This window comes from Quercus lobata, chromosome 2, assembly GCF_001633185.2.
Source record: "Quercus lobata isolate SW786 chromosome 2, ValleyOak3.0 Primary Assembly, whole genome shotgun sequence".
NCBI classification, from domain to species: Eukaryota; Viridiplantae; Streptophyta; class Magnoliopsida; order Fagales; family Fagaceae; genus Quercus; species Quercus lobata.
Window position 1 is genome coordinate 615,428 of NC_044905.1, and position 70,925 is coordinate 686,352.

At 34.7% G+C, this 70,925-nt stretch overlaps 7 protein-coding genes across 11 annotated transcripts in view; 4 read left to right on the forward strand and 3 right to left on the reverse strand.

Moving 5' to 3' along the window:
* Positions 1-5,217, reverse strand: part of LOC115969256 (serine/threonine-protein kinase tricorner) — a 12,105-nt gene extending 6,888 nt beyond the window's left edge. Inside the window, exons 1-6 of the mRNA XM_031088866.1 lie at positions 4,922-5,217; positions 3,552-3,726; positions 3,322-3,405; positions 2,607-2,848; positions 2,236-2,479; positions 1,594-1,673 (exon numbers count right to left, since the gene is read on the reverse strand). Of these exons, the coding sequence (XP_030944726.1) occupies positions 1,594-1,673; positions 2,236-2,479; positions 2,607-2,848; positions 3,322-3,405; positions 3,552-3,726; positions 4,922-5,052 (956 nt within the window). The 5' untranslated portion in view covers positions 5,053-5,217. The remainder of the gene's footprint in view (positions 1-1,593; positions 1,674-2,235; positions 2,480-2,606; positions 2,849-3,321; positions 3,406-3,551; positions 3,727-4,921) is intronic.
* Positions 5,218-12,260: 7,043 nt separating this feature from the next.
* LOC115969311 (RNA-binding protein 1-like) lies at positions 12,261-17,626 on the forward strand. Of its 2 annotated transcripts, XM_031088939.1 has the most exons (6): positions 12,261-12,457; positions 12,946-13,055; positions 13,164-13,425; positions 13,712-13,773; positions 14,684-14,765; positions 17,256-17,626. In XM_031088939.1, the coding sequence occupies exons 1-6, from the start codon at positions 12,406-12,408 to the stop codon at positions 17,366-17,368; spliced, it is 681 nt and encodes a 226-aa protein (XP_030944799.1). In that variant the 5' UTR covers positions 12,261-12,405; the 3' UTR covers positions 17,369-17,626. The 2 variants fall into 2 exon arrangements, with proteins under 2 accessions (XP_030944799.1, XP_030944806.1); XM_031088946.1 differs by lacking the exon at positions 13,712-13,773 and having other exon boundaries at positions 13,164-13,418.
* Positions 17,627-20,535: 2,909 nt separating this feature from the next.
* LOC115969296 (protein ALP1-like) lies at positions 20,536-22,531 on the reverse strand. Its single transcript, XM_031088917.1, has one exon. The coding sequence runs from the start codon at positions 22,351-22,353 to the stop codon at positions 20,821-20,823; it is 1,533 nt and encodes a 510-aa protein (XP_030944777.1). The 5' UTR covers positions 22,354-22,531; the 3' UTR covers positions 20,536-20,820.
* Positions 22,532-29,445: 6,914 nt separating this feature from the next.
* LOC115969303 (peptidyl-prolyl cis-trans isomerase CYP57) lies at positions 29,446-39,077 on the reverse strand. The gene is made up of 10 exons (XM_031088929.1): positions 38,696-39,077; positions 38,423-38,601; positions 38,246-38,344; positions 37,813-37,919; positions 37,541-37,682; positions 34,294-34,516; positions 32,870-32,909; positions 31,303-31,498; positions 30,233-30,373; positions 29,446-29,953 (listed from the first exon to the last, which is right to left on the reverse strand). The coding sequence occupies exons 1-10, from the start codon at positions 38,913-38,915 to the stop codon at positions 29,813-29,815; spliced, it is 1,488 nt and encodes a 495-aa protein (XP_030944789.1). The 5' UTR covers positions 38,916-39,077; the 3' UTR covers positions 29,446-29,812.
* Positions 39,078-47,409: 8,332 nt separating this feature from the next.
* LOC115974974 (U-box domain-containing protein 52) lies at positions 47,410-52,334 on the forward strand. Of its 4 annotated transcripts, none has more exons than XM_031095573.1 (9): positions 47,410-47,872; positions 47,985-48,081; positions 48,379-48,500; positions 48,597-48,794; positions 49,031-49,328; positions 49,494-49,595; positions 50,106-50,534; positions 50,969-51,748; positions 51,982-52,334. In XM_031095573.1, exons 1-9 carry the CDS (start codon positions 47,682-47,684, stop codon positions 52,000-52,002), a joined length of 2,238 nt encoding a protein of 745 aa, XP_030951433.1. In that variant the 5' UTR covers positions 47,410-47,681; the 3' UTR covers positions 52,003-52,334. The 4 variants fall into 4 exon arrangements, with proteins under 4 accessions (XP_030951433.1, XP_030951434.1, XP_030951435.1 ...); XM_031095574.1 differs by having other exon boundaries at positions 47,410-47,868; positions 47,987-48,081; XM_031095575.1 differs by having other exon boundaries at positions 47,410-47,868; positions 47,996-48,081.
* A 1,342-nt stretch (positions 52,335-53,676) lies between these two features.
* Positions 53,677-54,754, forward strand: LOC115977901 (leucine-rich repeat extensin-like protein 1). The gene has a single exon (XM_031099932.1). The coding sequence runs from the start codon at positions 53,987-53,989 to the stop codon at positions 54,563-54,565; it is 579 nt and encodes a 192-aa protein (XP_030955792.1). The 5' UTR covers positions 53,677-53,986; the 3' UTR covers positions 54,566-54,754.
* Positions 54,755-60,723: 5,969 nt separating this feature from the next.
* LOC115969407 (conserved oligomeric Golgi complex subunit 8) lies at positions 60,724-69,011 on the forward strand. The gene is made up of 12 exons (XM_031089042.1): positions 60,724-61,102; positions 61,172-61,324; positions 64,137-64,285; positions 65,536-65,613; positions 65,714-65,807; positions 65,911-65,985; positions 66,168-66,464; positions 67,067-67,134; positions 67,232-67,286; positions 67,454-67,592; positions 68,113-68,297; positions 68,394-69,011. Exons 1-12 carry the CDS (start codon positions 60,950-60,952, stop codon positions 68,688-68,690), a joined length of 1,743 nt encoding a protein of 580 aa, XP_030944902.1. The 5' UTR covers positions 60,724-60,949; the 3' UTR covers positions 68,691-69,011.
* The last annotated feature ends 1,914 nt before the right edge of the window (positions 69,012-70,925 follow it).

A 70,925-nucleotide genomic window follows, 5' to 3' on the forward strand; every position in this document is an offset into this window, starting at 1 on the left:
AAAAACTAGCAAGATGTCACAAAATTACATATCCATCTTGTAGGGGGAAAATTAAGATATCAGCAACCATAATAGTATTTTGCCATAACATATTGCACACGCAAACACAAAGATTTCTAGATGCTATCATTTTGTTAAAATTAAAAGGACTATATATGGGTAACAATGTTGCTTTATACAAGAAGAGCTAGGGCTTTTCTTGGTCCTATACTTTTTTTTTTTTGATGATGAGTAACAAAACTTTATTACAAAAAAGACTTTGAGGTATACCCTGTATACAAAGAGAGAGAAAAAAAAAACAAAAACAGCATCAGCCTCTCAAATTACAGCACTCGAGCAAATCTAACAAGGACTTTTCTTGGACCTATACTGAAAAACTAATACAATCTATTCAATGCTCCCTCTTCTCCCCCCCCCCCCCCCCCCCTCTTCTCTCTTCAACAGATACATAAAATTGTATAAGAATCAGCAACCCAAAGAATTGTCTGCCTATTAAATAAAATCATACATAGGAAGTAGATATAGAAGTACAACAATAACAACAAGCCTTTGTCTCAAAATTTGCAATCAATTATGGATCCTCACTAGACTAGTCAGGATCGGCCATATGATTCTTTTCCTCCATTATATTATATTTGAATCCATACTTTTTATTACTTTTACTAATGTTTTTTTAGGTCTTCATCCACCTTTTATCAGTCCCTCATCTTTTCATCAATAGGGGCCATCTCTATCTTTAAGCAAATCCTTATTTTGAATCCTATCTTTTTCTTGTATTTCCACTTATCCATTTTAACATTATCATTTCAGCTATACCCATTTTATGAACATGTTGCTTCTTAATAGTCCAACTATAGCAATACAGTAGCTCAAATAAGATAATAGAAGTAGAACCTTTATTTTATTATTGTATATAAGAAGTAGCAATTGAAGTAGAAACTCTCTTATTTAATACTCCCTCCATCCCAATTTGTTTGTCCTATTTCAAAAATCCAATTTTTTAAGAGAACATCATTTATTGTCTTGTCTGCTGTATAAAATGTATAAATTTTCAAAACTACTCTTAAATAAATTTATCAAAAGTGGTTTTAAAAATAAAGTAGGAGCATGATAGAAACATTAGTAAATTAATGATTTTTAATTTTAGAAACAAGACTATTTTGGGACATCCTAAAATGGAATAAAGGACAAACAAATTGGGATAGAGGGAGTAAGTGTAATGTTTAAACATTAGCTATACGGTCAGAATTCATCACTGATTGTAAAGACAACTAAGATTTCTCCAAAACTGTCAGCCTCAACAAAAGGATGCTAATGACATTTTGAAGTTCAAGGTCACAACTTGCACATCAAGGACAAGAAAAACAGATAACTCATGGAGTCTGAAGAGAACAGAAATAAAGACTAAAAACTAAAATTAGATTTTTTTTAATTTAATTAAATTTAAAAAAAAAAACAAAACAAAACAAAACAAAACATTGGGAATTAGTACCACCAATGGAAAATTCTTCTCTTATCAAAAAAATAAATAAATAAACAACAAGGGAAACTGTGCAAGAATGATAAGATAGATAACATTAAGAATAGACTAACCAATCGCATTCCATTCCATATCCCTTCTTCAGCAATACTTCAGGAGCTATATAGTCCGGTGTTCCCACAGTTGAAAATGCCTTTCAAAACAAAGCATCAATTGTGAATAAAGAAGTTTTTATAATCTTAGCAACAACAGTAATGTACAAACCAAGTGAACTAGTAATTAAATGACCATGATATAGATACGTCACTGTTTGTTACAGTTTCAAAGTTATAATGATTGTAATGGTTATCCATGGTGATGTTATTTTGTTAATCCACTTCCAACACTAAAAACACTGACTTCAAAATTTTAAGAACATCAGGATGGCTGAGTGGGTAGGTTTGGATAGGTGTGGTGTGACTTATCAGAAAAATATGTCTGCAAGTGTGCCATTAGACCCAAAGAGACACACTCAAGTAGCAAATCAGACATGCACTGGAACGCCTAGCAGTGGACCCTTGCCTCCATAATATATCACAGTCCAGTCAAAAGAGGAAGAAACAACAGAGCGTTTTCATCTAACAATTATCCACAAAGGCAAGCCCTTTTTAACTAATACTGTTTTAGCCCTCATACTTGTTGTACATATATAAACTGAAATTTACTTTAAAGATACATACCACAAAAGTGTCACTGAACTACTGAAGATGACTTACCAACTTCCTCCTGTTCATCTGCCAGTGTTGAAGCTGTTCACGGGGGCTCTTCCAAGTACTCCCATTAACCGCATCAGGAAAACATCCATCAATATCCATTGGTTCTGTCAAATTTTCATCATCCATGGTTCTATTTTCATGCAGTGCAGGTAAAGTAGTACAATCAAGAGGCTTACAAAGGCCAAAATCTGAGAGCTTCATGTGACCGTTTTTGTCCAGAAGAAGGTTGTCAGGCTTAATATCTCTGGAAAGACAGTGATGGTAAACTTATGAGAAATGTTAAAAGCATATTAAAAACATCAACCTAAATTACCACACTTCCGGCATCTAATACATTGATTTGATGAGATCATCAACAGTAAGATACTCACCTGTGAATGTAATTGTGCTTGTGAATAGATTCTATGGCCAGGACGCTCTGAGCAATGTAAAATCTAGCCACATTTTCTGTTAAGGTGTCTGCCCTCATCAGCAGAGTCATCATGTCCCCACCAGGCAGATATTCCATAATCAAATACAAATACTCAGCATCCTGAAATGAGTAATAAAGTTTCACAATGCAATGGCTGGCTACTTCTGCCAGCAAGTTCCTCTCAGCTCTAACGTGCTCCACCTATGACCAAAAGAAAAGGAGAGTGAATATTTAACAAATTTGACAAAAGGTACAAAAATATTAAATATATACATATCTTACATTTCTTAAATTGACAAATAACATAAACAGAACCGCTTCCCACATGCTAGTTCAAGTCTACACTCACCATAAACTACTGAAAATGGCTGAACTCTCTCATTTTAAAGAAAAATCACAAATGAACTAAGCAAGAGCCAAAGCAATTCAAAATAGAGATGACATGTTATAGTGAGAATAAAACCCATGAAGATGCATCTCATAATATTGAAAGTACCAACCATTAGTACAAATCTGTAAATAATATCTAAAAAGTGCATAGTGTGGGTCTCCAATATACAGGAACTTATATACTAGTATACTACATGGAAACAAAAGGTGATGACTAAAAGAAATCCCTTAAGTTAAGCATCAGCTGTAGGTTCTGTAGCAAATGTAATTTTGTATGTTCTCACCTGTCCTCTCTTAACCATTTCAGATTTCTTCAACTTTTTCATGGCATAAATATTGCCAGATTTCTTCTCCTGACACAATCGGACCTGTAGATTGAGAAAGTATTAGCAAAACATATGCTAAATAGCTGTTCATAACAAGTTTACATAAGGAAAAAAGAAGGTAGTTTCACAATGGCAGTTGCCCAAATGGTTAATTATATCAATTGTAAGATATTATGTATGATCCTGACCTCACCAAAGGCCCCCCTCCCAATGATGGTTAAAAGCTCAAAATCATCAACACATATCTTGTGCCTTTTAAGTCGCATAAATTCCGTCTCTTTTCGCTCTAAATCCTTGATCAGGTTGATCTGTTCCTCCTCGGGCACATCTGAGGTAGCTAATTTCCTCTCTAACACCCATCGTCTGCAATGGAAACAAAAACAAATACGGGTTATTACTTATAAAACTGAAACTTTGTTTCCCAATTTTTATTCTTTTTACTTTGCTAGGTTATCTCCAACCAATTTCAGTTGAGACCAATTCCTATGAATGCACAACTTCAATCACAAGCCACATACATTGCAGCAATCAAGAGAATTGAACCTTAGCTGTCTGGTCTTTATTTATTTATTTATTTTTAAATTCCCTTTTTGGATTGGTAAGTTACACAGTCACCCAGAGGGTTTTGAATCCACGGCTTCAACCTCCATCCATTCTTGTGGGAGAAGAAAGTGTCATTTGAGCTACAGCTCATTGGCATTATTATTATTGTTTTTTTTTGGTAAATTTTAAATCTTTATAAGCTCACATTTTCTTAATCCATTGTCTCAGCCAATCAATGCATCCACACACATTTATTTAAGCCCAATCATTACGAGTAAATATTTCCCCAATTTATGGAGAGAGTAATGTTTGGGAAAGTGAAGCAGATTCTGAGATAATGGACAGTAGCAAATTTCAGATTCAGTCTTGAGTGGCCTTTCTGATTTGGGAGTGACAGTTTTTGGGAAAGTGTTTTAATTTTTGGTTTAAGATAAATCCATGACTTCATTAATGAATGATGTTCTCCATCTATTCTATTTCTAGTTGACATATAGTAATTAGACTCATCAACCGTATTAGACTAGACAAAAGACAACAGAAAGAACAAAGTCCAAAATTAAGCCAGCTGGTTTAGATTTAAGAGCTCCCTCTTAGAAATTGATATTCCAAATAATCATACACTTTAAAGTTTGATTCAAAACAAGACAAGAGGGGATGCACTCGCTCACTGCAGCAGCAAACACCCTCTTTGAGTCTCAGTTGTGTGAGTGAATCTGCTTGTTTCCAAAATCTAAAGCCCCAAGCATTGGATTCTTTACTCATCCTACATTTTCAGAGCCAGCAGACAAAGAAATTGAAAACAAAATATTGAGAAACAAGATCTAAAGCCTAGCAATCTCAGTTTCACTTGAGCTAGTAGTAAAAATGCAATCAAAACTGCAAGACTTATAGTTCAAAGGAATGCCTAATTCACTTTTCCTACTACATTTTCACCCTACGTACAGTCTTAATCAAAAAGGAGAAGGCCATAGCATAAACAATAGCTAAAATATTCACATATAAATTATAAGTTTACCTCTCTTTGCGCTCTTGAATGTTCTTCATCTGAGCTCTGTAGTGATTTTCTATGAACTGCTTGGCTGCCGCCACTTTCTCCATAGTCAAGCTCGACCCTAACACCTCTTCTTCCTCCCCCCGATCCTCCATTCTCTCTATCTATCTCTCTCTACAACTACCACTTTCTTTCAGTTTCTCACTCTAAAACCCTCTCTTCCACTATCTGTATCTGTGTTGTGTTTAGAAGAAGAAGAAGAAGAAGAAGAAGAAGCAGCTGCTGCTGCTTATTAAGCTCTTTTTTCTTTTCTTTTTTATATTTATTTATTTAATTTTAATGTTTATTGCAACAAAACAACGAGGCGATGAGTAAAACTAATAAAAAACCCGATTGATTGTTTTGTTAGGGGGGTCGTCTTTATCCCCTGTGACCACGCCGTATACATAACACACCTCATCATAACTTTATCGAATGCCACGTGGATTATTTGCCTTTTATTTCTGACGTGGCAGTATTCGCCGGCGGGAGTTTCTAGTTAGGTGAAAGTAGGGGATCGTGACTCCTTTTTTATTTTGTATTTTTAATTAAATTAATCAGTAAGTTTCGCTATGGTTGTCCGAGAGAGAGAGAGAGAGAGAGATATGTAGTTGACGCGCTGGATAGTGTGCGTGTGTAGCAATCAAAGTTGCGGGGGGGAGTCAGTGTCAGTGTCAGATATTTAAATGACATTTTAACCACAATTGAAAAAAGTGGGAATACCACGAGGTGGGTTCCACTATTTTTTTGGGTGTAGTTGGGGTCGCGTGGTGTCCACTCTCCTTGAACGGATTGTTGGGCTTGGGGGTATATTAAATTCTCTTGTCAGTGATTGGGTTGTCTCTCCCTCTCGACTCCAGAGTCAGAGAGAAAGACTCTCTCTCTCTATTATGCTTGCTTTACGAGTGTCTTTGAGGATATTATTATTAGTCTCTTTGCTCTCTCTCTCTCTCTCTCTCTCACACTCACACTTGCATTTACTATAGTGTGAAATTTATGCGGCATTTTATTAGGACTCTTTTGTCTTTCTGTTTCAGCTCAGCTCCTTCGCTTAACGACCACTTTTGGTCCTTTTATAATGCAATTTTGATTTTTTTTTTTTTTTATTATAGGGAGTTGAGCCAATTTTAACTTAAAAAGTTCTTAATTTTAGTTGTTTTTGTTATATTCTAATGTAGGTTAAAATTCTCCTTGACGCTCATTTAACAAATGTCATCTCTCTTTTTTTTTTTTTAATAATTTAATAGTTTGTGAAAGGGTGAGTTGAATTCTAAATATCTCTATTAAAAATATCACGTGTCAATTAAGTTAAAAGACTATTAGTAGTTTGAAAAAATAAGTATAATAATTGACAACTGACAACGTATAAAAGTAAATAAAATTTTCAAATAAAACAATGGAATTACAACAAGGATTACGATGGTGACTAAACAATGACGAATCCTTACAATAAGATGGGTATCCTAGTACTACTACCAAAAAGAAAATCTTAGTTTTAGTCTATAGATCAACTGAGAGTTAGCTAGTATGATTATATCAATAAACCAATAAACAACAAGAAGAATGAGAAATGAAATGACAGGTTCTTAACATATGAATCTACATACTTCATTAAGTAGAACTGAGGCATATTCATAGAGCATGTGGAGTCATATTTCGTGGAAATTCCCTTAAAACAGACAGTGGACCAACCAACTAATTATCCATTCAAGTTAACTAAAGAGGCATGTTTGGGCAATAGTATGATCTGCAAATGAATCGGATAGGTCCAATGGCTTTTTGGCATAATATATATTTATGCGGATGAAGGTATTAAACACTACTTTTAAGGGTGACTATAGTGACCGATCAATTGAGAAGAAGGAATCCCCAAATCAATAGACACGTCATAATGAAGAAATCCATAGGTTGCCCAAGTTCCAAATTACTAAATCAAGATTATATATGATCTTTGATTTAGGGTCCGGTCCTCTATTGACCAACCCCTTGGGTTCACATCATCTTAATGTTTCCCATGACCCATTAATATTGTTTAACAGAATGAAGTTTATGCATATTTTGGGGAATCAATTCAAAATCCAAGAAAAATCAAATAATATGAATTTGATATATATATTTTTGGTCATGAGTGTCACAAGGAAACAAATTGATGTGTACTCTCTCTTCTTTTTGGCCTTTTAAAGTACAAAATTAAACTGTATAAAAATATAGAGAAAAGTACATATAACCATACTATTTTTACTTTTAAAAATTTGTATATATCAGATAATAATTGAATATTTGATTTTCCTTAACCCATTCCATAACATTATCCATTAACAAGACTCTAATTTCAAAAGGATTTATCAATAGGTGCATAATTTTGGGGATATCAAATTTTTTTTGGGGACTAAATAAAGTTGTATTTTTTTTTTTTGTAAAATGTGGACATTAGTTGTTATTTGTTAAAAAGGTAGACAGGTATTTAAGAATAAACAAATGTCCAGTGTGTTACCAAAAAAAAAAAGAAAGTCCAGTGAAATCCAAGCTGTGAAGTGTGAACCGGCAGCATTCAGCCAAAACAAATGTAATCTAAAGTGGTATGGGTTGTACGTACCATAATTAGAAGTGGAAGAATCTGATGCATCCTCCACCAAAACGAGGCAAACTCTAGTCTGACATCACACAACTATTTTTATCTATCTAGTCAGTGGTACTGTGCATGGTGGGTGGGTTGGTCTTGGTCAGTTGGTCCTAGAACTTCTCAAAGGTGATGCATCACATTACACTCTTCTTCTTCTTGCAGTTGCAGATGCAGTACTACTGTACTGCTGTTGCTTTCTTCTTCTACCATTTTTCAATTTAAAAATGTCAGTTTAGCACGAGGTTTCCTAGCTGTCAGGTTGGTGCTGTAGTCTGTCTTTGAGATGAGATCTGTTGTTATATACATCTCAACTGCAGATCTAGGACAAAACATGCATAAAATCTTTGAAATTTTCAATTATTTCATAAAGTTTCAATTTAATCCATTTAATTATTAATTAGTCTTTTTGGACCAGTACCAAAGTAGCTTTAAAAGCAGAAAAATGTGTTGTTTTTAGGTTCACGTTATAATTAATTGTTTGTCCCAAGTTGCCTCTACCTCTACCACATCCCACATGGTAAGTTCAGCAAAGCATATGATGTGAGTAGGAAGAAATAATGCCACACTCATATCATATATATTAACCTGAGCCGACTAGTTTGTTGTTGTAGTAATTGTTTAGAAGCATTGGGGTCTGATCTGAAATTCAGAATCTCTCTTTATTTTAAACTTTCTGCAAAACGTACAGCTAATTGTATTTGTGGGTAACTTTTCATTTGTTAAAATGTCAAAATTCATGTATTGATGCGCCAACTAAAAGTAACTTTTTCTTTAATTGGCGATTAAAAATTTCTCCATTTGTACAAAGGAAGCCAAGCAAGGGATGAAGTCTGTCTTTGACTTTAATGGACCTATTCCTTCAAAACTTCACTTGCCAAATTAATGGTTTGATAAAGCAGCTCTATCAACAAGTTGGACTTAACATGCAATTTTTATTTTTGAAGTGAACGGTAGAAATTTTATTCAACAAACTATAAAAAGGTTAACCTAATGGGGCTGGCCGAATGGTTCGGCACTCGGTTTCAAAGTAGCTGTCTTGGGTTTGATTGGGAGCTCCCCAGTTCAAATCCGGACAACAGCACTTTAAAAAAACTCTCTGGGCCAGCGATTTACCCCGCTATAGGTCCACCTGTCGCGAACAGTGATTAGTCACTGGTTGAAAGTTTTGAAGAAACACTATGGGAAACAAAAAAAACAAAAAAAAAAAAAAAAAAAAAACTATAAAAAGGTTACAATAAATCACTTAAGAATGTGATCCTCCCCACATTTTAGAAAAATCCAAACCCATTACAACAATTAATAAGTTTCAAACAAAACTAGTGTTGGTAGCATGTGTAAGGCACACACTTGGTTTATTGGAAGAATTTTTTTCTATTAGGTAATACTATAATCGTGGGTTTCAATTAGCTTAATTGTTAAAGTCTTTTATCATCGAATAAGATATTTGAGTTTCAATCCTTTCAACACCAAAAACCAATTGGTATATTGGTCTAATAATATGATAAAAAGCTCTTATCAAAAGTGGATGTCATAGGTTAAAATTCTCTCTAAAAAAAAAGTAATACTATAATATGTTGTATGATATTTGACGAGTAGCATATAAATGGTCATCCATTACTTGCAAACTATCTATTACAATGACGAGTAAGGGTATGGACAAGCGTATGTGCATTAACTCCAAGCAGCAATTAATGACTAAGCAATGAATAGCGCAAAACCGTTACCATCATCCAATAATGCAAAATTAAGGATCGGTTACGAACAGAAAATGTTGGAGTTTAATTTGCAATCATTAAGTATTGATTACCTAGCTGCAACATAACGGTATATTGAGTATTAACTCAGCCTAAGGCTATATAAAGCCAAGAAAAACAGGCAAAAGAGGAACAATTGCTATACAAATTACAATTTTTCCATAAAGAATAAGCTAACTTAAACATCGGAGGGTCCTTAGCTGGCCCCAAACCGATGCCCTTATCTATTGAGTGCTTTCTATGACACAGGTTTTACAGGTTGTCCATCAACTGATGAGGGGCATATTGACGAGGCAAAGTCCTGCTTCATCAATATTTAACATTAAAGAAATCTATATATATAATAATAGGTGAAGTTAAGAGAAACTCAAATTAGAATTCCAAATTAGAGTTCCAATTTTGCACCATGTGTCCTATATTATTTATTCTTAAAGAATTTTATATCTTAATTTTAGAATCAAATGTGGGATCACATCATAAATATTTATCTAAGTGAGTTATTAAGTACAAAAACCAAAGAGTATAGAAAAAATGAATCATAAAAAAAAAAGTGATTCACAATAATTAAAACAAAAAAAAAGACAATTTACATTTTATACCTAATAATATCCTTACAATTTTTTTTAAAGAGTTAAAAAAATATAAAAATGACTATCAATAGTATTTAAATTATATATATAGGAATTATATAATACATCTTATTATATATATTTAAGTGTATCTATGTATATGCATGAGTTTACAAGTTAGTTAATCTAATAGCAAAGACTTGCTATTAAAAGTGGAACTCATTTCCACATTAATATTCCAATAATGGCATAAAAACCTCCGTAAAATCACATATGACAATTTTGAAGGAAAGTACTTGTAAAAGTTTTGGTGTCTTAATGATTTTTTAACCTTACAAATTTTCTTTCATTGATGTTTGTACTTCATAAAGAAAACTAAAACCCAATCATATAAATAAATAAAAATATACAAAATGCATGTTTGAAATTCTATCATCCATCATGATTGATTGACTAATTTGAGAGTCAATCATTACTAGAAGGAAACAACATGTGTGAGAAATCGTTTAAGAGTCAATCCACGGCATTCTACAACATTGCAACTGTGAAAATGTGTGGGAGGGAAACAAAATCAAAGAGAAATTGTATTACATTAGTTGAAATAATAATTGGAATAAATTAGTACCACAAAAAGAAAGAATGTGGCAATAAAACTATAATAATAGCATCCTATCATTTGTATTGTGTTCAACTCCTCCATCATGTATTTTGTTAAAGCTTACGTTTGATGCTTCCTAAACTTTTTATTTCTTAGTTTCTTTTAATGCAAATTAACTTTCACCAACAAAAAAAAAATGGTAAATTTGTTTGCCTTTGCTATCCATCACTAAAATAAGCATCTATCATCATTTGGCCTTTTTTATATATATATATATATATATATATATATATAGAATATTGATTACTTAACTTGAGTCCTAGAAATTACAATTAAAAAAAAAAAAAAACATAAAAGCCTAATTCAAATAAGTAATAGTCTATTCTTTTACCTCCCATGGAGAAAACAAAGATAACATATCAATAATTACACAATAATCTAACAGAAAACTGCATAATTATCAAGCATTAGATAAAGAAAATTTTGCACGGGTCTCTTAATATATATATACATATATTAAGACATGAAACCCACCTTTAAATGTAAAACATTTATCCCTAGGAGTAAATCACAGATACATGGCTTACACGGCTCCACCTATCATTTCTCAAATTTACTTTTCTTTTTCATTATTTTAGACTCTCTTTTAACTTTATTATTCTTGTAAGGACATAATTTGGATCCTAAGCCCAAAAGGTAAAAGGATCTAAGTCCAAAGAGTTCAATACAATAAATTTGTAAATAGTGGGTTCGAAAACTAAGCTCTAATGAGTTGGGTAACAATTATAATGGATTCAGATCACAATAAAGTAAAGATAGATTAGATTTATCTAAAGAAAATCGTCATTGGCACAATCCGAGAATATCAGTTCTTGTATATATTTTTTGAATTTGGTTACAAGTACAGTTTTTGTTGCTGCAGTGTTTTTCTCTCAATTTCCTGATTCCCTTTCCTTAGGGTTTTCTTTTTATTTTATACTATATCCCTCCTTTCATCTCTACTATCTACATGTAGATTAAATTGCTAATGTTGATTCTTGTCCCATCAGCATCTTCCTAGAGTCTTTCGGGAGTAGCTGTAAAGCTAAAAATTGCTGTTTAGGTATCACTTCTTCATTAATGTGGCCAGAGATTTAGCTATAGAGCATTTAATGCGGTGGTAATAGCTTTCTTTTAGATATTTCATAGCTCCCATACTTTCATGACATGCATCCTTATCAATAGAAACTCCCAAAACATTGTTCTAGATGACATACCGCATTTTCTGACCTCTGCCTTGCTTAGTTGAGGAAGCAACTCCCAAAAACATTGTTCTAGATGACATACCGCATTTTCTGACCTCTGCCTTGCTTAGTTGAGGAAGCATCCCTCTTTGGACCACCTTCCCTGAACATCATGGCCAGATCCCTTCCTTTATTTATTAACACCAACCTCTATAACAACGTTTATCCGTCCTTGAACTGAACCCCTAGCCCAATATATGCTACTAGGCCCATCAGCCCTACAATTCTAATTTCAAGATTTTCAATTCTCATTTTATCTCTCATCAATTCATTCTTACATTTTTATCTTGTTAGTAGAAAGAAATTGTAAGGCTTTATATATTTAGTTTTATTTTTTTGATGACATAGATGTATTAAATTTTTCTTCCTTTTTTTTTTTTTATAAAGATTTTGAATAATTAATTTTTCTTTGTAATATTGACATATTAAAATTATCTTTTTATTAAATTTTATATAATTTAAAATTTTTAATAGCTATCATAAGTTCATAACACACACAGACACACAAAAAAAAGAAAAAGTGCGAACCAAACCGGTAGAAGCCATTAGGCAATTAACGATCAAACGACGTCGTTTAAAAGTTAAAACGGAAGGGGTTTCAGGCCAAGCTAGAGAGAGAGGGCGAAGCTGAGAGAGAGAGACATGGCGGATCCGTACAGTAGATACGGTGCAGGCATGGCAGATAGAGATAGAGGTAATCCATCCATCCATCCATCCATCCAAACTGCTGCTGCTTCTGCCTTTTAATTAAATTTCCAAATTTAGTCTTAGTCTTAGACTTACTCCGATGAACTTGTACATTTCTATCTCTATTTCATATCATATGACAAACTGTAGAGTAAATGTCATATGATAATTAATATCTTTTTTTTTTTATCTTTATCATATGATTATTTGTTCACGTTTATATTACAAAATTATATGTAAGACTGTAGAGGACATGATTGTCCTCAATCAAATAACAACTCTAATACATGTGATGTGATGTGGCCAACCCTAATTACTCTCTTCACAATCTGTAACCAACTTTCCTAAATTTTGGGACTAAGGCTTCGTCGTCGTCGTTGTTTTTGTTATTTATAGACAAATTGGACTGTTGTTCTTAATATGAATTTGATTTAATTGAGACGAATGGTAGTAGTTATAGCATTGATCTTAACACACATTATCTTAACATAACAGCCAGTGTTTCAAGGCCTTCCTTTCCGGGCTATCTCTCATCCGAACCCCCATCATTGGCATTGGCCTCCACTGACATGCATCCTTCTTCTTCTGATTTCCTCAACAAAGATGTAAGCAAATTTTTGAAAGACTTTTAATAATAATAATAATAATAATAATAATAATAATGTGTGTAACAAACATATGTGTTGTGTTGTGTTGTGTGATTTTGGTTGCAGATAAATTCCTTGCAACCTGGGGCATATGGCTTTGATGCTATTGCCGCTACTGGACCTAGCATTAAGGGATTCCCATCTCCTCTAAACGATTCTACCCAAAGACAGGACCTTACATCCGGCATTACCCAAACCATTCGTGATGTGAGTAATGAACGACCTACCTCTTTGAGAAATCTTGATGGTGTCGCAGTTCCAGGTCGGGAATCCAACGTTCTCTTTGTTGATAAACTTCCAAATGACTGTACCCGAAGAGAAGTAGGCCGTATCCTTTTCCTTTTCCTTTGCAATGTATTTTCATGTTATCATGCCATTTGTGTTTGTGTGTCATATCTTGTGTTGCTCAGTGCTATTTTTACTTTTTAACAGGGGAATTTGGTTGAGCTTTCATTCTTTCATATTACATGGATTTATAGTTTTTAAAAATCATACTTCTCATTCCCCATTTGGTGGGAACTGTTTCTATATCAAACTTTAAGGAAATTTACTGTAATGTTCTTGAAGATCATTAGTTATCTGCTGTCATTTGGAACCTTGACATAAAATAAAAGATCTTTTCCGTCCATTTATTGGCTATAAAGATATCAAAGTTGTTCACAAGGAACCCAGGCGTGTAAGTCTACAAATAAACCTTCTTCCTTTTTCTTTTCTTTTCTTTTTTTTTTGTTTGTGGGGAGGGCAGAATCTGTTTGAAAATAGGAATACCTTTGATCATGTGTATAAAAATAATTTCAACTTTGAGAGAGGGAGCCAAAATAGATTGGAAGAGATCCACTTAGAGAATCCAATAATTATTAAGTCCCTGTAGATATTTTGTGAAAAAAAGAATAAAAAAGGATATTTTGTAAAAGCTTGATTTTATTTGCTTTGAAACTGCCAGGAGAGAGGGAGGGAGTTTTCAGCAGCCGTTTGTGTTCTAGATTTGTAGTTCCTGCCCAAAATAGATTGGTAGAAATCCACTTAGAGAATCTAATAATTATAAATTTACTTGGAAATATTTTTAAGAATTTGAATTCATTTGCTTTGAAACTGCCAACACACACACATATTGATTAGTAAATTACACACACACTTGGTGGGTCTTGAACCACCAACCCATTTTAGTTAGAGCTCATTGGCAGATAAATCATAAATCACGTAAAATTCTACAAGTCATGTGTGACTTTTTTTTAAAATTTTGAGAAGTTCTGCTCATGTAAACTTAGAAAAGAAATGAAGATTTTAGCTATATACAGTCATTTTGATTTGTTTCAGTTTTGCTAATTTAGTCTATCAGGCCTCTGTCATATTATCAAATCTTACGACTGTTAGGTTTCATCTTATGAGAAGATCTGCTTTATGGTTCAATTTTCATTGTATATATCCAAGCAATCAGGCTGTACACATCAACTTGTCATTAGTATTTCTTCAGGGAGCATAGGTTTTGTTGTTGACATGTTTTGAAAATGAAATGTTTGCATGATATACTCTTGATTTTTTTCTCACATGTTTAACTAGTAGTTTGATAAACGAGTAAACTGCAGAGCGGAGATAAGGCTATGGTTTTGTGCTTTGTGGAGTTTGTCGACTCTAATTGTGCTCTGACTGCCATGGAAGCTCTTCAAGGTAAATTATATATAAATAATTTATGATTATTTGACATCTATCTGCTAATGCTTTTGGGGATAATCTTTTGCCCTTTTGTTCCTTTAGGAGATATGGAACAAGGAATAGAACATTTCTATGGTATATAAACCTGTGATTTTACCAAGGGCGCCTGTATGCTAATATATGAATTTGCTCAGAACATACAATTTAAGTTTGATTAAATTACAAAACATAAATTTCAGGTTATAAATCAATATTCATACACTACCATTTTCCAACTGATTTGGGGTTCAGGCTCATCGAGCTCAAACCCCCAGTGGAACCTTGATCTCAATCTGCATCCACGGGAAGAAGTAGAAGTTCCCGCTGAGATATACATTACTTTAGCTAATGTGATTAATTTTAGGGTATATTACAATTTTATCTCCATGTGGTATACCCCAATAACAATTTATATATATCATCTCCCTAGCTTCTGAAAATTGACACTAAATCTCTCTATGGTCTATTAAAATTGAACTTGTTACTTTTTTCTATCAACATTAACGCTAAACTTTCATGTGAAGTTCACATGACTTGGGTGGCTAATGACAAAAGGGGCATGTCATCAACTCTTATTTATACTACTAAGAGACATAATCACTTAATCGGACAACTCCCTCACTCTCTAAACACACACACACATTTAAGTTTGACAAGAACACCAATAGATTAATTTATTTATTCAACAATTTTAATGTATTAATATACATAATAACAATTTTTAAATTAAAAATAAAAATTATATTTGAAGAAACTCTTAGTAAATCCAGCATATATGGTTATCAGATGGGTTTTTCTTTATCTTTTTTTTTTTTTTTAATTTTTTTTTTGATAATTCTATGGTTGGGGGAGGGGGGACTTGAACTCTGATTCTCCGTTGGAAACACCATGAGGTGTCAACCAATTGAGCTACAAAGGTCTTGGCAATATACATAATATACATTGAATTTACTAAATTTTAGAATATGAAAATTGGGTTAAACCAGTTACCTATATGGAGTCTGGATGGAACTATCTTTAGTAGAAATTTAAAGTCATTTCCCACATTTTCAATAGGGAAAAAGGAAAAGAAGGAAAATACTTTTCTTACTAACAAATGCTATCCAAACTCGCCACCTGATATATCTCCATCCTCGTCAATCTTCACCAAAAAGGGAGTGGAAAAGCCAAATCAGCTAATATGACAACATTGTGGGAAGAGAGAGAGAGAGAGATGTACATATAAAACAGGCTAGCAAGCAATGACCATAGCACACTGTTCTTGCCCACTTTTCCGCTTTGGTTGGCCAGTACTGCTGGTTGAAATTGGGCTATTTCCAATCCAAACTGATTCCAAACCCTCCCACCCTGCCAAGCCCAAACTCAATCCAACACCAAAAGACCTGATCCCAGCTTCCCCTAAGTTGACATCATTACTCTATCCACTGCTGCTTCTTTTTTCTTTTTTTCTTTCTTTCTTTTATTTCCTATTCTATTTTCATTTGCCTTCGTGATTCTTCTCTCTCTTTGATTTTCTTTTATTCATAGTAAATTCTCTGCAAGTTTATTTTTTCCTTCCCCTTGTAAAATTTTGCAAGAAGAATATCTTAGGGGTTTCTTTTGGCAAATCACAAAACTGGTTTCAATTCTGATGTAATCTGAACCAAAAATAAAACCATTTTAAGAGTGAATTGATTTTATTTTATATCTCGTTTTCTAGACTTAGGCTAAAACCAATTTTGGTGGGTTATGTATGTGAAAATGCCAAATTTTAAAACTAGTTTTAGGTTGGAATATGCATGTGCATTTAAAATAATAATAATAATAATAATAAATAACCAAATCTTAATATTGCTTTTGGGAAGATACCTGGTCCACTCTTGAACAAGTTTTTTGAACTGCAAATTTTAACAAACTGAAAACAAATAAAACCTATTATATTGTTCCTAGCTGATGAGGTTCTATGACATTGGCAAACACCCCTGAAGAAAGGTAGTGTGTAATGATGGTCTAAATATAGAATAAAGTGTCTTCATCATATTGGCATATTAGGTTATGCATATCTGCTGCTGATTGGGTGGGAAAATCAACAGTTTCATATTAATGCAAAGTATACAAGGATAGCGTCTGAGGTAAATTGTAGTTAGGGTATCCCACAAAGAGGTGAATTTTAATTCTCTTATTTTTAAATGTTTTCATTGTAGTTTTGCGTAATGAAATTGTGAGCTCTAGTTAGCTTAACTGATAAACTCTCTTATCATCGATTAAGAGATCTGGGGTTCATACTCTGCTTACACAAAAAACCAATTGATGTCTTGACTTGATGATAAAAAACAATCATCATGGAACGGATGCCATAGATTGATGTGCTGAAGTATCTATATAAAGAAGAAAAAAAAAAGTCTTGTGTGATGAAATTGATATCTGAAAATCAATTTAAAGTCAGTCGTTAATGCATCATCTATGTGGAATGTGAGATTTCTTCAGGTTACAAGTTTGATGACAAGAAACCTGACGCCCCTGTGTTGAGGATCCAATTTGCACATTTTCCATTCAAGCTACCTGATCATGATGAGCAACAAAATGGGGTCCCACGCTGACTACAAGGGCTTCAACTTCCATGCTGAATTGTGTAGATGGGTTATTAGCGCAATATGTACAGCATTTTGTTGGACTAGAAACAGTTTTAGCAAAAAGGCATCATTGTCATGTGGGTGCATGTGTGGTGGTTAGAGTTTTCATGACCATTTGTAATGATACTCCAAGTCATATGCGATTGCTATGCCAGATATTTGACCCATTTTAAAATGAAAAATTTTGGGTACTCAATTATACATTTTCTAAGGAATTCTTTTGGACGTGAACTTGTGCAATATTATAATGGTATGCAATGTTTGTTACCAAGTCCTTTTTCATTCAAAATTGGCTTGCCAGTGCATTTGGGTTTTGGACTTTAGTAGGTACCTACATGGAATATTGAATTGTGCTTGTTTATCTACTACGTCAACAGAATGGAGAATGGAGAATGGAGAATGGATGGTGCTTTTTGACTGGTGTGAACGGAGAGGGTTGATCTGAAATATGCCGATGCTGTTTCCTAATATGTTGCTGGCTTTGAGCCCATTTCACTTCAGTATGACTTTCCAAATCACGACTCAGCCATTTGTAAAAAAGTCCAGCATATTTGCATATACCTTAGTGCATTCACATCAGGTGACTATTAGCTTCAGAATGACCTACTATGAAGTTCTTTGATGACTGCACATATGAAGTCACTCGTGTTAATAGTTCCAGGAAAAAAATAGAAGAGTGATTGATTCATATTTGAACACCATAGGGGTTAATGACTTATTAATGTCACTTTGTTGCGGGCCTTGTATCAGGCAATAAGGCTTTGTTTGGTTGAAGGAGTGGAAAAGTGGAAGGATGGAAAATTTGTGGGAGGATAGAAATGTTTTGGTTTTTCCTCATGTGTGTTTGGTTGGAGGAGTGGAAAAGTGGGAGGGTGGAAAACTCTTTTATTTGGTTGGAGAGAAGAGTGGGAGGATGAAAAATGTAATTTATATAAATTAATTATTATGTGAAGAGATGGTAAAGTGAAGGGTAGGTAAGTGCAATAAAGGTGAAGATATTTGTGTAATTTATTACCCGTATCATTTTTTCTCCTTAATTTTCTTCCCAAATTGGGACGACAAAATTATGTGGGCCCAGAAAGATTATTTTTCACACCATTTTCTTTATCTCTTAAACCAAATAAGAGATACAAGAAACCAGAGTTAAGACAATTACCAAATTCCAAAACCACTTGGACTAATAATATATATATAAATTTGTAGGGCAACCTCCCTGTTAGGTAAACTAAGCTTTGAAAAGAGAACAGAACACGTCTCAGTATCCTTAGTTTGGAATTGGGTGGAAAGATTAACTGGAGGGGGCTCACAACCCTTCCGTCCACTTACTGCTTACTGGTATCCATTCCCTATTGATCTGTCACTGAATTTGAAGTTAGTTATTCTAAGCCCATATATTAATTTAGAGCTTTCTCTAGTTAATTGGTTAACAAGAATCATATTCATCAGTCATTCTTCTCCTACTTATAAAGATGCTTACTTTCATATACAAGATAAGTACAAGATTTGAATCTGGTTCACCATGAAATTACCATCTCATATTGAGATATCAAAGTTGAAAGGGTAATTGTTTTTTAAAAATTAAAAAAAAAAAAAAAAAACTTTTTTAACCTTTTACTTTTTATCCAATTAACTTTATATTTCATATGAGATGATAATTACATGGTACAATAACCCTAACTATTACAACTGATTTCAATTCATATTACTCATCTCTATTTTATGCATATTTATTAGCCAAACTTGGAATCTTGTCATTATGCGCGATGGACTAAGAAGCATGGACACCAATACCAACACCAACACTGATATGGTTAAGAATTAGGACACAGCATTGTGTGCAAACAAAAATTAATAACTTAATTGAAACTATCTTTAGGTCTATTTTATTTTATAGAATGTAGAGATATGACATTTAATTACTAAATTAACATATTTTTAGGTATATTAAAATCTTATATTCTCAAGAATAGTAAATTTCCAAGCTTCAAGATTGTCCATAACTTTCCTCTAGAAAAAAGAAAAAGAAAAAAAAGATTGTCCAATAACATATTCCCAAGAATCTAGATGCGGGGACTAACATGGAGGCCCCCAAACCAAACGCTCCTCGGAGGTTTTGGAATATTGGTGCTTGGATTAATGGAAACTAACCAATAGCATATTCTTTGAAATTAAAATCAATGGTTTTGCCGTACCGATTTACATAAACCAATTGATAAAGGACAAAGCTCAAAGCAATCATGTCAAACATCTAAGGAACTAAGGAATTTCCTCCTCTAAAGACCTAATTCTATTGGCCCAATGTAATTGCTGCAGACCTGTAATAGTGAAGCTTGATAGTCAAGAACCCACAATCCCAAATTTCCAAGCCAGTTCTCTACCTATGACGGCTCCAAATATTCATTTCCAATTCCACATATTAATCCAAAAAACTACATCATTTTTGTCTTCTAAAAGTGAAACTTTTTCCAGCTTCAGACATCAATTCTACCAATGAAATCTCCCAACAGATTAAACTATTGTCCAGATCATGGAAGTACTCAAAATCAAACAAAAAATAAGGCAAAAGCACTCAACATCATTTGGAAAAAAATTTCCACTTCCAACTTAAGCTCAATTTCACGCAAGAATCATCATATCAGTTGTTAATAAATTCAAACCAAACAGTGTGCAGTGCTGGAACTAAAAATCACTGTGAACAATCAGTGTAGCAGGGGTCAGAATCACTTTGCCTTAAACTGTCCAATGAACAATTGCTGCGACAAACAAGAAGCAGATTCAGTTTCATACACAACAAAATTGACAACTAAGCTGAAGTCCCAACGTTTTTGGGATCAGTAATAGATCCTCAACAACTGATAAGGATCGAGCACATGCTTTTACTTCCTCAGTTTCAGAGACATTAGAGGAAAGACTCTTCTACTTGAGAATATAATTGTCGTCCTCTGCAAGTATCTTGCTAGGCATGAGGAGACAAGCTGATTATGGGGAACCATAATCGGGTAAAACTAGAAGCATATTCTAAAATCAAGACGCATTTAAAAAAATTTTTAAAACAAAAAATGCATTGCCATCGAACTTAGGAGAATGCTAGTAAACTTACTACATTAAGATTCATAATTCATAGCAAACAAAAGAATTAAAAAAGTTGCTTGATTGTATTCATCTGATATTTTGGTAATTGAAGTATGGAACCTAGGTTACAGCATGTTTCAGTGATGTTTTGTTTTTTTAGGTACAACTTAAGGTTGTCTACGAAGACTAAAGCCATCCATTTGTGGTAGGGGAAACTATATATATTTCTTTCACAGACCCCCTTCAACAAATAATGATGAATAACTTGTATAAAACATACTATGAGAGAGTCAATAACAATTAACAAGCAAAAGAACAAAAAAAAGAAAAAAGAAAAAAGAATTCCACTACACAAACCGAGTGCCTCCAATTCCATGATGCAAAATATTATGAGCAATGGCATCCCTAGCCTTGGTTGACGCATTCGATCTCACAGCCTGTTCTGGAACCATCTCATCATCAACAAGCTCAAACCGAAACTCCGGATCCATTTCCTCATTCCTCAACTCACAAATATTATGCAAAACACAACAAGCCCCAAGCACGACAGGCAAGTCTTGTAGTTTCACCTCAGTCCTCTTTTGCAAACAACACCACCTCCCTTTCAATCTAGCAAATGCATCCTTAGCCACCCTTTGAATCTCCCCGATCTTCTCATTAAACGCATTCTGAGGCCAAGTCAGATTAGGATGTGTATAAGGCACCAAAACCCAATCCAACAAAGGGTACCCAGAATTCCCAACAATCCAAACACCCTTTAAAAGCCCCCCATTTGCTCTATGATAAAGCGCACTTTTCTCAAGCACCTGATCATCAGGCATCGATCCAGGCCATCCAATGCACACGTCACTAAATACCCCTTTGGGGTCCACAACACCTTGAACCGTAATCGAATACGAGGTTTTTTGGTTCCTCTCAGTATGTCTCCTATTAAAGTAAGCAGCAACACTTACCTTAGGCGCTATAATAGGTATGTGTGTCGTGTACATCGACCCGACAACGTTTGGAATCCCCGAAATCGACTCGAACTCCTCTTTAATTTTTCTCACCGCATTCTCATCGGGCCATTGCAAATACTTAGGCATTAACACCGTTCGAATAGCGGAACAAACCTCGAGAACCAGTTTATGACAAGTCGAGATGCCTAGGCCGAAACGTTTGGACACGAGTCGAAGTGGGTCCCCGGTGGCTAGCCTCCACAAACAAACGGCGACCCTTTGTTTCACCGGAATCGCATTGCGGAGAGTGGTGTCTTCCTTGGCTATCACCGAATTGAGCTCCTCGCAAATCGAATCGAACGTGGCTCGACCCATTCGAAACGCTTTCTTGAACTCTTCTTCTGGGAAATCCGGACTGTTACACTCGTCCCACCACGCGTTCGACCTGTCTTTGACCCACAACCTTCGATGGGTACTTTCGCTCCGGAGGTTCGAGACGGCCTTTTCGTCGCCGGAGACGGCAACAGCGGCGGCGGCGGCGGAGGCAACAGCGCCAGTTACAGCGAAAGAAAGGCGGGATTTTTTACGTGAGGTTTGGTCGACTTCGGTGCAATAGTCTTGGATGTTGGAGTAGTAGTAGTCGACCATTTGTTTGGTTTTCTTCCTGTGGTTTGAATCGATGAAGAGCCTCTCTTCATTGGCGTCTCTGTCCAGCTCTTCTTGCTCCTGTTTTTCCTCTTCTTCTAATAAAATATAGGAAGTAAGAATACCCTTCAAATCCTTAGTCGTCGTCTTCTTCTTCCTAGTATTGTTATTCTTCGTCTTCTTATTGTTGTTGTTGCTGTTGTTCATGTTGAGTTCTTTGTCACTGTCTCCATCTTCAGCCTCAGCTCCCTCATCTTCGAGCTTTCTCTGCCGCTTCTTGGAGTTGTTGTCTTTCATTTCTTGCCGATGTGAGACAAGTGTTAAAGAGTTTTCTGGGTTTATTATAACAAAAGGGAAGGGAAGGGAAGGGGTTGAGAATTGAGACACGCAGAGATAGAGAGAGAGAGAGAGGGGAAAGGTCTTAGTCTTGGCTTTCAAGAGTGTGAACGAAACAATGTGTCAACGCAAAGATTGAAAAAGCTGATGGCTTAGTTTTGTATCTAATATCAGACTACAATAATGACCAGGGCATGTTTATGTTGTGGTACACTCCATCCTTGCTACTCTGGACTTCATCTTTACACGTCCACTTACCATACCAAGGACTAATCCTCATCGTTCAAAAAAGCATTTTGACAAAGGATAATAAAATGAGAAAATCTAGGACCACAACTTTTTGTACCACAATTCTAATAAGGAATACCGTAAATGGTGGAGCAAATATAGTGGATTTATGTAAAAGTAATAAGCAGTCCATTACAATTTGTCATGTATGATAATTATGGAAAATTGTATGATAAAAGTTGTGATATTAGAATAACTTTAAGAGCAACGGTTAATTTCATTCAATTAAAGTGTTGCTTCATTTATTAAATATGAAAAATCGTAGTTTCAAAAATCCATGAGTTTAACTTATTTATATAAAACACGTTTGTTAAGTTGCATTGTTAATTAAAAAAAATGCCTTGATAATTTAAGTTTTGTTCTTTAATTAAGAGAAGTATGCTAAAAATGTTATATACCTCTTTCTACTGTCATATGTGTACAAAGGGGTTCAAAACTAGCTAGTTAGGATTAGTGATGAAGGGACTAGGCCAACTTGTCTTAGTACAATGACAAAAATTGTTAAGGTGATGCATGACATTAATCATTGTCTCAGCTAATTGGACTTTTCATCACCTTATGATGAATTGAGTACCTCAAAAACTCAATTAAGTGCTTGAAGGAATCTTCCCTCTGATCAGGCCATACATCTTCCTCAAAAGAAGAGCTTACTAAACATTGTCATCTTTCTTTCATGTCAGCATTTATCGCATCTCACCAGGTTTCAATCACATTAAATGAACTCAAATTTGCCTAAGAATGGGAGTTTGCATTGTTGATCTAGATATGACATTTCTAATAATGGTTACTCTAAGAATTTGAGTGTAGAAAATAGTATAGTGTTGGTTTAATCATCAGATTATCTTTAGCCAACTCTCACCTCAAGTTAACCTTAGATTTTCCTTACAGAAAGGGTAATATTTCAACAAAAGTTAATATTGTTCGATCAATCAAGAGAATCTTCTAATTGCTCCATTCTTTCCTTTTAATCAACTACCTACAACATAAAATTAATTATTAGGAGGAAATTATAATTTTAAATGAAATGGGCCTTGTAAAGGGGGTAAATTTACATGAATTGATGACCCCTACCAAATTGAAAATAATAAAAACACCATAATAAAAAAGGAATAATGTGGGTGAGGAGAACCAATGAAGTGAAGAAGTGGGTAGTTGTTATGATAGATAGCAAAGCATGGAATAAAAGGGCGAAGGAAGAATGAGGTGTGAACGCGGTTGTGGGGATGTGTGGAGAAAAGAGAATAGAAAATAGTAAAGGAAGGGGATGTGGTGACGGTTGGTAAATGGTAATGGGACGGTGACATTGGTTGGGATGACGCGGTTTTGTATTTTTATGTTATGTGTCCTTCCAAGAAGTTTCCTTCCAGACTCAGTGCTCTGCTCTTCTCTTACCTAGGGAAGAATATCTACATCTAATATCTAATATCTATATCAATCCTCCTCTCTAATTAATTCCTTCCTAATATTACAGTACAAGTTTTGCTTGCAGAATCTGCACCAATTTTCGAAACTAAAAAGTGTGCCAAATTGGACCCACTTTTTGGTGGGCCAATATATTGGATACAAAGTATCTGATATTCCCGGTGGGCCTTCCCTTCCCTTCATGCTGACATGGATGGTTCTACCGGAATTTGTGTCCAACCATAAGATTAAAAAAAAAAAACTCATTTCACATTAAGGACAAAGACAATCCAATTTTGGGAAAGCAATCTTCGTTGAAAAGAGAGAGCTTTCATCAATTTTCTGTAGCTAGCCTAAATGCAGTGTGAACGCTAAAATTATTATTATTATTTTTTAATTCTTTTTGTTTTGTTCTCCTCCCCCTATCTTGTTTCCTTTCCTATTTGACTTAATTCATTACTCTACAGTCTACAGTAGATTATAAAGCCATAGGTAAAAATTAGTGAAGTCTCAAGGAGAATACTTTCATTGAATAAACAACTAGTACAATATTGCTGTAAAATAATACATGATCTCAAGTAACCCATAAAATATGCTGTCCTATATATTGATATAGATTTTTTTTTTTTTTTGATGAAATATATTGAAATCGAGTTATTTTTATATCTATTAGTGTGTAGAGTGATACTCTTCCCTTCCTCCCAAGTCCCAACCCTTAAAAAAAAAAAACAAAAAACAAAAAACCACAAACCACACATTATAATTGAAGCTTAAAGACCTTTGCATATCCTTAGTACAATGGTCACTCTACAAGTATAAATACTTGTACGGTGTGGGGGGGGGGGCAAAGAACGCGGTTCAAGTTTTTAAGAAGGAGTTTCACACATATATACTTAGATTAAGTTAGAGTAGAATTTCTATATTGTAAATAAATAAATAAATTGGAGTTTTAGGAAATAATGAAAAAATAAGAGCGATGAGTTTCTTCAATAGTTTACCTAAAATTCAAAATAAGGACATTGAAGGCTAGACTTTCATAGTCATATATATGTTTTCTCTTAAGAGGAAATTGCAAGTTTGACCATTGTAAATAGGGTTTAATGAGTAAGAATTATTCTTTTGAAGAAGATGGAGAGGATAGGAGGGTGTAAGTCCTATAAAGCATAATTAACCCAAAAAAAAAAAAAAAATCTAACAAGCATTTACATTTTGCTGAAATTTATGAAATATTTAGAAAGGAATCGAGATTTAGCTTTATTGATGAGATGAGATTTTCAGATTTGTCCAATAACTTTATAAACCTCTTAATCAAGCAGATAAAACAATCATAGTCTACCACAAAATCAGGAGCTTAAAAAGTCATCATAACCAAAGATATGAATAATATAATCTAATTCAGATTGTTTGATTTATTGATTGAAGATCAATGATCAACCGTTTGTCTTTTGTTAATAATCTAATTCTGATCACATGATGATACATGATAGAAAAAGGCAAAACAAATTCATTATGTATTGTAACCCTTCTGTCATTGACGTCGGAGCTGGCTTGATTTGATTTTTATTTTTATATTTTTGGAAAAAATTACACGTTATTTCCTCATAGTTTTGGTCCAGCTCCACCCGTAGACCCATGATTAAAAATAAGACAAGTTTAGATCATTTTATCTTCATTAGTCTGAACTCTTAAGTAGATAAAGTATAATGTTTGTTAACTTTTCCCATGTTTTTAACCATAAATTGCTAAATCACTCTCAAAATTTGAACTTGTTTGATCAGTCTGATCTCGAAGCTTTTTAAACCTTAAATTGGAACATCACTCACAAAATTGAAACTGTTTGATCAGTCTGATCTCGAAATTATGAACGCCACTAATGAAAATAAAAACAATATAAATATGTTGTTGGGGTCGACAAGGCACTCGCTGGTACTAAAATCAATAGAGGTGAAATTTAGGCTATATTCTTAAAGAAGTGATGGCTGGACTTTATTTTATATCTTATATTGATGTTAATGTGATTCTTATACAGGGTGTGTGGTGATTGGTCCTAAAACAAATAAGACTCTTCGGTAGATCACTCGCATTAGTGCTTGTATAATAGAAAAAAAAAAAAAAAAATCACATTTTACCCAACCAAACCCAAAAATCATTCACATGATAAGTCTATGCAAAGTTATGTAAAAATGGTCATGTTAACGAGTGCTCTTAAGGCACTCATTAATAATTCATTTTAACAAAATTTTGACATCACTTTTATGAGAAATAAAAAAAGCTATCAAAACATTAATTATTTTTTTCTTTTCCCATAAAAACTTTCTTTAATTGAATTCTTAACCAATACCCTAAGGACACTCGTTAGTATTTCCCATGTAAAAATACATTGTTGCTACAATAATCTTGTAAGTTTACATTGTCACTATTCATTTTGCATTTTGTTTTTCATTTTTTCTTTACATATCTCAAAAATAAATGAAGACAGTAGATGGTAGTTACTGTGTGTGAAAAAAAAAAAAACAACTAAAAAAAATCAAGAAAAATTGATATATAAATGAAATATAGTGTAAAATAGATAATTTGATGTGAAGATTTTGGAAAAGTGATTGTGTAGAATAGACAAAATAGGTTTTTATGCTAAAATAGTCAAAGATATTTGCACAAATTGATGCGATTGCTCTTATAAAATATAATCAGAATTCAAAATGGGAAAATCTTGGATATATATATATATATATATATATATATATATATATAAACATATAATTTCTAGAACAATCTCAAAAGTCAACTTGGGTGGGAGCTTCCTCCACTTAGTCCTTTTTTTCCCTTCTTTTTTAGGATCAATACGAATTATTTTTCATTCAAATAACTGGAATATCATAAGTAACAAAAAAACTAAAATGTCTCGTGGAATATATTCTATCTAGACTTATAAATGAAAAGAAAGCATAGTCCTCTTGGCTAAGACATAAGTTACAAAATTGTTCTGCCTCCTAATATGAGAAGAATGAATGAATCCGTAAAGACCTTGCAATAGAAACAATATCTTTAATATTAAGACCAATGTAAGAGAGACCCTCCACTTAGTCTCAATTGTGTGTATATTTGGTATCAACTTATTTAACTTTTTGTCAATAGCTTTTTTTTTGGTCAATTGCTTTTTGTTGAAACTTGAAAGTATTTATATTTTGACAAAGTGAGAAAAAATAAAGTTTTAAAAAACTTATTAAATAAGCCGGAGGCAAAAAAAACATTGCATCTAAGCCCAAAGTGAGGAGTGAGGTCGAGCGCCACACATGCCACGTCACTACTATGTCACTAAGAACAATGGATGATGATAGATGATTAAAGTATATTTACTTCTTCTTTTCATTTTTGCAAACTTGGGTTGATTTAAATCAAAGAAATTCTATAATGTGTACAAGAAGCAGTATATAAGGATTATATTTCGACATTTGGCTTTTTGTATATATATATATTTTATAAGGAGATCCGCCGAAAGGTTGATAAAAATGTAAGTCCGTAAGTTAGGTGGGGCCTACCTCGATCCTGGAGGTAACAAAATTCAACAATATACGCTGCCCTTTTGACCCCTAGGTACAACTCCGTGGCCGAAATTAACCAATTGGAAAAGGTCAAAAAAAGAGAAAGCTATCACACACACACAGAGAGCATCAACCACGTTCATTGATTGTGTCTTAAAATCGTCCAAGTCTTCTTCACATAAAAAATTAAAGCTGACACAACAAACAAGGACTTCCAAATTGCCAATTGAAAGAGACTTATTTGTGATTTTAAGCTGAGAATGGAGAGATTTAACTTTTGTGTAATAAGTCATAAATCCTAGCCTGCAATGTCCATGTCCTACTCGGAAGGAAGAAATTCTTTACGTGATACAAAAGCAAAAAATTAAAATCCCCGCAGAGCTGGAAAAAGTTGGATTTGTACTTTAATACAAGTCCAAATCATCTAGATTTCAATTTTTGAGAAACTAATAAGGCCAATACACCCCCAAGAGACTGGCGGGAATATATATATTGTTGAATCTGAACTAACCAACTTTTCATTACAAAAGTTTTTAATGCTTGATTCCGGTTCTTCTTTCTGGCATCATATCAGTGTGAACTAGAACGAAAAAGCAAACGTGTAACTTGGGGTTTTCCTCAGATTTTGCTGTTCGGCGGCAAAAATTGCCATATTTTTCTTTTCCCACACATTCAAAAACCGTTTTATTCATGGACAGAATGACAACGTGACAGACAGACAGTCAACATAATACATCTGCTTTTCGAGGAAGGTGCTCTTCTGCTTCAGGGGTGGATGCGTTGTAACTAAATAAGTAATGCCACAATGCCTCCAACACGTCTATAGACTAGTGGATTCTTATGGTCAAAGATGAACACTAAAATGTATGCATTCTTGAAGCTCTAAGATCAAGTCTCGGCTAGACATTTGCAATTTCAAAAAATTAGGGTTGGTATACTATATAATATTTAGAAGTTGAAGAGCAGTATTTATTGTTATTATGCTCCTATTAAGCTAAGTCTCATGATATAGCATTTTGGTCCATTAAGAGTCCGTTTGGGATTTGCTTATTTTTCTAAAACAATTTTTTTTTTTTTTTTGGAAAGTACTATAAATAAAGGTAAAAGTTAGCTGAAATAGTACAACGAAACCCATAAATAGTATCAAAAAGTACAGTGAAACCCATGAATAGTAGAAAAAATAAGTTGAATAGTAAAATAAGTTGGCAAAAATAATCTTTACCAAACAGATACTAAGTTTATTTCGATCTACTTGGTCCTATTTTGCCCATTCCAATCCACTTAGCTCCAACAAAAATTAGAGATTTGTTTCCTAAAAAAGTAATAAAAATGATAAGGATTCACAAGATTATCTTAAAATTCGAGTTTAATGATATAGCCATTATACTTATATTTGGAAAGAAAAAAAAAATGTTACAATTTTAAACTTATATAATATTTAAAATTTAATGTAACATGTTACATATGTTCTAGGATATATTCAAATTCATCAACCAATTAAGACATTAAAAAAAAAAAAAAAAGTCCTTTGAACAACATTTTCTATGTTATATAAAACAATATTATAATTACAAAATTTAAATATTTTTATTAAGTTACATATTTAATATATATATATATATATATATTTTTTTTTTTTTGAATGTAAAATATATTATATGTTTCATTACATAAAACTTATAAAAATAAAAAAAATTATTTTAACCAACAAATTTTATATCTTATAAAGTAACTATATTACATTTTATCACGCATCGTGGGTTTATAACTAGTTGAACATAATTGCTTGGTCCAGGCCCTCTAAAATTATGATCACAGTTAATTTATCTTGGAAAAAAAAAGAATTGAAGATATAATTTTTTCCCAGATTGCATGAAGTTGACACCAATTAAACCACTGCTACATTAACACGTTCAGGATAAATATGTACATTTTTGATCCACATCAACTAAAAAAAAGTGAGCAAAACCAAAGAAGACGAGAGAGGAAGCGCAAGATTGCTGCTTTTTTTATGCCAGGCATCATTTTGCATTTTGCACCTCAAGCTAGTAATTTTTCCTGCATGATTCTTAGCAAAGATGTAGCGGTCAAACTACATAGCAAAGTCAAATCAAATTGAAACATGACCCAACTCGTCAATTCCATTCACTCTTCAATTTTTGCGAGCCTGACTTGTTAGCAAAGATTAGTCAAGTAAGAGGTCTCCCAGCCCATTCCCGTTCACGTCGCTTTTGCTTGGCTTGCATACGGTTGAACTTCTCTTTCCCCTTCTCCAGAAGAGGGTCGTGCACGACATAGTCATTTGGGTCATCATTGCGGGACATGTGATCCTGCATAAAACAGCCAACCTAAAAGTTAAGCAAGATAATAACTAAAGGGATTAGTTAGCCAACGACGATTCAAAGAACATAAATCAAATTGTGCCAAACATCTACTTATCAACAAAAAAACAGTGCAAAACATCTTTGAAATTGGAGAAGGGTCTACTTAAGAACTAAAATAGTCATCACTTTCAAATTTGATAAAGTGATCCAATTTCAATCATAACTACCATTTGCAGGTTTATATAGTTTCTGAAATGAATACACAATGTGAAATATGAAGCTTACCTTGCCAGACTCTGGAGCAAACTCTAACTTAATTGATTTCCAGTCAGATAAATCCTCACGATTGCCACCTCCAGATTCACTACTCGAGGCCAAGGGTTTTCCAGAGAAGGCTGCCTTAAAGTTCTCTAGTTTTGCTAGAACCTAAAAGTAACAAAACAAGAAGTCAATATAAAAAGTATATTAATTAATTTATATAACTACATACATAGGAAAAGTAGGCACGTAAAGATTGACACAAATTAAAATTCAATGACACCTATAAATGGAGAGAACACTTCCAAGTTCCATATAAATTGAGATTTTTCTGACCCACCCCTCCATCTTTCCCCAGTAACCTTTTTTCCAAACTGCTATATTAGGTTGTTAAAAACTATGGTAAACAGCAAACACAGTCCATACGATTCCCAAGAGGACAAGGGAAGAAATTTGGAACCTAAAAATTATTTATGTTACGGAGCATTCTACAAGCCTCAGATTTCTTTTCCTTCCTCAATGACCTCAGAAATCCAGAGTGCCAAAATATGATAAGTTTAATTCCATTTTCTACTTTCCAAAGACTTGGGAGTGAAAACATAAGGGTCATTCAAATTTGAAACAATAACCAATTTCATAAATTGATGGCAAGTCTTCCTTAGAGGACATGCCCCAGAAATAAAACAATATGATCTCTATGCAAATGAGAAACACAATGGGTATAAGTCTAGATGTCAATGACATCTTAGTGAGCTCCCAATCATTCCATGGTTTTCCTTGAAATATCCAGCCTCATTCTCTAAAGAATTCCTCACATGTACTTATCAAAAAGAATTCCTCACATGCAAACTTAACCCAAAAAAAAAAACATTAATCACACACGTGATGCCAAGATTAACCAATACTGTCAGTGTCTGATTTCTGGTTTTGTCTCTATTATTAATCATTTGCAGGTTAGTATTTGCTATCACTTACATATTTTGATGGTCCAAAAGACGGATCACTTCTTGTTCAGCCCTTTCTCAATAGGCAAGAACATAGGAAACAAGCTAAGATAAGAAAGATGAAACAAATAAGAACCATAACTCGTAACTTACATCTTCTTCACGTCCTTGAAGTCTGCGCTTTTTTTGTTTTTGTAACTGTCTTCCTCGTTCACCTTCACCCAACAGCTGTAAGTCTACATCTGCATTAGCCATTCGTTCAGCTCTGGCTTCTGATCCGAGTCCCCTTTTCTTCAGAGACAACTTTTCTACCCTCGGTTGCTCATCATCAATGCTTTCAGCTTTAGACCTGGTGAGAAGAGTACAACAACATTATTTTTCATATTAACAAGTTCTCAAAGCTTCTTTCTTGACTGCCAATGAGCCTTGGCTCAATTAGAACTTCCTCCTCTCACAAGTTTCGGTGAGGGTAATATTGTGGGTTCAAATCCAATGGGTGTGTGTATAACTTACCATTTAAAATAAATACATAACTAACTCTTATCTTGACCACAGAGTCATAGAAAATCTAGTATAAGGACCAAGAGGAGAATTTTTTTGTCTTCCAATGATTCATTTGACATGTGTATTAATGCAGTTTTCTTTTGTTAATCGAGATTAGGAAGACAATAGTCAGCCTTGCAGATTACCTGCATGCATAGAATGCAAGCAAGCATCATATATAAATGTTCAATGTTGTACTTGCAGCATAGTATCCACAAGCCCCTATGTCAGCACCATGTGCCATGCAAAGAAAAGAAGATATAAAGGAGTGAATAAATGGGATAGGCCTTGTCTAGGGATTATAATGATGAAAGAGACTAAGAGAGTGAATCTTGTTGAAAAGAATTGGAGCAGCTTACTCCTACGCATGTTGTGTTATGCAAAGAAAAGAAGACATAAAGGTGTGAACAAATGGTATGAACAACAACAACAAATGGTATAAGCCTTGTCTAATAATTATAATGCTGAAAGACGTGTGAGTTTTGTTGCTGAAAAAAAGGGAGTTGATGCCTACTCCAACAATCCACCTTGGCAATGGAACCTCGATGATCAATCAGAGGGCAAACTATCTTCAACCTCTATCACAAGTTAAAGAATAATTACTGCACCATATTACATATTCTCACTCCCACAGACTTTTTCATTACTCAGTGTATGTTTGGCATGATTAATGTTGCCAATTTATTTTACTATTTAGCTTATTTTTGCTACTATTCATGAGTCCCACTGTACCTTACCATTCATAGATCTCATGGTACTATGTTAGCTAACTTTTACCTTTATCTACAATATTTTCAGCAAAATAAGTAAATCCCAAACAGACCCTCAGTCCCCCATTACTAGTTAAAAATTAATTACCACACTACGTTACTCTTTATAATTTTTTGATAAGTAAAATAATTTTATTCAAAAGGGAAGCGAGTTCAAATATAGTGTGCATTGAACCTCCCAAATTCCAAATTCCCACCAGTGGATTATGTGTCCTCAACACACGTCACACAATTCCACATCAATATGACCTCATTTATTATCCATCAGTGAGTTTGGCAACATATTGATCAAATGAAAAGTTACCAAGTGGTGTAATATTGTCAAAGAGTTATACCAAGTTTATATTGCAACGACCACCCCAACGCACACATTTACATATATATACACACACACACAAATATTTTACCTTGACATAGATATTTCTTGGTTCTTTGGGCTAGAATTCCCTGCATATGCCAATTAAAAAATAAAAAATTAAACTTGCATCAATAATTTTTTTTTTTTTTTATATGCAAGAAAAATTATATTAACAAAAAAGAACTACATCATACAATAAGAATGAAACAGCCAAAAAAACATATGCACAAAAAAAAGAAACAAAATCAAAAAGAATTATTTACAATACAACAGGAAACAGAATCTAAAAACGACAGAATGGAATCCCTAGAAGTGAATCCCCAAGCATGAGACTAGGCAAACAAAGTCCCTACAAACAGTACTGGTCCCCTGTCTGCTCCAAATCCTCAAATGTCCAACTATTATGCTCTCTCCATACGATAATTAAAGCATTTAAAATGAACAAAATAATTTCAAAAAGAAAGAAGGATGTAAACAACAAAGGCAATAGATTTCAAAGCTATTTAATTTAACTAAGAAGATAACAATACACTATTTTCATGGTTTTGATGCTGACAAATAAACCCCCTTTTACTAAGAATAGGTTGCTACTCAATATTAGTTGTTAGAAACTCCCATAATCAATTTTTTAACTGTGTATTTTATTTTGTAAATGGCTTTAACCTGCAATATGCAAAGTTAGTGAAGAGATAACAGACCATGAATTAAGATATTCTCTTCTTCTTTTATTATTGTTTTTTCCAATTTCCTTGATCATTTAAACTTTAGACTGCAATCTCGTGTTGGACCTTTTCTACATCTACTATGTACTTGGGGCTCTCCTTTATCCTTTTCAACAAATTTATCACTTATCAAGAACAAAAATGAGGAGCAAAAAAAAAAAAAAAAAAACATTTGTCAACATAGATCTTCAATTTATAAATGTCAGTGGCAGGAGCCTAAAAAAACACTTCAGACAATAAATTACTGGCAGTAATCAGTAATAATTTTATCTACTAGTATAAAAGAGCATGCCACCATGCCATGCCAATGTATTTTACTGAGTTTGCATGTCTGTGTTATTTTGCAACAACAGCAGTATTCCAATCTTGTTTCATTATCAAAAAAATAAAAAATTATCAAAAACAGATAGTACTTTTGAAAATAGAGAGACATTTGGTTTTAATAACAATGCAACAAGTAACTTAGCCATTTTCCTATTTTTGTTTTATACATATATTGCTAGGCATTAAGTTAGCTTTCTGGTGGAAGGTTTTCCCTGCTATTATCTCAGTTTCACCATTGCACAGACATTCTTTAATATCTTTTTAAAAGGGTATGTGGATTGATGCCTATGATAATGGCACCACAAATTCAAGGATTACTGTCCTATAAACTTCTATGTTGAAAAAAGAAAGAAAGAAAGGCTTCTATATTAAACATCCACAGGTTTGAGAATTTACTAACTGAATTATGCTAAGATGATTAGGGTACCATCGTGCAATTTTCGCTTGGCGGGGTTATCGTCCAACTCCTTTCGTCTTCTGAGTATTTGCTGACGCATTCGTGCATCAAAGTTGGCCTCATCATCATCACTATAATCAAGAAGATTATAAAATCCAGCTTTTGAATCTTTCTGTGACTCTTCTTTCTTTGAGCTTAGAGCTTCTCTTACAGATAACTGCATATCCCTTGTTTTCTTTACATCAGATGAGTCCTGCATTTGAAAAGTGCTTTAGAGATATGCCATGTTGATCGTCAATTGCTTGTTGTATGGTAAAAACATGTCATGCATATAACTAATGCTGGCAAGTGGTTGCAGCTGATGTTTTTGCTGTTTTTTGAGGAATTCCATAAGTACTGTAAGTTTGAAAGATCTCTTAATGCTCCTTTTATAGTGTTAATCCCTAAAAAGACTAATCCTATCAATATAAGGGACTTTAGACCTATTAGCTTGATTGGAAGTGTCTATAAAATTTTAGCAAAGGTGTTGGTCAATAGTTTGAAAAGGATCTTGGATAAACCTATCTCTACACCTCAAAATGCATTTGTTGGTGAGAGGTAGATTTTGGATTCAGTGTTGATTGCTAATGAGTGTGTTGATAGCAAGATAAAAAGTCACATCCCTAGTATAATTTGTAAGCTGGATATATAAAAAAGCTTATGATCACGTTAATTGGGAGTTTTCTGCATTTATTGGAGAGGATGGGGTTTGGAGAAAAATGGAGAGGATGGATTCGTATTTGAATTACCACAGTACAATTTTCTTTTTTAGTTAATGGTTCTCCTTGTGGTTTTTTTTTTTTCGGGCACTTCTAGGGGATTGCCTCAAGGCAATCCATTATCTCCTTTGCCATTTACTTTAGTCATGGAGGTTCTCAGTAGAATGCCGAGGAGGAAGGGCTTATTATAGGCTTTGAGTTAGGGAATGCTGAAGGTGGTGGATTATTCATTTCCCATTTACTTGGGTGTCACCCTGTGTACTTGGGTATCTCTTTTTTTTATATCAATAAATCTTTATTACTTATCCCAAAATATATATATATATATATATTCCCATTTACTTTTTGCGGATGATACTATACTCTTTTGTGATGCTAAAACTGAACAGATTCTATATATTCAAATGCTACTGACTTGTTTTGAGGCAGTGACTAGGTTAAGAGTTAATTTGGGGAAAATTGAGATTGTGCCGGTATGTGAGGTGGAGAATGTGAATCAATTGGCTGATATTTTATATTGCAGGGTTGATTCTTTACACATGACTTACCTTGGTATGCCACTGGGGGCTTCATTCAAATCAATGGCAATTTGGAATCCTATTTTGGGGTGTCTAGCAGGTTGGAAGAGATTATAATTATCAAAAGGAGTTAGATTAACACTTTTGAAGAGCACTCTTTTGAGCTTGTGCACTTGTGATCTATCTTTGTTCACCATTCCTACTTGTGTGGCGAATAGAATAGGGAGGATACAGAGGAATTTTCTACGAGGTGGTTTAGGAGAGGAGTTCAAACATTGTTTGGTTGGATGGGATAAGGTGTGCTCTCCCTTGGCTGGTGGAGTGTTGGGGATTCAGAAACTTACTACTTTCAATCAATCTTTGTAAGGTAAGTGGTTATGCCGGTTTCAGTTGGAGGGGGATCGATTATGGAGACATGATTATTGTGAAGTATGGGGAGGAGTGGGGTGGGTGGTATTCAAAACCTGTTTGAGGTTCTCATGGTTGTGGGTTATGGAAAAGTATCAGAATGCAGTGAGACTGATTTTTACAGTACATTCGGTTTGTGGTGGGCTCTATCACTCTGGTGGTCGAACCTGAATCTTGCACAACTGTTGGTGTAGGGATCAATGAGATTTCCAATGCTATTTGAAACTGCATTGGATAAGGGTGCTTCTTTGGAATCTTTGTTGGAGATATAGCAGGTGGTGGGGGGGCAGAGGAGTTGGGGTGTGGGATTCATGAGAAATTTTAATGATTGGGAGATTGATAGGGTGGCTCATTCCTCCGTTTACTAGAATCTTATATTCCCACTAGGGAAGGGGAAGATCGGATGAGAAGGAAACTAAGGAGCAATGGGGAATTTATGTGAGATCTTTTTATGAGACCTTATGGGGTTCATCTTCTATGTCTTTTCCTTGGAAAGCCTTATGGAGGGTTAAGGCTCCTTGTAGAGTTTCCTTTTTTTGTGTGGACAGCGGCTTTGGGGAAAATTCTTACTTGTGATAATCTTGTGAAGAGGGGTTACACAATGGTGAGTTGGTGTTGCATTTGTCGATGCAATGGGGAGACTATGGACCACCTTTTGACACATTGCAATGTGGCTTATGTTGTTATGTTTTTTGGATGTTTGGGATTTAGTGGGTATTACCGGAGAAGGTTCATGATTTATTATGTGGATGGCAGATTGGGGACTCTAATCGTTTGTCAGCTATTTGAAAGCTTGTACCCTTATGTGTGCTATGCTTATTTGGTAGGAAAAAAATCAACACACTATTGAACATGTGGAGTGCACGGCAACTCAATTACTAGCATCTTTCATTAGTTCTCTTTATGAGAGGTCTTTTGCTTTGGGTCTCACAGATAGTACTTTGGTTCAAAATTTCATAAAGTCAACTCATATGTAAATATTTAGGCTACTTCATGTTTTATTTTATTTTTATGAAGTAGTCTCTTCTCAATAAAATTATTCTTACCTATCAAAAACAAAAAAAAGGTATATAAAGCAAAAGTAGAGATACAGGATTCAATATATCCATATAAAATAAGCCAAAGCAGGCATCAATGCAATCAATTTGAATGGATACATGATGGCTTTAGAGAGAGAGAGAGAGAGAGAGATGAGATGAAAATTTCAAGGCCCCACTTGGTAGAGCATCTTAAACACATGTTTTCAGTTTTTAAACAACATTACACGCATTTCTACACACTTTTTCACCCACACGTATTTCAAAAAACTACAAATAACATTACTCAAACTCCTCTACCAAATAGGCCCCAAATAACTGGAACTAATTAATGAGAACTCCAGAGCAAGTTAGTTAGATTGAACCAAGCTTGCATTAAGGTAAGCTCAGATTGAATCCAGCCCCCATCAAATGGCCATGTGTTGCACCACATTTTATATGATCATATCATCATAATATGGCATAAGTATAGCCGAACCCAATTTAACTGAGATTATGACTTAGTTGAGTTGAATAAAACAACATATAGGAATTAAAACAGATGGTAGATTGTTACCAATTCACTTCTTGGAACATCTTCCTTTAAAAGACGAGGATCATCCAATACATCATGACTGCTTTTGATCTTTCGCTTTACTGCTGCCAATTCTTTCTCCTCTTCTTCAGCTTCTTCTCCAAATGAAAGCAAGTTGAGCTTTCTGCGTTACATAAATATAAAGCATGCATAGCTTAGGCAATAAACATAATAACCAATTCACAACATACATGTTGGTATTACTGTTACATCCACAGAAAATACTATTACACGAGGTAGGAGAAAGAACTCACTTCACAGCTTTCTTCTTGGTATCTTTCTTGTCAGAATCAGCTGCGGATTCAACCAAAGGCTTTGACAATGCTCTTGGAACAATGTCATCAAAAGGGTTCCATAACACCTAAAACAATGAATTTAAGGAAAACACCAGCTGATCACTTCCTTCCCAAATAATAATTTTATCAAAGAAGTCAAGGGGGCAACATTTTTCACAATTGCGGACATGGCCTGTTGTGATTGGTGTATAATAAAAGAAGTGTTCGAAAGTGGCGTTACTCCAATCACAACTTGCGAACTTAGCATGATGTGAAAAATGTTGTAAAAGCCCCTAGCATTGCTCTTGAATGTGAAAGTGATGTTAAAGCAATGGCAAGTAGTGAAACTAGTTGGTGTCTCTAGAATTATTCCATTAACAGTATGTATGTATGTTTGTTTGATTCTACTGACCTCAACGGATAAAATCTTGGGTGGATCCAAGGGCCTGTCATCCTTATCAGTTTCAATTTCAGATAATCTAGTCAGATTATATATCGAATCCCCGGTGACCTGAAACAAACAAGTTCAATTCAAATTTTGCTAAAATATAAAATTCAAAAAAGAGAAGAGAAGAGAAGAGAAATATACCTTGCCAAAAATAGTATTCTTCTTGTCAAGCCAATCACAGCGGTCCAAGGAGATAAAGAACTGACTGCCATTAGAATTAGGCGAGCCAGCATTGGCACACGCAACCAATCCTCTGTGCTTGAATCTCAACCGCGAATGAAACTCATCACCAAAAGGACCGCCGTATATACTTTCACCACCTGAGAAATTAAACCAAATCATCTCTAAAAAATCTTGATTGTGAATAAGAAACCCTAAAATTTGAAAATATATATAGAGAGAGAGAGAGAGTACCGGTGCCGGTGCCAGTGGGATCGCCGGCCTGGACGAGAAAGGCCTTGATGATGCGGTGGAAGATGGTGTGGTTGTAGTAGCCTTCGAGGCAGAGCTGGACGAAGTTACGAACAGCTTTTGGAGCCTCTTTAGGCCAGAGCTCTATGTCGAGAGGGCCGTGGGTGGTATTCAACACCACCTTCCCCTTCGTCGGTGGCTCTAACACGTAAATCGTCGACATTTATTTATTTCCCACTTCGCTCGCTTTTTATTCAATTCAATTCTCCCTTTCTTTCTTTGCTCACTGCACTGCACTGCACTTCTCACAACAAATACACTTTCAATTTCAACAATGGATGACCTTTTTTATCCTTCATTTGTTTTTTCATATATATTATTGGCCGTCTTGCTTCTTCTTTATTTTTGGTTCCTAAATTGCAAATTACACTTTAATTTTGCCTAAAGTTCAATTAAGTCATTTAATTGGATACACTAACTTTTAATTTTGATCGATTCAATTCTCTCATTAACTTCAATTAGAATTGAGACGTTAATAACTTTCAAACAAATATTAAAATTTCAAGTTTTTATAATCTAAAATTATGTATAAAAAATAAGTTTATTGGTCAAATAGTAAATAATATTCGATTTGAATGAAATTTGATATGCATGTTAAGAATATAAAGGATATGAAATTCAACGGTTAAATTTTCAAAATTCACACCCAAAAAAGAGATAAATGAGAAATTTGGAGAGTTTCTGGAAATTTTTTGCAAAATAATATCATTTTGCTAACAATTTTACTAGTTAGCAATGTTTCCAAACTATTTAGGAAATTAGCATTTTGAGTTTGTTTAGACTTGAATTCACTGTAGCAACTTGAGTCTTAGAGACTCGAATTTTATGTGTTGGCAACATTGAGGTGGAAAGATTATCCACGTGGAACTCGAGTCTTTAAGACTCGAGTTCCATAAGGACAACAAACACAGCAATGAAGGATACGGAGAGGAAGAGTAAAGAAAAACTCTGCAACATGTACGCTTCTTCTTCACTCCTTGATTGAGAAATAAACATCTTTAGACATTTAAGCTCAACGGAGAGGAAGATCAATGGAGAGGCATCAAAACCCAGCAACACATGCTTTGTCTCAACGTTCGTGGTGCCAACAGATTGTGAAGTTTGTTCATTTTGTTAGAGAATGTCAATTTTTGATTTAGTTCTATTGAGAAAATTTAGGGCTTTTGTGACAACAAACCCAAAAAAACAACAAAACCAATCCCAAGCCGAGATCGAAACTACCATGGGGTTGTCTTTGATTTATGTATGGAGAATGGGTTTTTTTTTTTTTTTTTTTTTTTGGGGGGGGGGGGGTGTGGTTGGGTTTCTAAGAAATAGGTTTGGTTCTTCTTCTTCTTCTTTGTTCAGATTCTTCTTCTTTGGTCGGATCTTGATCTTTCTTCTTCTTCTTCACTCCTTCTTCTTCACCCAGTACGCTTCTTCACTCCATTGTTATAGTTCTATGGAAACTCGAGTTCCACGTGGATAATTTTATCCACCTCGACTTGGAACTCAAGTGTTTAAGGCTCGATTTTTACTCTGAACTCGAGTCTGTTAGACTTGAGATGTTAGTTTCTTAAATAGTTTCGGAAACCTGCTAACTAACAAAATTGTTCCAAAAATGGTGTTAAATGGGAAAAAAAATTCTAGAGTTTCTTTCCAAACTAGTTTGGAGAGAAACTTTGTTATGTAAAAACCCTATGGTGGAGGAGCCTAATAGACTAGGCCTGTTATTTGGTCTATAAAAGGACCTTTCTTATGAATGTCAAAAAACTTCATCACTAAATCCTTTGCTTGTCTACTAATCTTGTGGAGAGGCTAATCTGATTGTTTCTAGCTAAGCCTATTCCTTCTTTGCCATAAACCCCAAGCAATACACAAACACACACACACACACACACACACACACACACATATATATATATATATGTATGTATATATTAATAAAATTTGCATTTCATACTTAGATTCAATTTTCTACTATATAATATTTGTTTTTGTTTTCTCACTCTAAGCAAAAATTTCTCTTTTTATGATCTTTGTTAAATGGTTGTCAAATTGATTTATGAACAAGTTATGGGTAAAATAAAGAGTTCCATAAATTGTTTTTTACTTTTCTCTATTCCATTAATGTGCTAAATAATAAAGATGAACGCAAACTCTTTATTGAAATGATTTTATAGAACATGACTTATGTCCAGTGTATCAGTTGTTTAACTAGATTTTATAAGTTTTCGACTTAAATTGATAAAATCAAGATCTATGACCTAATTTCTTTTGTTTTTGGTAGTGGATAACCTAATTTATTTTGTTTTTGGTAGTGGATAATAGAGAGGAGTAGGGGCAACCGACCAATTAGGCTCCTCTAACAAAACCCAAGGATGAAATAAAGGACATTGGATGGGTACCCATGTCTTACAAAAAAGGACCCAAAAACAACTTTGGCATCACCTTTGGCTTTGAATAGAACATAGGAGTAAGTTAAGGTGAACAACAATTGAGACAGCCAAGAAATTAAGCAACATTCGCTTCAACCCAAGTAGGGAAACTGGAGACATGTGAGGTAGTCCAAACATATATTTTGGAATATTGCAAAGCCGAAGAAGGTGCAAAGATTGTTACATCAACATCATCAAAGTTTATTTTTAAAAACCTTAAGATAAAGTTTGGAATGGAAGGGATCTCATCTAAGTGTGTTTTAGGAAGTTGCATGCGAGGAGTAAGAGAGGCTGATCTCAGTTGCAAAGAGTGTGAGCATTCATTTATCTGATTTGTCAATATCTATATGCATAGAAATTAAGGTGGAGGAGTATCCTTATCTAGGTAAGGGCATTATGGCGGTAAAAGGAGAGAAACATTTAAGGGCCATTTTTGAGTTCATCCATTATCCATACAATAGTTGCATATGGGCATTACCAAAAAAACATGAATGACAACAGATAGGTCTTCGCTTGGCAACCCTGGGAGGACAGATGGAGGTGGGCTCATTCGAGACCAGAATGACAACTGGGTTATAGGTTTCATCCGTAATATTGGGATAGCTATCAGTGTGGATGCTGAGTTGTGGGCTCTCAAAGATGGGTTAACTATTTGTAGAGAGTTAAATCTATCAGCTGTTGAGATTGAGATTGATGCTAAAGTTGTCCTTGGGTGGGTTTCAGATACCTATAACTGTAACTTACACCATGCAGCTCTTATTTTGGATTGCAAGACTCTTATCAGCCAGATTCCTCAGGGGAGGATGAACCACTGTTTCCGTGAAGCAAGTAAGTGTGTGGATGCCCTTACAAGGAGAGGATCGGAGCTGGATCAAGATTTTATTGTTTTTGATAGTCTAATTGTGGACATTGTTATGTTGCTTTATTATGATAAGTTGGGTGTGTACTATGAGAGGCTTTGCCCTTAAACTTCTGTTGATGTTGCTTAGTTCTTAATTCTATCTGTTTTCTACCCAAAAAAAAAAAAAAAAAAAAACATGAATGACAGTTTCCATACTTTTGTGGCAGCATGGGTGGATTGATGTCTTGGATTTGCATTCAACTTTAAACATAAAATTTAACCTTTCTTTGAATTGGGCTAATGCTCAAACTTGGGTCAAAGTTTAATAATTTGGAATTTGGTTTGGAATTCTTAAAATTGTATATCATATCTATATCTATATAATATCTAAAAGCCAAAGCGTAATATTTATTATTGTTATGCTCCACATCAACGTAGCAATTTGGTAAACTTAGGTCTATTCCGTTCATTTTGGTCCAATTCAGTTTACTTTGGTCAATTCGGTCTACTTCAGTCCATTTTGATCCAATTCGTTCCATTTAGTCCATTTCGGTCCAAATCAATTCCCTTTGTTCCATTCGGTCCACTTTGGTCTATTTTGGTCCAATTTGTTCCATTCTGTATATTTCGGTCCAATTCGTTCCATATGGTCATTTTGGACTAATTGGGGCTTCAATTGATTCATTTTGTAGGTTTTCTTTTCAATTTTAGGCTCAAAATTTTATTTTTTCCTTAATTTTTGGGTTGAAAAGTATGAAATGTTATTCTATTTGAGCCAAACTATTTAGTTTTGGGCTTAAAAAAATACAAAAAAATGCATTAGAAATTAGAAATATGGGCCCTAAAAAAGATAAAAATTATAAATATTAAAAAATTACTTGAAAGTATGAAACTTGAAATTGGAAAATTCTTTTAAATAACACATGCACTATTTAATTTACAAATTTTATATTATACTTGTGGGGCCAGAGAATTTGTGGCCTCGGCCCAATTTCCATTAGGGCCCAAGGCCCGCGCCGAAGAGGGTAGTTGCCGAGGACAAGTAGTAAAAGACCAAATAGCCTAGAGATGTAGCCAAGGATGACTTTGTCCTCGGCATCCCAAGGCCTAAAAGGGAAGAATGACACGTCATCAAAGGCAGCCTCCAAAGCGCTCCCAGAAGAAAAGGCGAGTAGAATGGGACTCGCATGGGGGTACAGTGTGGGAGTGGTTCAAGGAGAAGACGTCACCTCTGCATTGAATGAGCCAACAAACGTCCTAACCACATTGATGGGAAAAGACTCCTGAATAGTGTGACTTCGGTTATTGCAACTAACAGAAAGTGGGGGGGGGAGGCGGCTGATGGGACAGGCACTCGAGTAGTTACCTGCCTGATCGATAGATGGACGATCAGGATCAACTGAGAAGGGCTATATAATGTAAGGATTCACGGGCCAAGAAGGAGGCTGAAACAATGGTACCCAAAAAGTGAAAGGGATAATAAGAACATGAAGCTCAATGGACAAACTTAGTTCACCTCTGTGCGTCCACCATGAACACCATGACTAACCACTGTCTGGTGATCAAAGCCTAGCCTTTCAGCCCACTCTCTACAAATTTTATTGTTTGGGCCCTTAACGTACGAACTCAAAACCAATTTGGGATCGTTACAAATTGAGTCTTTACAATATTTTTATAAAATAATTATATTACATTTTCTCATGCATCATGTGAGTTTGCAAGTAGTATAATATATTAAATTGGAAGCTTAATAAAAAATTCAAACTAGATTTTAATTGCACTCCGATTTTGCTTCCAAGTGTCACTTCAATCATAGTCTAATTTATATTTACATGAAAACTCATGTATCTAAATTTAGAAAGTATAAAGAGACTCAATTTGATTTTTTTTTTATGCTACTAAATAATATTATAAATGTGTATAATCTATTACTTTGAGATATGAATAATCTATTACTTATTTGGTAAAAATGTCTATTGTGCCGGTGCATATATAAGAGGTATAAGCAAGTAATGTCTAGTTTTCTCAATAATATGCGACAACCTTCTTCTCAAATCTATTTATTACTAAAAGCTGAAGCGTAGTGTTTAATGTTGATACTCTCACGTTGCGCCATATCAGTTGCCATGTCATTTAAAAAAAAAAAAAATTTATCCAACAATTTTAAAATGTTTTTTACAATTTTCAGCCCTATAAATGCAGCCCACTATTTATTTATTTACTTCCACTATCACCTTATAATAAATTTATATAATTAATCCAACCCACCTCTTATTTATTTAGTTCTACTATCAAGCCCAACCCAAAGCCTTTTCAGCTTAAAAAAAAAAAAAAAAAAAAAAAAAAAAAAAAAAAAAAACCCTAAAGCTTGAAGGCTTCAAGCTTTAGGGTTTTTTTTTTTTTTTTTTTTTTTTTCCTATAATTGTTTTAACATTTATTTTTTTAAATATTTACTCTTCTCCAACCTTTCTCTCTCCCTTACCATTTCATCTTCCCACTACTTCTACAATCTTTCTGCATTCCTTACATTTTCATCTCCCCACTACCCTCTACATTAATATCATTTTTCCTCTTTTCCTTCATCTTCCTTTATTTTTGTCTCTTCTTATTCACACCCTCTTACTATAAATTTGTCACTATCTATTCTATTTTATGCATAGTTTTCCCTCACAAAAAAAATGGTTCTCTCTCTCTCTCTCTCTCTAAATTTTTTTGGTGGATTTTTTTTTTCTTGCATCTCTACTTTAGGTTGATAATTTGTTATATTCTTTAAAACTCTATTTTGGGTTAATGCGATTTAGTTTTGTTTTTTAAATTGTTGTTGTTGTTGTTTTTTTTTTATTTTAAATTTTTTTATTATTATTCTCTTTGATTGTTAAATGTTATCCTATTGCATTCTAAAGAATTAAATATAACATATAAAAATATAATATTATTCTATGACATAGCATGATTTCGATAATTTTGTATTTATTCTGTTACATATCATGATTTTTTATAGTGCTCAATTTAGATGTTAAACTATGAGACTTTACTCATTTTTGTTTATTTTCTAATCCTTTGTGGTGGACAAAGTACTTTTAATAGTTGTATTAGAAGTACTCTATAATGCCATTCATTTAAAGAAAAGGAAAGATTAGCCAAACGAAAATAATCGGATAGGTGACAAATTTTTAACTTTTGCAATTTTATTTTTATTATTATTATTTTATAACAATGCATGTATATAAATTTAATTCTTAGATTTTGCTAATAATTGTTTATTTGATAATATGTTTTGGGTGGTCGAAATTATAATTTCTACAAAGAAAATTACCTTAATAGATTATCAAAAACAAAATTTTATCCTAATATTGGTTCAATTAATCATTGTTAAATTTTTTTTAGTTTACGTTTTTTTGGTGTTTTTGATTATTTTTATATTACATTTATGATTGTTTCTATAATAAATAAAAATATAATTACGAAATACATTACTCAAGTTTTGATGGGTGCAAGTGCAACATCAATTTTGTAGACTCATCACTGACGCCGCCTTTATTACACATCAATTTCAATATATCATTTCAACGATTGTGAAACAAATTTAAAAAAAAAAAAATTGTGTTAATAGACTCATTGATAAAATAAATCAATAGATTGACTAAAAATAAGTAGAATTAAAAGGCTAAGAATCTTGTAACTTAGTGGCATAGCGCGCTCTCCATTATTAGAAGATCTAATCCACAATTGTTATCATTGTTGTAACTATAAATTAAAAATAGAAAAAAAGGAGAAAAAATAAAGGAGAATTTAGAGGATTGGTAGTGTGAAATGCAGGCTACTGATAGTGTGCAAATTTTTATTTTTGTGCAAAAACTGAAAACCGTTGGTTATTAACAGTAAATCACACTATTAACTCACCAACCACTCCTCCTTTAGACTGCTCATAGCCAAAGTGCTTAAACTAACTCCTAATTATTTGTGGACTAAATTGGAAAATACTCCTTTCGACTAAAATTACATACAAATAAGCCCCAAATTGAACTCTATCTTGCTTCGATTATGAATTAGTAAAAATTGGATCGAAAGAAAGGTAAATACTTACTTTTACAAGAAATGCTTGGAATATTACAGTACAAAATAGCTAAAAAATTAACATGGGTCTGTTTGGATATCGCTTATTTTGCTGAAAACTGAAAATTTATTACTGAAAACACTATAGTAAAATAATTTTTAATGAATGATGAATAGTGTCGTGGGTCATGAACAATGATGCTTATCTGCGTTTTTTCTGAGTTTTTGGTTGGGTCATGAACAGTACCGTAAGACCTAACCAAAAACGCAAACACACAAATACTAACATTCATTTGCACGCAAACGCATGCATAGTCGTTAATTGTCAAAGCACTAAAGTAAGTTTATACGTTCTATATTACTGATTTTTGGGTCTTAGTGTCTTGAGAAATAGTATCCTCAAAGTTAGGATGCTACTTTCTTATAAATACAAATATATATATATATATATATTATAATTTTTTAAAAATAAAATCCATTTTACTTGTGATACCATCACAAATACTCATTTTAATTTAAAACTTAATAATGGAAAAATTCATAGTGCCCCTAATTAATTTTTTTTTAAAGGCAAAATCATTGATTTTGCCTCTTTAGTTCTTCATAATCAAATGATTCAAATCTAGTTTTGACACAAGATTTTTGAATTTTTTTTATACAAGATAGAAATTATACTCTATCCTAATCTAAGTGTATATGTGTTAAGCTCCTTCCAAGTAACTTGAACTCCAGCTTTTGCCTTCGACACCCCATAAACATTTATACCTATAGAGTGACCATCACACCAAAGGTGCGTGGTGGTTAAATTTTTGACCTTGACCGGGCAAAAAGCTGGCACGCTACCATGTGTATTAAAAAAAAAAAGAAAAAAAGAAAAAAAGGAAAGGCAGGCAAGTGCATGCAGAAGAGTACAACCAACAAATACAAATCTTTTGTACAACTTTTTATGTTCTACCTTATATTCCACAAATCACAACTTGCCATGTATTTATTTAAATTTTCTTATAAAATTAAAAAAAAAAATCAAATTTATGACAAATTGTGATTGGTAAAACATGAAGTGAAACACAAAAAGTGATACAGATAATTTATATCGAGAACGAACAATGCGTGTCTCATTTTCTCTCTCTCTCTCTCCTCCAAAAGTTAAAATTAAAGTTAAATCTCTAACATATGGTCATAAATTAATTAAGGAATTGACTAGTCGGTTTTTAATTAAAGATTGGCCAGTTGTTCATTTGGTCAAATTGGCTAAATCAAGCGAATGGCTGAGAGTTACATGTAAAGAATTAGTTAGTAACTTCCGTTTTCCTATTGGTCTCACCTACACCACCATCATTCACAAAGTCAGAAAAACAACAACAGCAATAGCGACAAGGAACTAAGCCTAAGCCTCAAACCAGATGCTGCATCTTTCTCTCTTTCTTTCTTTCTTCTTCTTCTTCTAATTCTTCTTAGATAGCAGCACTGGTTTTGAGGCTGTGGCTATTGGTGATGGTGGTTCTAATCATTCATTGTTGTATCAACACTTCTATAACATCAACAACAACATCGTCATCATAACAATATTATTAATATCTCCAAAAGTTTTGTACTTGTGCAAAAATTAATAATTATGGTTCCAAACTATTCTGCCAACGATAGTCATAGTACTCCACCCATCAAGTCCACCGCGGTGGCCATTGATAAGGATAAGAACAGCCCTTATGCTGTCAGATGGGCTATTGATCATCTTATGGTTATTAGCAACCCCTTTATCACCCTAATCCATGTTAGGCCCAAAACCAACCACATCAATAATCGTAGGTACCCTCTCTTTATTTCATTATTACTTGGCATATATATTGCCATGCAGATATTATCGCACGTATATGTCTATATGAACGTATCATTTTGATTTTGGTTTTTGTTTTTTGAGAGTTTATGCAGAGGGCGCCAATGATGCTAATCACTCAGCCGAATCTGAAAACGACAATCTCTTCATCCCATACCGCGGTTATTGTGCTCGTAAAGGGGTACGTACGTACGTAGTTGCATTTATTTGATTATCCAAGTCACAAACAAGCCAGGCTAATTTATGTGAAATTATTCGGTGCACCTCTCTCATGTAAGAATAATTTCTCAACAATTTAGCCATATACAGTAGTAGTATGTTTGTGAAAGATGTCATTAGTTGGGGTTGATCAAAAAGGTTGCATTATGCAAATTAAAGATGGTCCATTTCGAAACTATCTATGTATATATATGAGTATAAATTGGGAGGCCGGTCCATGTAATTAAACTGACGTCAGATATAAAATTCTGAACTTCAGGTTCAATTGAAAGAGGTTGTCCTTGAGGAATATGATGCTCCTAAAGCAATTTTGGATTACATCCACAAGAACTTCATCAACAGTATTGTTGTTGGTGCATCAACGAGGAGTGCTCTCGCAAGGTCTCTCTCACACAAATATTTAAATTGTTAAGAAATAGTGAATTTAATCATTTAACCGTTGTTTTAAAACTAAGCTATCTGTTTGGGTTCATACAGAAAGTTCAAAGGTTATGATGTACCAGGCAGCTTAATGAAATCTGCACCAAATTTCTGTTCTGTTTATGTAATTTCAAAAGGGAAAATATTGTCAGCTAGGACAGCACTAAGGCCTATGGCAAATACTGCAACCCCACCAAAACAACCCTCATCAGGAGGACTTCCACCAACACCTGAACAAAATGGAGAGGAAACCAGGTATGTACCCAAAATGCTAGATATTAGTCCATCAATCCACGTGGATGTGATCGTAGTTCTTTAAGTTCAACACCTAAGAAACTGTACTTAAACTTTACTCTATATGAATATAACAAGTTTAACATAAGACATCAAAAAACTAATAGTGGTGGTCTTGTTATTCAGTTTCCAAGTTTGCCTGTAAACATCCATTCTTTTATTTATTTTCTTACATATTGTTTCTTGGCAAAACACAGATCTGTAAGGGGATGGAGAAGTGCAGGACCAGGTTATGAGAGATTTCATTTGGAAAAGAGCGGTGATGCGTCGAGGACATCACGCGAGCGAAGCAGGAATAGTCCAAAGAATCTCTCATTGGAGAATATCGAGATTGCCAACCGTGGGGCAAGGTCTTCATTTGGCCAAGATTCTGTCAGGGATGAGAGTGATCTTCCAGGGGTGCTGATGTTCGGATCAGTGGATATCTCAGGCCAAAATTTAGATTTCAGCATTGCAGCAAGTTCTCCCAAGGAACAATCCACCAAATATTCTGCGGTAAGTGCAGATTGGTATTGAATATTGAATGCTAGTAATTAAGAAGGGTCTAAAATTTTGAACACTTTGTAGTCTGTTACCACACAATAATAATTCTATATCCTATTCCTAAAGTGGTCTCATTATCGTCAAGTAATCTAACTATGAGCTGCTGGTTTATTACAGCGAGAGCTAGAAGCTGAGATGAAAAAATTGAAGCTTGAACTAAAGCAAACCATGGACATGTACAGCTCAGCTTGCAGAGAAGCAATCTCAGCCAAAAAGAAGGTGACTTTAATTTTTCTTACAACAAGTGGGGGAGGGGATTTGAACCAAGTTCTTCCCATGTTGGAGACTGGGCAATGCTTCTGAGGCACAAGGCTCTTGGAGAATGTGACCTTATATTGTCACACAAAAAATTCAAATGACCTGCCTTATTTGCTAGCACTCTTCAATGAGCTGTCCTTCGAATTAACTTTGTTTCAAAAGAAAACACTACATTTAAATTTTTAGCAATATGATCCTTAAAAATTAGTTTTCTTCACTTGCCACTGTATCTCAATCTTATATTGACACATTCCAGTTACAAGCCAGCCAACCAAAAATAAAAAATAAAAATCCAATTTGTTAGTCCACTGTAGCATACTAGATACCATAGGTTTCCCAGGTTCATTGATAAATGATTATAGCTCAGGCAGTAATCATTACCATTTATTAGAAAGGAGAAAAAGAAATAGGCATAGTACACAAAAATCCTAGCCTAGAAACAATTAAAATAATTTTGTCAATGGCTGTCAGGCTAAAGAACTTCATCAGTGGAAGGTGGAGGAGGCTCGTAAGTTTGAAGAAGCCAAGAATGCTGAAGAAGCAGCTCTTGCTATTGCAGAAATGGAGAAGGCTAAGTGCAAAGCTGCCATTGAAGCAACAGAGGCGGCACAGAGGCTAGCTGAGAAGGAATCACAGAGAAGAAAACTGGCAGAGATAAAGGCCAGGCGAGAGGCAGAAGAGAAAAATCGAGCATTGTCTGCATTGGCACAGAATGATATCCGGTATAGAAAATACACCATAGATGAGATTGAAGCAGCAACTGACAAGTTCTCTGAATCAATGAAAATTGGTGAAGGTGGATATGGACCTGTATATAAAGGCAAACTTGATCACACCCCAGTTGCCATCAAAGTTTTGAGACCTGATGCTGCTCAAGGGAGGAAGCAATTCCAACAAGAGGCATGATATTCACACTCTCTTCTTTTGAAAAAAAAAAAAAAGATTAGGAATCTTATATGAAGCATGTTATTACATAAATTAAGTCAATTGTTAAGGAGCATCAGAACATGCTCACAGGTAGCAATCAACAGATGTTACAGATCAGTATTTTTTTTTCCTTTTATTGTGATTATGCAGTGTACCAGCTCAACTAACAATGTGTCATACATATTTTGCTTCAGTCCTTGTGAACTTGGGTATCTTCTACACCATATATGAAGTCTGTATATGATAAATCATTCAAAAAATGAAAGATAACTGGATGAATCTGAGTGCCATAACTAATAAAACAAGATAACTTAAAAAAGTTTTAACCACTATACCTAGTACCTACTATCATTTTGATAGTTCTCATGATCTCAATTCTTAATGTAGATTGTCTACAACATATGCAGGTTGAGGTCCTTAGCTGCATTAGACATCCTAACATGGTCCTCCTCCTTGGTGCCTGCCCTGAGTATGGATGCTTGATTTACGAGTACATGAATAATGGCAGCTTAGAAGATAGGCTGTTTAGAAGAGGTCACACCACTCCAATTTCCTGGAGGAGAAGATTCAAAATAGCCGCTGAGATTGCAACTGCTCTTCTATTCCTTCACCAAGCAAAGCCAGAACCCCTAGTGCACCGGGACCTAAAACCAGCCAACATCCTCTTAGACCGCAATTTTGTGAGCAAAATTAGTGATGTTGGCCTAGCACGTCTAGTCCCACCTTCTGTGGCTAATAGTGTCACACAATATCACATGACTTCAGCTGCAGGGACTTTTTGTTACATAGATCCTGAGTATCAACAAACAGGCATGTTGACAACCAAATCAGATATATACTCATTTGGGATAATGCTACTCCAAATTATCACAGCCAAGCCCCCTATGGGTCTTGCACACCATGTTCAAAAGGCCATTGAAAGAGGTACATTTGAAGAGCTGCTTGACCCCACAGTGACAGACTGGCCTGTTGATGATGCTCTAGAATTTGCTAAATTGGCACTAAAGTGTGCAGAGCTAAGGAAAAAGGACAGGCCAGATCTTGCAGCTGTTATATTGCCAGAGCTCAACCGGTTAAGAGACCTTGGAAGGAACTGTGAAATATACAGCAGTAATAGTAGTCAGAATCACAGCCATTTGCCACGTCATCCCACAACAAGTTCACATTCAAGGACAACTGCAAATCAGGTTTTTGACTTTGTCATAAGAGACACTAGATGCACTTTCAAATTCAAGCACAAGATCATTAACTTTGATATTTCAGCTCAAACATAAAAAACCACAAACTTTTGTAGGAAAAGTTATTGAATCATTTAACTTGTTATTATATTTCACCATTCCTCCTCAATGTTGGGCCACAAAATTCATTATTTTGAAATATGTTTGTTTTTTCTCACACTGTTCTAAATATAATTTACTAGGAGCCAATGTTAGACCAGTGATGGGGCATTGAACATTGATTTCAAACAAAAGAAGATGGCAGCAGGTGAAATTGAAGACCACTGGATTCAAAGAACCACTAGCCATAAAGCTGCTTGCATTGGAAGAAACAAGTGGTTTGTATATGTTAAAGGACTGATTTTGGACAAGTAAGTACTCAGGTTTGTTGTAAGAAAAAAATGGGAAAAGAAATGTACATATTCAAGCTTCTTTCAGTGCTTGGAAAATGTCACTTCTGAAAGCTGTATTGGGAAAGTTCCATTAGTTACTGTTATGTTGGCAACATCATACATAGTGATTTTGTTAATAATAATTCAATGATTTTCAAAACTTGGAAAGTGCCTTTGTTCTTTTCTTGAGATGTTTTATCCATGAAGTAAAAGTTGGTAAGCTAATAGCACGGTCACAATGATACATAGCCTTATTTAACATGGATCTGTATTCTTTCCTGACTTTGTATCCATTAAAACAAGTGCTGCTTTGATATGAGGTTTTACCTTCTGCATAATATCCTCTTCAATTTGACACACCCTAATCAGGTTTCCTTTATGGCTATATAATGCAGTTGTGTACTTGAGATGATGTTCAACACCATCATGGACTAATACTACATAAATGGTTGCTGCCTCTTCAAATAAATGATTAAAGTCACAATTCCCTGACAGTTTAAGCTTTTTGAACAAGCGAAAATTTATCAGATTAGTGGTAATTTATCAGGTTAAACAAAATGAAAATGTTATTTGCACATTATCCCAAGAAGGTATTGTCTTTAACAATGGAAACATTCAAAATAGTGGGGTGGTCAAGATTATCGTCTAAGAATCCTCAAGTCATCCAAGGTGGTGCACCACTCGATTCTTATATGGGATGTCCACTTTATGGATAATACTAAAATCAAATAAGAATTTCCTCGAACCTGCAATGGAACAGGACATACAGAAGTCCCCCTTGCAAAGAAAAGTATAAATAAAGAAGAAGCATAGTGTGCTACCGTGAAAAGAGAATTGATCCACACATTGATGGATTATGTTTGGAGAAAGGCATAAGAAAAAGAAAGAATTAGATTGTCAAAGAAGCTTTGCTTAGGATTCCCTCCCCATGAAAATGAAAGAATACAATATTAAATGCTTCAAACTCCAAGGAGATAATAAAGTAATCATGACTTGTATTTGACAGTGTCCTATAAACGTGATTACACACCGTTTTATGGGTCCCTCAATTATTCATCATACGCTCCATATCTTAATATCACTTTCAAGTTTCAAATGGTTCATAAAGTAATAAGCAATAGGACGAATTATTATCACAATAATTATACATTGGAGGTCTTCTAGGTGGGACATATTATCGCAAAATCAGCTGAAGACTTCATGATGTTGGGCCCCAGATGGTCAATCTTTCTTGCTTTGTCCATTTACACATAAGTAAATTACCAGTCACCACCGAAAGAGAAAAAATGTACTGTAAACCATCTCAATTCAAACAAACTAGAATTATCTGCTTATTTAAAGGCCACCAGTTCAGACTTTCCTATTCTGAACATGAACACTCTTTGTGCATTCCAAGATTAATTCTAAGAAGTCAAGGCCAATATTAGCCTTTTTTACATGTTTTAAGGATATTGGGTGTCCAAAATATAGCCCTTTAAGAAATATTAAATCAGATTGTCTTTTACTTGTTTCTTTTGATCTTTTAGATATGTTTTGTGTATCATACCACCTTTTTTTCTACTACCTCCCAAAAAGAGAGAGGGAAAGAGAGGAGAGAGACATAGTAAATAGAACACTTGAGAAACCAAATACAAAAAGGGTATTAGGAAATGTCCTCCTTAACAGAAATACACACCAATTCATCATTAAAGAAGAAGCCTCTAAATTTAACTTTTTAAAAGAGTCATCCACACACATGTATAGGTTAAAGTAACCTATCTAGTACTAGTTGGCCTCATTTGGTTCCGTCCCAAAAAAGTCCCAGAGCACATTAAGTATGACAAGTTTCAGTCCCAAAGACACAATGCCTTATACCATTCCAATTCAGATGGGTCACTGCAACCACTTGGCTTCTATGAGAAACAAATGGTGTTCTTGGTTCTGCAGGATATGGATCATGGGGCTGCTAATATTTGCGAATGTAACATCTGAGGATCAAATTGGAGCTCCCTCATCCGGTTCACTATGTATCAGTGATTGTGCCACATGTCCTGTCATATGTTCACCACCACCTCCTCTGCTAGAGTCATTTCCACCACCATTACCTCCAGTGCACCACTCACCACCCAAGTCCTACTACTCCAACCCTCCTCCACCACCATCACTGCCATCATCACCACCAGCATCACCGCCAAAGTCTTCCTCATACCCTTCATGGGGAACTCCTCCACCTCCCTTCAAGTACTACAACAATATGCCTCCTTCAGGTAGGATGCCACCTATGGCAGGACCCAATGATTACCCCTATCCTTACTACTACTTTTATGCCTCCAAGGCAGCTTCTTCCCTTCCACTTGATGCTTCTTTTTACTTTATGTTACTATTTTTCTTTCATTGTGTCTTTTATTTTTGGTGAGTGTTGCAAGGTCCCAAGTTGTTCTATGGGAAAATCTAGCTGATAAATTTGAAGGAGCCATTGTACTTAAGTTTATTTGCTTCCTTTTGTTATATTTAGAGATAAACTTTTTTTTTTGAATGGTTTAAGATGTATTTATTTGATTTGTATAGTGTGTTTGTTGTGAGAAAATAAAGTACAAGCATGCATATTATACATGGCAGTTTTGTTTAGCAACCAATCATGGAGACGAATTTATGGTTCTTATGATGGATGTATTGCCTGAGCAAGAACTTAACTTTGATGGCAATCAGAGTATACCAAGAATTTTTCTTTAGATTTTACTCAAAACCAAATAAGATATATTCTTCGATCAAGAATTAATTAAATTTTCCCGCAATTTCCTGGAATTGAACTTGAACATCTATGTAATCATGTATAAGTGGTGAAAAAGCCAGTGCAGCTGGTGTTTCTTGACTTTGTGTGGTGAAAAAGCAAGTGCAGCTGGTGTTTCTTGACTTTGTTATATTTGATATCCAAAAGTGAGTCATTTTACAGGTTGGAAGAAGAAAAGAAGTCACTCTAGTCTAGTAGCAACTATTAGTCAATTTTCTTTGGGGTGCCCATGCATTGCAATGATGACATGATTCCTTATAAACATGATTTGTTGAAGAGAAAGTTAAATTCTTAGTGGGGCTGGTCCACAAGATAAGACTTTCTTTTTTTATCAGAGAAGATAAGTATAAGCAGATTTTTGGAATTAACCCAAAAACAAACTACTACCATCAAAAGCTGCTAAAATTGCGGTTTGGTCGTTCATCACCATTGGTTTTTCCAATTTCTGATGCATCAATTATTACACTTCTATATTTATTTATGGAAAGCAGTAAACTTTTACACCCGACAGAAACCAGAATTACAAAAGTTGCATATCAAGATAAAGGTTCTGCTCAAGAAGAGTTAGATCAACAAAAACAGGAGTAGAGCCTAAAATGAAAATACCAGCAAGGCAATTACCAAGGAACATGAGAGTCTGGCTTTAGCAGTGCCTCAATGCATACTTTTGCATTGCTCTCAATTAGAGCTTGGCTAATGTTGCGGTTGATCACACCTGCTGTGAGGCCCAATTAATTGCTTTTGCTTCTGCTTGGATAGGGACGTTGGTTAAGTGCAAGAGTATATAAAAGAATGTTGATTATCCAATGGGACGACAACTGGCGGGGTGGAGTTGGATCATAGGTGCCCTCCTCTTGTCCCATTCCCTCTTTAGGGTGAAAGCAGGACAAATTGGGTTTGGAATGGGTTGAAGATGTTTTACTAATCCTAATTAAATGAAGAAACATAAAAGGAAATGACAACCATCAGTTTTGGAAATGTTAATAGAATATATATATATATAGAGGGGGTTGAGTTCAAGTTATAATTGATGTAACTTTAAGTAATGTTACATTACTTAATATTTTTTAATTGGATTCGAATATTGATAAATCTACCGTTCGATTACATTATCTTTATATTTCTATATTTTTTTGATGATTAATAGTTATGTCATCAATCAAATTTTTTTTTTTTTTTTTTTTGAAGGGGAAAACTGAAACTTTATTATTGTAAAAGAGCTAAATCAACTTGTACAATAGACTGAATGTGTGGTGGAACATCATCTATCCACGTTAAAAAATCAGATATGCGTAGGGCATATTTTGCCAGACTATGAACTACAACATTGCCATCCTTTTTTGTATGAGAATATAGCAATAAATCAAAATTTTGGGACAAACATTTGACATCCTCTAGCAGTAAACCTGAAGGTGTTAATACTCTGTTTTGTCTCGCAAAGCTTGTATTACTTCCAATGAATCTCCCTCCAGAATAATGCGTTGAAAACCGAGGTCTTTTGCAAAGGTTAGGGCCGTAGCAGCTTCCATAAACTCAATCTCCACTACCTTAAATGATTGATGTATTTTCTTCGCACATGAAGCTAGAACCAAGTCGTTAACATCTCGAACCACCACCCCAATACTAGACTTCTTTTCCTTTGAACACGTCGCCCCATCAAAATTAATTTGAACCACTTCCATTGGAGAAGGACGCAAGTGGTTTTGAGCTGTATGAGCAGCCCGTCGCCTCTGAGATTCCTGCCCCTGTATTGACCTGTGAAAATTGTCCAAGCTAGATTTTGCAGCACCCGCTACTTGATGAAGATCAATGGCTGATTCTTGTACCTGAACCCAATTCCTTTGGTTCCAAACTGACCAAGCCGTGATTGCAAAAAGATCCAGTTGCTTCCCTTCTGTTATTATCCATGAAACTAGGTCTTTGAAGTCCACAAAATCGGTGGAATTCTGAAATCCCACACTGTGTGGTCAGCCCAGACGATGTCAAGCTCAGTGCAAGTCCACAATGCATGAAGAAGGTCTTCAACATCAGTTTGGCAGCATTCACATATAGAATCTCCAGTGATAGTGCGTCTCATCAAGGCGTGTTTCGTCGGTATTGCATTTCGACAGACCCTCCATATAAACACTTTAACCTTCTGCGGAACTTGCATCGACCAAATTGCGTTCCATACATGCTTATCTTGAAAAGGTGGAACCTGGTTTGTGACTTCCATTTCAGCTTCTTCCTTGAGGAAATAGTAGCCAGATCTGCATGTGTAGACCCCATTCTTGGTGTACGGCCAGAAAAGCACATCCTCAGCTTCAACATGACTCAGTGGCACTGACTTGACTAACTCAGCATCTTCCTCATTGAATAAACCATCCACCAAGTCTGCCCTCCATTGCTGCGTGGACTGATCAATCAAGCAAGACACCGTTGAGTTTTCAAAGTCCTGTATAGGGCAGATAGGAAGATATGGTGGATGTTTCCTTGGTAACCACCGTTGCCGCCATATATTAATTTTCTCCCAATTTCCAACCCTCCATCTAGCTCCTCTTTGAATAATATCCCTTCCTCTAAGAATACTCTTCCACGCATAGGAACCCATTCTTGAGTCGACAGCTTCCATGATTGTAGTATTTAGGAAAAAACGGGCCTTGAATACCTTGTAGAATAGAGATGTTTTATTGTGCAAAAGTCGTCATGCTTGCTTTGCTAGTAAAGAGTCATTATACATAGCTAAATCTTGAAAACCCATTCCACCCATTGATTTGGATTTTGTCATTTCCTCCCACTTAATCCAATGAATCTTTCTACGATCACCACGTTGCCCCCACCAAAATTTTTTGATTAGGGCTACAATCAATTGTTAAAATTCAAGTTTTTGTAGTTTGAAATAATGCATAAAAGATGAGTTTATGGATCAAATGGTAAATAACATCCGATTGATATAAAAATTGATATGCATGTTAAGAACATATAGAATATATATTTCAATGGTTAGATTTTCAAAATATTAATTTAATAACAAGTTATTGGGTGGTGTAATATTGCTTAAAGTTACACTATGTGTAACTTAAACCTAACCCATATATATATATATATATATGTAATATTGCTTAAAGTTACACTATGTGTAACTTGAACCTAACCCATATATATATATATATATATTTATATATATAAGATTAAAGGGTAAATTCCACTCACACTCCTTAAGGTTTGGGCTAATGCCAACTAGGTCCATAAGATTTCAAAATTGACCACTTTAGTCCCTAAAGACAACTTTGTCCTTAAACACCGTTAGCCCTCTGTTAGCTTCTCTTTTCTCGGTAACTCCTTCGTCTCTCTCTCTCTCTCTCTCTCTCTCTCTCTCTCTCTCTCTCATACTTAGATCCCTTCTTTTCAATTCAGCCACCCATCAATATAGGAAACATGTTGTAACATTGAAACTAAGCAAGGAATTGAAATAGGTATGCTTGAAAATAGAGAAAATTGCAACTTGAGGAACGAAATCAAGGAGATTGAGAGCGAGATCTTATTCTTTTTGCTGTTTGGAGATTTTGTCATCTAGGTTTGTGGGTAAATATGTCTCTTGAATGTGGTAAAGATCTTCTACTACAATTGTGGGTTTGCCCATTGGATCTTCTACTACTATTGCTTGGTTATTGCTTATCTTTCTCTCCCTCTCCGTGAAAATGCGAACTAAGAAAAGTTAAGCCCAAATCTAAAAAACCCAGCAAACCCACCACCATATCTCAACCCATAACCACCCCCACTACAAATCTACCCATATCAGAACCCATCACCACCACCGAAAACCACCATTGTCCACAAAACTTAGCCAAATCCACAGCAATAGAACCCAAATCCTTCAACAAAATCAAATCCAAAAAACCTACAATAAACCCACCACTCCATCGGAACCCACAACCACTCCCACTGCAAATCCAACTCTGCCCATAGATCTATTAGTTGAGACCAAGGTTTTAAAAACCGGATCGGACCGACTTGTTCAACCGAGAATCGACCACTGATCCGGTCCAATAAAGTCGCCCATAATCGGTCAACAACCGGCCAAAATGGGTCAAAAACCAATAAAAATCGAGAATCGGGTGCCAAATCAGTTCATTGACCGATTTGGTTTTTAAAACCATGGTTGAGACCATAACTACCACCTCACCACCATCGCCACAAAGCCCACCACCACGAACCAAAACCATAAATCAGAACTCAAACCACCGCAGGCCCATGCCCACACCACCTAAATCAAACCATCGCGGACCATCGCCTTCAAGCTCCTCTTACTCACCTTCAAGAACGTTGCCACGGTGTTAGGCTCGGTAGAGAGTGGTGTGAAGGACTTGACTGTAGGGAATTAACCCAAAATTCCCAACCCGTGAGAAACAAAAAATAGAGAAAACACACGCCAAAGTAAAACAATCGTACGCACAAGACAATATTCATGTGGTTTGGCAATTTGCCTATGTTCACAAAGTTGCAAGATTTCACTATTATCAGGGAAAAATACAAAGTGCAGCAGTACAATTTTTTTCTCTCTCAAAAAACTACATCAATCGAAACCCTAATCACCAAAGCTGCGTTTTCTATATCCTGCTCACAAGATTCAAAATTGGCCTAAGCCTTCGCTCCATGGACTAAGCCTTAAAAAATCTCCCATTAAAAACCATACAACATTATTCGGGTCGGGTCAGATCGTTAACCGGATCAAACATAACTAGGCTTCACAAAGCCTAACACTGACTTGGCTGAACAAATGTGTGATCCAATGGTGGAGTATGTGAAAGGGCTTAGGGATAATACTGTGGGTTGTGGTGGGTTTTAATTTTTGGTTTGAGATCCATGAAAGAGGGACAACAGATAAGAGAGGAGAGGCTTGGATGAGAGGGAGAAAGAGAGGAACTAGAGTTCCAGAGAGAGAGAGAGAGAGAGAATAGATAAGTTTTTGAGAAAAAAAAGAAAAAAAAAAAGAGTAATGGAGGTTAACGAAGTTAGAATTAAATTGTCTTTAAGGACTAAACTGGTCAGTTTTAAAATATTATGGACCTGGTTGGTATTAGCCCAAATCTTAGGGAGTGTGAGTGGAATTTACCCAAGATTAAATCATATATATAGTATATATATGGCTTGAGACTATATTAAATAAAATATGTACATATACATTTAGGGTGGGGCAAACAAAAGCTATCTCTGTCCCATCACCTCTTTAAAGTGGAGAGATTTACGGGTAAATGAGCATCAAGTTGTAATATTAGGTTGCTAATATGTTATTCTATCGAGTAAATGATCATTTACTCAACAGAAATATTGGGTTGTCATTTACTCATTTATTGTATTGAGTAAATTAATTTGTTAATAGTTAGTTAAATAATATACTTATTTATTTATTTATTTATAGAAACAAACATATATTTGAAAAAGAGGAAACGAGATTCTAACACAAAGGTACGCTACAGACTCTACTTAAAGACTACAATAATGTTAAGGTTAAATGATGAACTCTATTGTGCATCTGGTGTGCCTTTACGTTAGAATTTCATTTTCTCTCATTTGTGTATGCGTTTATTTTTATATATTAAAAAAAAAAGAAGAAGCATAAACTATAACTTTCTACAATGAATACTGTAATTCGAGATTAATTTGTAAAGTTCATTCCAACATTAAAATCAATCCATAAATTAACCTTGTTCTTTGCAATTAAAAAAAAAAAAAACACTAATATTCAAAATTTTGTAGTTTAGAATATAGGTACAAATTTTACTCAAGAAAGTTGAAGTGGCAAAAAAAAGGAAAGCCAAAGAAAATTTATAAAATGATAAAGTAAAGTAGGCGAAACAAACGGTGAAGATGAGATGATGACGTTGATCTGAAAAGAAAAGTGAAAACCGTTGAAATCCACTCCCAACAGAAGTAGCCTTGGATTGGCGCTTACAACTCTCACCTCACTGGATCCAAATCCAGATCCGATTCTCAGAGCTCATCGATCGGAGCAGATCTTCCTTGGAAATGGACTCGGAAAATGCAGCAGAGGAAACGACGCCGTCGTCGCTGTCGAGCCTCATCTCTCTCGCCTTCGCTTCCGCCTCCTCCTCCTCCTCCTCCGCTCAACAACCTTACTTCTCCGAGCTCCTCTCCTTCAATCTCGATCGTCTCCAAAAGGTTTTGGTTTTCTCTCTCTCAATGCTTTTGTTTTCTTGTGGGAGTAAATTTTGATACAAAAACTTGTAGGAGCCGGAGCTTCTTCGAGTCGATGCGGAGCGGATCCGGAGGCAAATGCAAGAGGTGGCTGTTGGAAGCTACCGAGCATTCATTGCCGCATCCGGTGCATTGTCTACTATTGGAGAACAAGTTTCTGCTATCGATAGCTATCTTGAATCTTTGGTATTCATTCTTCTTTTTTATTTTCTTGTTTTAGATGCCTTACTACTGTATTGTATTTTGCTGCTTCGGTTTTGTTCGTAATGTGGATTTATGGTAAATTTTGATTTAGATTTGAATCTGAAGTAGGAAATATATATATATATATATATATATGGTTTCTGATCTATTCTGGTTAGGGTTTATGATTAAAATAGAAGAACAATGTGTAAAACCCCAAATCCTGGACCAATCGACCAAACAAAGTTTTCAATTGATCTAATAAGGAGCTCTCCATTTCTTCAAAAGTAAGTCTATTTTGCTCCTTCCGAGCAAGCCAGCACCATGTTCCACATCTCTGAGCCATGTTTGCCAAACCAATTTCTCCTTCTAAATAGCAAAGAAGCAACATTCCTTGGCATAACCCAATGAATCCCAAACATCCGAAAAACATCACCCCACAAAGCATAAGCAATGTCACAATGGTTTAAAAGGTGAGCACCTGTTTCCCCATGACTACGGCGCATACAACACCAATTAACCAATGACAAACCCCTCCTTGTGAGGTTAAACCTTCACAGAACAAATGCCTTGATGGAGAAAATATATGGTACTTGTTAGTAAATCAGAGTTCTTGTTGGTAATACAAAAGTGACAGAACCAATTGAAGAAATAGAGTACATGTTGCTATTGTAGCTGTAAGGTTGAGAAGGGACATGAATCTTAGTTTAGAATTTAGGTGGAAAACTTCAGTTTAGTTATCCATCTATCTATCTATAAATGATTTTATAAAGGGTAAAGCTGAAAGTTATCAATTTAGACACCAAATATTATGACTTAGTCAATTTTAAGCTAACTAGAGAAATTAAGTCCAATTGTTCAAGTTATTAACCAATTGACATGAGCATGGATAGATAAGCATAAAAACAACCCCAATCATAAAAATCAAGCACCCATAAGAACATTGAAGTGAAGGAGAGAAGAACCTGAGAATTGGGCAAAAAAAAAAAAAAAAACTCTTTGGGGCCTCTCTCACCAAAAGATCCACTTATCAAAAGAATAGTTGCAGTACATTACATATCACTTGCAAAACCCTCCAAGTTGAGTAATGAATATGTACTCAAGCCTCCAGCTCTTGCTAGCAACCGATTCCTCGAATCCTTTTTTCTTGATGGTCTCTGGATCATGGGATTGCTCCAATGATTCCCCAACACCAATCTAGACCATGAACTCTGAAGCTTTCAATGTGAGTGATGGTTTGAATCTCCTCTCATAGAATTTGGCAATTTGAGAGGGAGAAGGTAGAGAGAAGAGAAGGGTTTATGTGTTTGCTCTAGCTCTTCAAGTGGAATTGGATGATGAAATTTGTGGAAATAAGGATTATATAGTGAGGGTAAAAGGCTGGAACAATGGAGAAATTTGTAACAGAATTCTCTCAGGTTTTGGCATTTTTGTATGACTGAGAGAGAGAGAGGCAGAGGGGTGAAATCTCTGATCTAACTGAATTTCAAAATCTGGATTTGCCTCTTATTTCACCCAACACTTCCAATTTTGTATGAGCGAGATTCTGCAGATATGAACTTCAGTTTTCTACACTAACATTTCACATACCCATACAAATTTAAACTCACTAACATTTCACATACCCATACTTGAGTGTTGCAGTTTAGGTTCTCCAATTAATTCAACCATGTGGTTGCATTGAGTAATGGATCACATGATTGTATATATTGTCAGTGGAAAATGATAATGTTGTTTGTGTTGCATTGATCAATACAACTATTTGGTTGAATCTAATTAGGGTATCTAAGGTTCAACACCTAAGGAATTGTACCTAAATTTTACCCTTGTATGAATAAGTAATTTTGTATTAGTTATGATGTGAACATAATGATGTATTGTTCTTCTTGGTTAGGCTTGTTTGTTGTGGAAATCTCTAAGACAAACAATGCAGGAATACACTAAAGTTGTTCATGTTGCCAATGAGCTTTAACCTTTAAACCTACTTGGTTTTTCCATTATAAGAACGGGGTGGAGGGTGAAGTTTTGGATTCAAGACCCATTAGGTGCATGTGTAGATTATCAATTAAAAGAAAGTAAATAAAATTGAAGTTGGTCATTTGGACGATTTTAATAATTCTAAGGCTATGTTCATTACACTAAAATGCAAGAATAATTAATTTTTGAAACATCATGAAAATTTGAATTTTTTTGGAGGTAAATTCCCACGTCTTACAATGCCTATGAATATACCAATTTTCATGAAACGCAAGGATTTTAACTCTCGCATTTTAGGTAGGAAATGACAGTTCTCCCATATCTTGTATTTGTAAGTAATACTAATGTGAGAGTTAAATTCAACTTTTCATTGAAAAAATAACTACATATAATTAAATTTAAAATACAATTCTTTATATTTCATCCAAAAATATGTTTATCAACATTCATGTGTATTTTTCTCATTTAAAAATTATTCATAATGGTCAAATTATTAATTCTCTTAACTGATTATGTATAAGATCAATTTAAACAATCAAATCTTTTATATATATATATATATATTTTTTTTTTTTTCTAAATAGTTTTTCTAAAATATGATGTTAATTAAAATTTCAAGCATGTTAAAAAAATATTAATTTCAATAACTCTCACTTATCTCCCCCAAAGAAGAAGAAGAAGAAGAAGACTGTTGAGGACACTAGTTTTTATGAGATTAAACTCTCAATAAACAATAACTCTTGAGATTTGAATTTCTTAGCAACCAAACAGACCTTAAATAATTGTGAAGTATTTGATGACAAAAGGTATACTGATATGTAATTTTCCTCCTTTGCAGATAAATGAGACCCCAAATTTGATGTCTGGTGGCACTGAATTTTTAGAAGCTGCAGAAGAGATTTTAGAGAAGAGGAAGATGAACCAAACATTGCTTGCAAATCACAGTATAGTGCTTGACTTGCTTGAAATTCCCCAGCTTATGGACACGTACGTTTTCAGTAAATTTGAAGCTCACTTGTTAAAATTGAATCACTAATCCACGAATAAAAGGTCTCATATAGTGTATGCCAAGTATGAAATTTGAATTTATTTCCTGAAACTCCTCGTGCATTCTTGATTGAAAATATTATGAAGATTGATTCATTTTGTTGTTTAGAGAAGTTATCCTTCCATTATATGTGCAACAAGTTGATAACGTGCACTTGGTTTTCTCTAACTCTAGCAATCAGATAGTTGCCTTGCCTTGGGGTTTAGACAGTTCATTTGTCAAAGCGGGGAGAAAATTTTGTCTTTGTCTTTCTAGTGTTGAATCAACCACATTTATGTATTGTATGTTTGATATGTTTTTGGCGTTAAAGATTTAATGTTATATCTACAGCCCTTAAACTATTTGAGGTGATTGATGTGTGAATGATGATGGGGAACTAGACAATGGTGTTTTTTTTTTTTTTTCCCGAAGTAACTGAGAGATAATGAAATGCTTAAGTAGGAGAAATAATATTAAGAACCAACTGATGTAATGTCATGTTTATATGCATTTACTAGATTTTTTTGGGGGGCCCTGGGGAAGGGGTTGGGGGTGGGGGGGTTGTCAGGCTGTAAATTGCCCTCTATTTGTGCTATTTGGAATGGGAGGATCTTTGAGAGGCCTAGCTGCAGACTGAGGATATGGAAAGTAGAGTTATTCTATTTCTTTTGTGTTTACTTAAAAAAAATTTGGGATGGATATTTATTGTTGACCTTTGTGGGTGTCTATTATGAGTTGTTTATGGAAAGTGGCATGATGATATTCTTTTTCTAAAAACTGGTAAGAAAAATCATTTGGTAATATTTTTGAAAAGTAATTAGCATTTTTGTTAAATGTTAAGAATTTACTCACCAACAGTGGATTGTTGGCTTTCATTATTCGTGCAATTATTGTTCCTTTTGTTAGACAGGTTTATAATTTAGTATACTATATTATTCAGAAATCAGGACTACAAATATTACAATTTGAATGCCATACTATCATCATCCTTTCTGCAGATTATTTTGAATTGAAAGATCATATTTGTAAATAGTGAATTGCTTTTCCCTAAGAAAGCAGGATACTGGTTATTTCATATGAAGTAACATTTTAATGGCATTGTTTTTGTTGGTAGACAGGCATAATTATTGTAAGACCTGTCTTTCTTAGTGCAGCTATTCTTCTCATATGATATTTACTACAAAGCTTAATGACTCTCTTCTTTATGCAGTTGTGTAAGGAATGGAAATTATGATGAAGCTCTTGACTTAGAAGCATTTGTTTGTAAACTTTCAACTATGCACCCCAAGTGAGTTATATCTGTTTTGTTCTTCTCACTAGCTAGTATTTGTTTTGGCTGTCAAGTTTGTGGAAGGCCGCTTGCTGAGACTCTGACCTTTATCTTTAAGGTTACCTGTTATTCAAGCACTGGCTGCAGAAGTCAGGCAGACAACCCAGTCTCTTCTTTATCAGCTTCTCCAGAAACTTCGCTCAAATATTCAGGTATTCAGTGGCATAGTTCTGTTGGATCATTTACATTGATGCTACTTGATTCATTTTTGGAAAAAATTATATGTTTTTGTGGATGTATCCTTGTGTATTGCAGTTACCAGAATGCCTTCGTATTATTGGATATCTACGTCGAATAGGAGTGTTTAGTGAGTATGAGATGCGTTTGCAGGTATTTGTGAATGCTTATAATGCGTAATTTATAATTGTGTTAAATGTGATGCTAAAAACTTGATATTCAACACTGGTTGCTGATAGTGCTGCTGGTTTAATGAACTTAAGTGGCTTTTGTTCTTTTTATAGTTGATAGTTCTATGCTTGAATCTGACCAAGATTATTTTTCAAGCGTTACAGTTTTTGAGGTGTCGAGAGGCTTGGCTTACTGGACTTCTTGAGGACCTGGACCAAAGAAATCCTTATGAGTACTTAAAAGGGATGATAAACTGTCATAGGATGCATCTTTTTGATGTAGTTAACCAGTATCGAGCAATATTTGCTGATGATACATCAGGAAGTGAAGAAAACTATGACGGTGGGCTTATTTTTAGTTGGGCCATGCATCAGATTACCTCACACCTTAAAACTCTTAAAGTAATGCTCCCAAAGATAACTGAAGGCGGATCTCTCTCAAATATCTTGGATCAATGCATGGTGAGCATCTTCCATTTAGAATTCAATGCTTGCTTGGCTTGTGCATTTATTCATAGCTTTTGATAGAAGGGATAAACTATATCTTGAAATGAGCCACATCATATTTTTGTGATGGCATGACTACCAATTTGGATGGAGGATTACATTACTTACAATGAAGAATTTTAGTGATAAAATTGAAAATTTTAAATTGTAGGGACCAAATTAGAATTTACTTTATATGTCAAGGACCGAAAGTACAGTCTAGCTTGTTAGGAATATATCCCTAGGGCTCTTTTTATTTTCCTGGCTAAATGATAGAATAACTCCTCCCCCCTCAAATCCCCACCCATAACATGTCAAACTACATACCTTCACTAGGCTATAAGGTCACTCCCGGAATGTATTCATATAAAATATCATTGTTTGTGCAGTTCATGACTTGAGGAGGAATGTTGTCTTTCACCTTTAGCTTTTCTTTCCCCTTGATAAGTATCCATTTTATTTTTGCATATGGCAATAATCATAGTCTGTAATTCAATGTTTTTCTGTTTTACATGGACATATTTTCATGAATCAGGACTGTCCAGAATTTGTTGACTGTTCTTTTGTGTTATTGACAGTACTGTGCTATGGGGCTTGGTTGGGTTGGGCTAGATTTTCGGGGCCTGCTTCCATCACTTTTTGAAGAGTAATATTCTGGTTTATATATTCATTTATCTCTGCCCATAATAATCCTTCCATTTTTTTGGTATCTTATATTAAAACTGAGTTTGGTCACTTTATAGGGCAGTTCTCAACTTATTCTCAAAAAATATGAGTACAGCAGTTGAAAATTTTCAGGTAAATTGACCAGAGGTGAAGTTTAATATTTATTTCTGATTTTAGCAAGATATTTTAATATATGTACCTTATGAATAAGAGGCACGTTTGGCTGGTAATTTCACTTTGTACCAGCCTAATGCCTTATATTTGGTGTTATGTAACTTGATGTTGTAACTCTACTCTAGGTGGTCCTGGATTCACATCGTTGGGTCCCACTACCAGCAGTTGGCTTTTCAGCAAATAGTGTTGGTGATGATAGTCAGGAGGATGTCACTCCGCCATCTTATCTGATGGAACATCCGCCTCTTGCTGTGTTCATCAATGGTAAGTTCAATGTATGCTTCTTAGCTGGGTGCGATTTTAGAACTGATTGTTCTTCACCCTCCATTGATAGTTTTCTTCCTGTGAACCTTGGTGGTTGTAATATGTCTACACTAAATTATCAGTTGGTGGCTTCATATGAAGTGGAATTATTCAGATTAAAGGTTTCCTCCCCCTGGGCGCATGGTGGGGGTCTGGGAAGATTTGATAGTAAAAATTTGCAAATAGTTACATAGACAACTCTCGGCTCTCATCATCACATTTATTGATGACCTTTTTTTCAGTCTGATGGCTGAATTCCTGTCTGGGAATTGGCTCTTCCCATTTGTTCTTTGTAATTTCTACAGTTTTGCTATTTACCCACAGCTATTGATTGGAAGTCCTCTGATGGTTTTTGGTTTAGACTGAATGGTTGCTATTGATTATTATTTTATAATATAATAACACATGATGTTTTAGAATATTTTTTCTTTGTTCATTTCTTATCCTCTTTGGCATTCATCTCACTTTCTGGTGGTTGTAGGTGTATCTGCAGCAATGAACGAGCTACGTCCTTGTGCCCCTATAAGTTTGAAACATTTACTTGCTCAAGAATTAATTAAGGGGTTGCGGACGGTTTCTGACTCTTTGTTGAGGTACAATACAACTAGGATGCTCAGAGAAAGTGAGTCTGGACTTTTCCTCACTCTTTGCCGGGCATTTATTGAGGTGCTATTCTTACTCATTGAGCTGATTGCAACTGCAATGTGTCTATTAATCATATTGACAGCTTCCTCTAATATTTATGAACCCTCTCCTTCATAGGTTGCTTACCCACATTGTGCTACATGCTTTGGCCGTTGTTACCCTGGTGGAGCTGCTCTTATCATGGATGCAAAGAACTTATATGATGGAATTGGCCGCCTTCTGAGAGTCTCTCCCTCAAGAGATCTTATCAAACCAGCCAATACTGCAGAAGCAAAGAGCATATCAGAAAATGGTGACTTGCCAGTGGTCGAAAATGGACTTATGCCTGGTGTTGAACAAACCGAGGGCACTGATGCTGATGAAAAGGAGAAGAGTCCTACTTTGCAAACCGATGAAAGGCACAGTGATGTGTGAAAGCACCTCAACGAGCTATAATTTTTCAGCTTTCCGTACCTTAAAACTAAAGGAGAGAGGAGTAGAATAAAACTGGGTCTTATCAGTAGCTTGTAATTATTTCTGTTCGAAGATAGATCAATTTTTTTAAGAAGTCAAAACCAAGGTGTATATTAGAAGAGGAATAGACCATCTCAGAGAGATATTTGAGCGTAGATCAGCAAAAATAGTTAGAAAACTTTATCCTGTGTCTTTTATAGTACACATTCTTTTTTTTTTTTTCTTTTTTTTTTTCTCTTACATTTCATTCCATACAATGAAAGGCTATTATTTTTGAACTCCGATTATATGCTTTATACATAAGATGAACATCAGTTTCTTTACTCTTTCCTCTTTTAATAGTCAATGTTAGTTTTTGAAGGTGTGATTGGGATGTCTGTCACTTTTTCATAGATCCACAATTTTTTTTTTCACCACTCATAGTTAGCCACATCAGAGAGTTGTAAAAATTGGTGTGGAATTGGTTGTGAATTGTAATCTTAGAATTTTTCTTTTGACGGTGAGGCCCTCCGAGTCCCACAACCATATCAAAACCACAAGAAATAATTCCATGCACCAAGAGAGCCACATTAAGAGTGTCCAGTGGCTCTCCCACCCAATAAAAAACATATTACTTACTCACTTAATTTCTTACCTTATTGAGTTGTTAATTTATGGTAGGGGTAACAGCACTTTCATATTGGTACACCACTAACACTTAATTTATTTTGCATCAATCATAACATGTTAATTGGGTGTGAAATTGGATGTCCCTAAACTTATAAAAAAAAATGCTAGGTGTTTTAATTTGATAGCTTCATCGTAGTCACATAACAAATAGAAATAAAATAAAGCACATAGCTTTGGAAGGGGACAAAGGGGGGAGTTGGATATTAGTTTATAAGTTACTAGTCAGCACTGGCCACCGAACCACCAACACCAACTGCCTAGTCCACTAGACCAAAGATCTAACCACCAAATAGGGAAGAGAACCATTGTGTGTTTTTGTGAAATATTTATCAAAATTTTAAAGGTAAAACGTTTAACAATACAAATGAGCCACTAAATAGAAAAGAGAACTACCGTGTGTTTTTGTAAAATATTTTATCAAAATTTTAAAGGCAAAACGTTAAACAATACAAAGGAATTTATGATCAACAAAAAACATTTTCACGTATAACCAAATTTACAATGAAATAAACATGCTAAAAATGTTTTTCCATAAAAACAATTTACTAGGAAACAAAGAGAGGGCATTTTTTTCCAAAATAACTATAAAAGGCAAACTATTTTGTTAGTTAGCAAACTTTTGAAACAATTTTGCTATCTAACAATTCGAGCATGTTTGTGTCGATTTTGAGCATAAATCGAGTATTTTGTACTCGATTTCCTATTGCACTACAAGCTGAGGTGGAACTGTCCACGTAGGATAGCCATTGAAATCGAGTCTACTGAACTTGAGTTTCAACTATGGAAATCGAGTCCACTAGACTCAAGTTCCTTGTTTGGTCCCACCACTACTTTTCAGGCTTTTTTGGCCACGTGGATATATAACTCAAGTAATTTAGACTCAATTACTTTTCGTGGAAATTGATTGTACTGGACTCAATTTTCATGAATGGCCACCACCCCTCCACGTGGCACATGTGGGTCCCAGTTGGGACCTTTTTCCCCCCTTATCCGTCTCACTCAGTCTCTTCAGCTCTCACACCCTCTCTTCAGCTCACACTTCTTTACTCACTCACAACTTTTCTCAACTCTCATATAATACTTATCTTAACAATACCCTCTCACAGGTAATGTTATTACAATATTGGGAATATTTTTTCTTAGTTAATATTGTGGTTATTTGCTAGGTTTTTTTTTTTTTTTTTTTTTAAAGAAAAAATTAGAACATATTAGGAAAATTTTTGTTTTGTTTTTTTTTTGTTAGTGTAAATATTGTGATTAATTTATTTTTTAGTATATTGTGATTAGTTTATTTGTTAGTATATTGTGATTATTTGCTTTTTTTTTTTAAATTAATATTATGAGTAATTATTAGGAATATTTAGTACTAAATATTGTTGTGGGGAGTAAAAGACCGGGAAGCCCATGTCAATATCTACATTGGGCCAAGGGCCCAGTCCAAGGAAAAACCCCTCCTCGGCCATGGGAAGAATCCCTCCTCGGCCAGGTATGGCCGAGAACAAAGGGAACGACTTATCACTAAGAGAG

What these genes read in the sequence shown, in the direction of transcription:
- LOC115977901 (XM_031099932.1), top strand. Translation starts at nt 53,987, where the DNA reads ATGACAAGTTTCAGTCCCAAAGACACAATGCCTTATACCATTCCAATT.
- LOC115969303 (XM_031088929.1), bottom strand. Translation starts at nt 38,915, where the DNA reads ATGTCGACGATTTACGTGTTAGAGCCACCGACGAAGGGGAAGGTGGTG. An exon ending in ATGTTCCAAGAAGTGAATTG is followed by an intron (nt 34,517 to 37,540) that starts GTAACAATCTAC and finishes TTTCAAATGCAG; the next exon opens with GACTCATCTGATGTAAAGAA. An exon ending in CAAGAAATATCTATGTCAAG is followed by an intron (nt 31,499 to 32,869) that starts GTAAAATATTTG and finishes TCTTCTCACCAG; the next exon opens with GTCTAAAGCTGAAAGCATTG.
- LOC115969296 (XM_031088917.1), bottom strand. Translation starts at nt 22,353, where the DNA reads ATGAAAGACAACAACTCCAAGAAGCGGCAGAGAAAGCTCGAAGATGAG.
- LOC115974974 (XM_031095573.1), top strand. Translation starts at nt 47,682, where the DNA reads ATGGTTCCAAACTATTCTGCCAACGATAGTCATAGTACTCCACCCATC. An exon ending in AACCACATCAATAATCGTAG is followed by an intron (nt 47,873 to 47,984) that starts GTACCCTCTCTT and finishes TTGTTTTTTGAG; the next exon opens with AGTTTATGCAGAGGGCGCCA. An exon ending in ACGAGGAGTGCTCTCGCAAG is followed by an intron (nt 48,501 to 48,596) that starts GTCTCTCTCACA and finishes GGGTTCATACAG; the next exon opens with AAAGTTCAAAGGTTATGATG.
- LOC115969407 (XM_031089042.1), top strand. Translation starts at nt 60,950, where the DNA reads ATGGACTCGGAAAATGCAGCAGAGGAAACGACGCCGTCGTCGCTGTCG. An exon ending in ATTCCCCAGCTTATGGACAC is followed by an intron (nt 64,286 to 65,535) that starts GTACGTTTTCAG and finishes TTCTTTATGCAG; the next exon opens with TTGTGTAAGGAATGGAAATT. An exon ending in AACTTCGCTCAAATATTCAG is followed by an intron (nt 65,808 to 65,910) that starts GTATTCAGTGGC and finishes TGTGTATTGCAG; the next exon opens with TTACCAGAATGCCTTCGTAT.
- LOC115969311 (XM_031088939.1), top strand. Translation starts at nt 12,406, where the DNA reads ATGGCGGATCCGTACAGTAGATACGGTGCAGGCATGGCAGATAGAGAT. An exon ending in CATGGCAGATAGAGATAGAG is followed by an intron (nt 12,458 to 12,945) that starts GTAATCCATCCA and finishes TTAACATAACAG; the next exon opens with CCAGTGTTTCAAGGCCTTCC. An exon ending in TTCACAAGGAACCCAGGCGT is followed by an intron (nt 13,774 to 14,683) that starts GTAAGTCTACAA and finishes AGTAAACTGCAG; the next exon opens with AGCGGAGATAAGGCTATGGT.